A 60,027-nucleotide genomic window follows, 5' to 3' on the forward strand; every position below is an offset into this window, starting at 1 on the left:
AATGGAAGAAATTACACTGAAGGTAAAAATAAATACTTCTGTTGTCTCCTTCCTGGAGGTTTGAGAGTTGTTTTGAACTTCAGTGAAATTTACCAGTTATTAAAGTAAGAACGAGTCGCTAGAACTCAGTTATGCTCACCTTCACCTTCACTGTCTGCCAACTTCAAAGAAGCTTGCATAAAGTCTCTGTCTAGGCCGTCATAGTTGGAGGAGGGAGTGAGTTTGACTCACTGTAACTAACTCTCACTAACTCACTGTCAGACTGAATTTACAGTGTTGTTATAGTTAACCTGGCTGAGCAGATGACCAATGTACTGAAGGTTATAGTGCTCACTGCAGGGCCTGGGTATGAATCTACCTCAAACCATGTCCTGTGTGTCATTTCCTCTTACACTTCCCATCCTCCTGTCTACTAAACACCACAACATTACTGCCAGCTTGATCATTAAGTACCCATACAGCCAGATCCATTTATTTGTTGTGTTTATTTGTTGTGTGTCACCCCCAGTTTATATCAGGGATCAAGTATGAAAATGTACAGATGGCTCCCACAGTTTCCCAGTATATGTGTGGGAAGATGGGAGCAGACAGGTGTGGGTGTTTGAAATGTAGCAATGCTGGAACTTTATGCAGGAGAAGCAGGAGCAGCATTTACAGGCTATTTATCACCAAGAACTTCTGTTCAACCAATAAAACTGTTTCCACTCTGATCTGTCGACAAACTAAAGTCATTTCCTTGTCTCCTTTTCAGTCTGTGGGTGAGCGTCAGAGCTGAATACAGGGAGTAACCAGTATCGTTTAAACATGTGCAGTTTAAAGTTTCAGAGCTCTAATGTGCAACTTTGAAATTAGAAATAAGTAATAGTAGGTGTGTGGAGACTGCACCTTGCAGCTGGACCTTTATGAAATTAATGGTTGATTCATTTTTGTTGAATGCAAGCATTAAATAAACTATTTAATTTGTAATTAAAGTGAAAGCAAAGCGTTTCATAGGTATTTGTACTGTTGGTAAAATGCTTATGAGAGCAGAGAAGGTTTGGGAAAAAGAGACTTAGAAACTCCTTTGACTCGGCCTTTTGTGAATTGATTAGAAGTTTTCACTGTTCACTAATCAGCCAAGTCAGTCACACCACTTTAAAGTGAGATCGTCTGTTGGGTTGTGACGTTGTCTCATTCAAAATTAAATTGTGAGGTGAAAGTAGGTGTAAACACTTCCTGTATTCATCTCAGAGGAAGTCCCACACAGTACCAAGAGCTTTGTAATCAGAAACAACTTCACATTCAACTAACGAACCACTAAGAGCATCGTGGTGCTTATATGGAAGAAGGTGATGTGTTTGTACCTTTTGGTTTTTGTGTTCCTGTTTCTAGAATGAAAGTTTGCTGGTATTTGCTGATATACGCAGGGTGTTACAATATTCTGCACACAATGAAGAGATTTTAGGAGAATACAAAAAGCTGCCATTACTTAGTTTTTACTGAGTTTGTTTAAACCAACTAGTGAGGACCAACGAATTTTCAAACCCAGCTTCCCCACTTTTTAACAAAACCACATTACTCCATCTTCATTACATAACACTAGCCCTCTGTTAGATGTGCAATCAGTTTAAAACTTTCATTGATTAGATTTGAAGCTTCTCACGGTCTCCTACTTTAGGCTCCTAACTCAAGGGTTCAGGTCATGAATTTGAGGATCAGAACTAACCTGGATAAAGTCAGTCACTTTGTTTAAGTCACGTCTTAAAAAAATAAATTCATGGGACTGCTCTCCATTGTTACGGGTCCGAAATTGAGGATGAGAGTAAAACAATGATGGTCCAGAAGAGGTCAATCAAACAATTGATTTTAATGAATGCACGCAGCGTGGAGAGGTGTAAACTGCAAAACAGTTGTACATCTCTACCCAAAATACACTCTAGATTGCTTTTATAACATCAGGGTATTGTAACGCCCCTTCTTGCGTTTACAAGCACATAATTTGCATGTACAGAACATTCATGTATTTTAAGAATTAAATGCAAACACAGAGGTTCCTCCTTGTGGCATACTCTTCCGAATATAGTGATGACCTAAGGCCTTTGAGGTCACCATGGACTGGACATCCTTCCGTCACCTGTAACTAAGCAAACTCAAATACCACAAGAAGCTGAATACATTCAGGCCTTTGCTCAGCTACTATTTTACTATACCCATATACTCAGCATATGAGTTATGATATATATATATTTAACTCAATCATTTTAAAGTAGTTATAACTGTACCTGTAATAAACATGTTAATATTTGATTATGATAACCCCTATAATATAAATTATACCATAATGCCAGCAGCTTCAATAAACACTTTGATGAAATGATAATTAATGCAATGATAAGATGATGGTTATGTAAAATAATCCCTGTAATTCCACAATTCCCCCTTTTGACGTCTTCCAAAGACGTCACTACACCATTCCCAGGTCCACTACCTTCGCTCTGACCCTCTCTAGCCGCCCCCTGACTCAGCAAATCCGACAACAACCTCATGTCCTCTAGGTGGTCCAGCAATAAAACACCAGCCCCCACTTGAAAACACTTCATGCTTAGGTAATCTCCGCTCCTTTTCTGGGTCCCTCTCTAGTGGAAATCTTCTCCTGTAAGGGATAGAAAACAAACAACCTTTCTCTGCTACACCTTACTAACTTACTGTGTTCATCTCAGGTTCCTGTCATTATTCAAAGTTGGTTCACAATATCATATCAGGCCAAATCACAAACCCTACTGCCACGTCTACTTTGTTAAGCTCTTCAGCTAGACTCTGTACCGGTTTGCCAATCTGTGTGTACATGTCTCTACACTTTTAATGTCTAAATGCACATCTGGATGTATGTGCACTTGTATGTCTATCTGCATCTATGAGTCAATGATTTGTCAGATATAAGGCGTTAATGTGAGAAATGTTTCCTGACTATTAACTCCTGATACTCAAGGAACTTTCCTGTTTGCCGAACTTCCTAGGTTTGGCCTTTTACACTTTTACTAAAGAAATTTTAACAAAGCCCAAAAGATTTTTATTTTACTCCTGTGCTTGACAGGTTAAGCGTTTTTTTTTTTTTTTTTTTTTTTTTGTTTTGAAATTTTCCCTTCTGTGTGTGTGTGTGTACATAAGTAAGAATATGATAATCAACATAAGATCCCTGGTTTGCAAATGATTTTTTCTGCCCCGCTGCAGGGCAACATCATTTGTGGTGAGTCTATGTTGGCTAGTTTAATACAGATATGTAACAGTTGCTTGATTGCATGGCCCACTCAGAGTTGCACAGTTTTAATGTATGTGGAGAGTGTTTTCACAGTTTAAACATAGGTTACTCACATTTCTAGCCTGATTGTTTCCCAATAAAAGTGAAATCAAACATTACATTTGATTTTACTTATGTATTTTCCTGTTCTGGGCTCTATCCATTATATTAACTTTATTTAATCTCAATACTCTTTATGTGTGTGAGCAACGCTTTTAGTCTTATTAAACACAACCCAAGTAAAATGCACACCATCCCCATGTCAGCCTAAATCTCCGCTAAAAGCACACTTCAAAGTTTTCTATCTGGATTTACGCCTCTTTTGGCCTCAAGCATATACATAACATGCAAAGGTTACTGTTAATGCCCGTTAGACAAGTTTCCATTATCTACAACATTTTGTTTCACCCGGCTCACCCTTACACATTTCCTGTTCACTTATTGCATATTTATCTTTAACACCTTTTACCTCAGGAGTTGCTAAGCAGAAACAAAGCAACCTGTGGTCCACCTTTACCCTGTAAAATAAACCCCTGTCATGTTTGTGTCTGTAAGCATGTTTTGCATTTATTCATTACACTCCACGCCATTCCTACAAGTTAGGAGCTGTAAAGTTGAAAGCTACATCAAGTCCAGGTCTCTGGCCTGGCCTATATTTAAATCATGTGTGTTTGTAAGCGCGCATGCAATTAACCTGCTATGTTCTCATCTTCCCTCAACATGTATCACCTGGACACTCTCACCAGTGAAGCTTAAAACCCTTTTGGACGGAACATCAACTCTAAACAAGCACAGTTATGCATTGTGTATAAAATTAACTCAACCTGTAAATAGAGACATCACTGTTATGACAAACATAAAATAATACTGTACAACACGTTATTAATACAGTCATCCTAAGGCAGATTATCTGTTTCCTATATTATTTTGGCCACCCCTGCTGCATGCTGTGCACATTTAGGTGCCTTGCTTCTGTTGGACTCAACCTCATGCTAACCTACACATAAGTACCTGTCTTAAGAGAGACCTCTGCACAGCTCAGACGCCAGTTGCAAGAGCTCTCTAACATTAGAATCATCAGCTGTGACTTATATAGTGTTATTTCGGTACTTTACTTCACACATTTTTGAACGTTGTTTATATGGGGAGTTCCTCTTTTTGTGTCTATATTTATTAATATGCCTTGTGCACTAAAGCTTCCTGTTTTTCAGTCTGGCTGAGCACTTGTTTGTGAGTATAAACTGGCCTCTACAAGCCTTCATTAGCAGATACACATTACAAATACTTCATATATACAGAGAAAAACCCAATAATCCACATTTCACTATTTTGTTCTTTGGTTCAGATTTGGATTCTGTATTGTTCTTCATTTGTTATTATTTTGTCATAAAATAAATCAACCAAATAACTTAAGCTGTGTGACAGCACCTTGCGTTTACGCCAGGCTGTGAACTGCCCTGAAGCTACACCCCCTTTTACCCCATTTACTTTCTCAATCTTAGTTTAAACTCTTCCTGACCTTCTCCTTTTCTCATCTGATCATCTCAAGCACATCCTGTACCAAATTTGCTTCCTCTTTTCAAACCCACATTTAATTACAAGCTCTAACACATTTGCCCTATATTGCTGTCTCGACGTGTTTCCTGTCAACTTAACAGAGTTATTCTCAGAACTCAGAGCTGAGGTTCCCCTTTTCTAAGTCTGTCTGTTCTACAAGAGAGCAAGTCGGTAAACAAGTTTATCCTCACAAAGGTTATTAGGTAAAGGTCACGTAGACATTTGCCTAGTAACCCTAAAAGAACACATTTCATGTAGCTAATCGCATATATTAACACCCCCCTTTTTGTGACACATCTCATGTGTTACAAACTCAAAATCCTTCACTCAGGTTAGGGAATTAAAAGAAAAGTTTAGTCCTATCATATTATGTATAAATGCTCCGGAGCTTCAAACCTGTATTTAAGGAATGAAATCAAATTAATCATCATGTCAAATCTTTTCTTGGCTCCATCCACAGCCTGCATCCTTGAAACGTCCTAGAAACAAAACCTGTGTGTTAACCAGAACATCACCTTTTATACTCAGTTTCTCCACTTCATCCAACCTGTAATATAAAAAAGTTAAAACAGAACAATTATCAGTCATATGTCCAACCTTAGTCCAGTCTTTTGTCAGTGTCCAGTCGGTCCAACCTATGGTCTGCCTCGTCCGTCCATTCACCTGTCCATTCCCACACATTCACTCACACGCATTACCATCAGGTATTGCTGACAGTGGAGACTATCTCGCAAATATTCAGTCTTCACTCTCAGCAACATCAACTCATTTATTTGTTTTACTTTGTTTTTAAGAAAATAGTTCTTTCTGCTTTTAGACTGGATTGGCTCATGGCAATCCTTTTACTTTGTCAGCGCTGTTATCCACTCTTTGCAGGCCTGCTTACAACAAATGAGAAAAAGAGAGCTGAGTATTAGCTCATCAAAGTACAAAACAAAATCACCTGACAGGTTTTTCTTTATAAGTGCACTGTTACAAAACCCTTAAACATGTCCATGTTTATTAACACTCCCTCTTTAAAAATAAAACAACAACCTCAAAAATCTTCAACAATCTTAAATTTCACCCATAGACCACACCCAAAACGTAAAAAAAAGCTACACCGTTTTGTACACGAGATCCCCTTTAAGCACTTTACCAAACTCACATTCAACCTTAACATATAAGCACGTTCTCACAATATGTCAACACTAATTTATAAACCTCTTAATCAAATTTGCACCTCTGAACAATCTACCCCTCCTTTAAGGCCTCAATCACACACACACAGCAAGCTCCTCTGTCCACATTCACACGAGCTCTCAAACTTTTTCCATACTCAGCCATATCTCAACAATTTAACTTGGCAAAATAAATACATGTTTAAACTTTATCACATTATTCGATTATTTTCATTTTCTTTCTATACTAATCACTTACTCTGATCAATCAGTGCAAGAGCACTCCTGAGTCACTCTTATAAACACTTTAATCACTTTATTAAACATTCACACCATTCTATCACTCATACAAGTAGCAAGCCGATCTTCATTGCGTATGTTTGTGTGTGCTATTTTGCATATATGGCTTCACAGTCTCACAGACACTTTCCCATTCTCCAGTTAAAGAGTCAGTTTTCTCCGTCCCCGAATCACTAACCCCAACTTTAATTTCCCACCTTAAATCACAGCCCTCCTGGCCTTCCGCCAGCAGTTAGGCTTGCTCTCAGGTTCCTGGACACTGTAAACAATTCAACCAGAAACTTGCCTTAACATATCCATTCATGTTAACCTGTAATTTCTTCAGACTCCTGCATCTGGAGAATTGGCCTGGGTCTGCTTTACTCCTGAAAATAACAAACTAAGACATTTTCATTATTATCACGGACGCCTAAACGACCCACTTCTCTTTTCTAGTCAAAATACCAATTATGCCATGTATGTAAGCGTGTTCTTCCTTGCGTTTTATGTTAATTGAATGTAAGCTGCTTCTTCATTGCATCCTTATGTATTCATTGCATTTTCATGTATTCATATTTAATTTATGCATCTTTGCACTGAGCTCTAGATTCAAACTATCTCACTTCTGATTCATTTCAAAAATAATCTCACATGTAACAATTTGTATGTGTGTTTTCTATTCATTAAGGTAATAACAATTATTTCTTTCATTATTCTTACCTTTTCTAATGTTTACCTCTTTGTTATGCTATGGTGGACATCCCTAAACAATTCATGAGTTCAGGTTTCAATTTTCAATCCAATCATCTCCTATCTTCTCGCAGTCAAACTCGTCCAGCTTCATCTCTCACTAGTCCTCTCTGCACAATGTCCTATTCGGGCTTCAAAGCTCCAGCAAACACAGTCTCAACTCGGCTGCTGTCTTCTTCTCTGTTTCTTTACAGTCTTTCTTTCAGATTAAGTCCCAGCATGGCAAAATATCACTCAATGTCCAGTGCTCTTCCACAATTCTTTATCCCACTGTTCAACTGCCCAGCCTGTATTTTCACAGTACATGTTACATTACTCTTACATGCTGCTGCTGGTCGTCAGTCGTCATCAGTGTTAATGGATCAGTGGCACTGTCGTTTGCCTGCTGTATTCAAGTCCACGATGTTCTATCGGTCTTCATCAGGCGATTAACTGTCCTTTGAACTTCTTCTCCGCTTCAGGGACAAAGTGAGAGATCCAGCCGCACAATTTCGAGCCAAAAACTGGCTTATTCTCCCAATTCTTTTAATCTACTTTTCTGCTGCTGAACTCAAGGTTGCAAAGTTGAAAGACGCCCACCTGTATTGACACACTAAACCATATAATTAGTATTATATTCATTTTTTTCTTAAAGGCTTCATTTGCTTCATGTGCCTAGAGTTAATCTCTCTCTCTGTGTTCTTTCTGTACACACTCAGTTCCCATATATGGGCATGCACAGTTCCTGTTCACTATTTCCTGTCGCTGCAGCCCCGGTACACAGAGCAATATTTCCTGTTCCTCAAACTAATCTAACTCCTTTGTTTTTTGTTTTCTTGAATTAAAAACACTTTCAAACTTTAGCACATCCTACTTTTCATCACACAAGAAATATATTTCACACTCCTTTATTCCATACACACCTTTTAAATGCTCTAACCTCTTTCAGACGCCATAAATCGTCTCACACGCACTGCCTTTCTCTCTCAGACTTCCCCTTTTCACTTACTCAGACAAATCACCCAGTCACTCACATCAAATACTGACAGCATTCACACAGTTAAAATCACACAAAATACGCTTTCATACGAGTATTTTGGACATGCCTTCCATGATCAGAAAGAGCAAGTCAAAAGAAAAAGAAAAAGAAAACTGAAACCTCTCATAACATCACTGAAGGTCAAATATCTTCATAGACCCAAAAGTAAGCATATTATTTCCCTAATCAAAAGTCAAACCGTTACTCACAGTAATTTTAATCTCACAGCCTTTATGTTTTGAGTCATGGTCAGTGGCCCCTATTTCACAGCAAACACGCACCTCTGTTTCAACCAGCCCTGTCTGACCATCCGTTATTGGAGTCAACACAAGACTAAACGTAAAGCCAGTCATATCTCTGCTATCTTCTTCCAAAACTCCATGGTCTGTTTCCTCCATGGAGTGTACAGGTTACATTACAAAACTACATTTGAAAGCCACTCGCACACATGCAAAATGAGACAGACATGTATTATAAAGTAGTCATCGTATTTAACAACCGTAATGCCAACAAAGTAGAAATAAAAGCAATTCTTCCCTTAAAACACCAATATAAGTCGTCCTTAACCCAGTCTCTGCAGTCAGTCATTAGTTACTCATTAGTAAACAGGAAATGTCAGTCTAAATAAGTCGCAGGCATCTAATTTACATAAACACAGACACACTCTCAAAATAACCAGCCGGCTGCAGTGCCTGTGACAGGCAAAGCCTATACACAAACAAAGAAATTATAACATAGAGACGTCTGATAAATTAAATAGTATTTACAAGGCCTTAAATTGCACAACCTACATAATTTAGACAAAATTTGAATTAACCCTCCAAGGACAAACTCCAAGTTTTTGATAATCAATGACCCAGTATCAGGTCCAACCTGTGTCTGGTCTAATTGCTAAAGTTCCTAAGTCAATTTAAAAGCGCCCAACGCCCAAGGTCCAACCTTTATTACCCAAACAAAGTGCAAACACCGTTCCAAACGGTCAACTGATCCAATCAGTAGCTATTTTGGACTGTCCTCAGTTGTCCACGATTGCCAATCGGACTATCCCGTCCAACGGAAAATCCTGAGCGTCCTCAGGAAATTTGGAGCGTCACCTCCGAACACTGCACTTTCTTAGAACTTCCCACAGTTCCGTTCTAGAATAATTTATATGTATTTTAAAGACATCCTACGAGACCACAAAACCGACTGTATCGATGTCCAAGCCCAGCTTTATATTCAATTATAACTGTATAACCATATACAGATATCAAATGACCTATTCTCTAAATTCAGTAGTCCAACTACTTTAACTTCTCTTTCCTTAGCAGTCCAACTGCATTTCCTTTAATCAGTACTGTCACTTAACCTTATATTATCATTACTTCAACTTCAATTCTCATGAGATTTTCACCAAAATCAAAACAGACTTTTACCAGTAATTTTCAGTGAGTAGACTTTCAATTTTGTCAGACCCAATTCAGCACTGTTTGGAAATAATTCAACAGGTAGTGCCTTACCTTTGAATAAGCCGGCTTATGTCCACTCACTTCGACCACTGACTCGTGTTTGCCTGTTTGAGCACCTTGGACCCTCTCAGTCTCAACCTCCACCTTTTCTCCCTCAACCCTCGGCCAATGCACCAAATGTTACGGGTCCGAAATTGAGGATGAGAGTAAAACAATGATGGTCCAGAAGAGGTCAATCAAACAATTGATTTTAATGAATGCGCATAGCGTGGAGAGGTGTAAACTGCAAAACAGTTGTACATCTCTACCCAAAATACACTCTAGATTGCTTTTATAACATCAGGGTATTGTAACGCCCCTTCTTGCGTTTACAAGCACATAATTTGCATGTACAGAACATTCATGTATTTTAAGAATTAAATGCAAACACAGAGGTTCCTCCTTGTGGCATACTCTTCCGAATATAGTGATGACCTAAGGCCTTTGAGGTCACCATGGACTGGACATCCTTCCGTCACCTGTAACTAAGCAAACTCAAATACCACAAGAAGCTGAATACATTCAGGCCTTTGCTCAGCTACTATTTTACTATACCCATATACTCAGCATATGAGTTATGATATATATATATTTAACTCAATCATTTTAAAGTAGTTATAACTGTACCTGTAATAAACATGTTAATATTTGATTATGATAACCCCTATAATATAAATTATACCATAATGCCAGCAGCTTCAATAAACACTTTGATGAAATGATAATTAATGCAATGATAAGATGATGGTTATGTAAAATAATCCCTGTAATTCCACACCATCCATCCATCCATCCATCCATCTTCATCCGCTTTATCCGAGGCCGGGTCGCGGGGACAGCAGCCTAAGCAGAGAAGCCCAGACCTCCCTCTCCCCAGCCACCTCCTCCAGCTTATCCGGGGGAACACCAAGGCATTCCCAGGCCAGCCGAGAGATATAATCTCTCCAGCGTGTCCTGGGTCTGCCCGGGGCCTTATTTTCTGGTGAGAAACGCCCCCTGTTGGCTAATGCTCAACTTATCTGTGAGGTCTGATGAAATGAAAATCTATTACACTGATATTTTGTTTTTATCTTGCAGGTCAGTGAGTGTAATGCACCCGGTAAAGTCAACAGAAAAAACTTCACATGTTCTTCCACGTTCGTAGAGAGGAGCTCATGGTTCGTAGAGACAGCTGCCAGAGACGGAGAAACGCAAGAACAGGTAGAAAACTCAGCCTGAAAACATCTAAACATGTTACTGGAGTAACAAAACAACACACTTCACTCTGATGTCAACAGACAATTTTAAATCTTGTAGCTCAAAGTGTGCACAGAATAATGATCATGATTTGGATCATAGACGACCATTAACTCTTCATGTGCTGGTGAGCTGCACTGAAACTGTGGGTAGACTCTGTCAAGTGTCAAGTGTCTGTTATTGTCATTACCATGTGCAGTCGTACAGTACAGAGTGAAATGACAGCTTTCCTCCGAGACCCTGGTGCTACATATCACATATAATAGAAAAACACAGGACTACGTAAAGTGCAATGTGCAAAAAATTGCAAAGAAAACAAGACAAGACAGTGCAATAGAAATGTGCAAAGTGCTGAGTTTTGTAGACGAGTGCTTAGCAGTGACGTGTATGAAGATGTGTGTGTGTGTGTGTGTGTGTGTGTGTGTGTGTGTGTGTGTGTGTGTGTGTGTGTGTCAGTCCAGTCACTGAGTGTTCAGGAGTCTGACGGCTTGGGGGAAGAAACTGTTCCATAGTCTGGCAGTGAGGGCCCGAATGCTCCGGTACCTCTTTCCAGAAGGCAGCAGGGTGAAAAGTGTGTGTGAGGTCCTCCATAGTGCTGGTGGTGTTGCAGATGAAGCGGGTGCTGAAAGTGTCCTTGGTGGAGGGAAGAGAGGCTCCAATGATCTTCTCAGCTGCTCTCACTATCCATTGTAGGATAGTGTGATCCGATATGGTGCAGTTACCACAACAGGCAGCAGTGGTGCAGCTAGAGCTGGGCGATATAAGATTTTTTCATATCACGATATGTTTTTTTCATTTCAGGCGATAACGATATATATCACGATATAAGCCAAATAACTATATTTGTAAGATTTAAATGTGCCGTTGCTCACAAGTAAAATGTGAAATAATTAGCAGCTTGTTTTAATTAAAATATTTATTTCCCATAATAAGTTCAACAGGGCAGATGTACTTAAGGAACATGAGACTTCAGTTTCAGATAAATAAAGGCAAATATTGCAAACTACACAAAAGGCAGCCGCTAAAGCGTTTAAGTTTCAAAATAGAACAAACAAAACAGACCACTAAATTGTCAATTCCACTTAGAAACAAAATATTAATTCTAAAAATAAATCTTAGTTTGTTTTACAGAAGAACAGACAAAATTGACTAACTTTTGTCAATATCAAATAAACTGAGAACTAAAAGGAAATTCTCAATCTCTCCTTGTTGTATAGCTTAGCTTTTCAAACAGTTTTAACAGTTACTTTAGTCTGACAAAAGCTGAATGACGAATTAGCGCTTTCAGTCAGAGATTGAGCATGCACCGCTTTATTGTATTTCCAGACTTGCTTTCGGCACAATTTACAGTGCGCGCTACTCTGTTTTTGTCAGACTTGAAATAGCGAAATACCTTCACACCACGGAACTTCTGTGGCCCTTCCGTTCGACAAGCTCTCCAGCATTGGAACCATCATCTGTTTTTCTTCGTAACCTTCGCTCACGCTCTCGGTTGATTTTTCTCTAGTTGGCAAACTCATTTCCTTCATTACCCGGCTGCACGGCTGCAAAAACAAATACACATGTGCGCCTTGGCGCTTGTGCTGTACGTAACAAGTCACGTGACGTGACGCTGCGGCTGTGATTGGTTCGGCTCTGCGCTACTTAATTTGGATTGGCTGTTCTTTTTTTTCTTTTTTTTAGGAGGACAAGAGAGATGAGGCCTATCGCAATAGTTTAATTTCACGGTTGGATCACGGTTTTAAGTCACGGATCCGATCAATTTTTGGATCAGCAAAAAAAGAAAAAAAGACAAAATTTTAACATTTACTTATTAACTTATTTAAGTATTTTTTGCCTGTTAAAAACATTCAACTCAAGACCCATTCCACACAATTATATAAAAACAAATTAAGGTGCAGTATAGGGGAGTGCAGGGCTTTGTATCTACCACTCCGCTGTGATATAATGAGCGGTCACAGTCACGTAGCTTTCCGTTGACCCTGATGTCCACCCATTTGTAGTTAGAGCAACAGAAGATGCCTGGGACAGTTCAGCCATAACTTTAAACTTTTCCTGCTCATACATGCCTGGGTACGAATTTGTCACTGAAGTGACAAAAAGTCCACACTTTTCCCTCAATTGTTCCGTCTGTCCTGCTCACATCTCCAATGGTTGTACACGTTGTCATTAACGTGGCTTCACTCCACATCAGCCACGCCGCTTTGCTAGCTAAAACACCGGTGTCGGTTAGGGTTGCCAACCGTCCCTTAAAAAACAGAATTGTCCCGTATTTAGAAACAAAAGTACACGTCCCGTATTGAGCTAATAAGGGACGCACTTTGTCCCGTAATACAGTGAGAATCAAAAGTAGTCTATAAATGTTAATGGAATTAACGCTTTGTTTGAAAACATAATTCCCAGCCCCTCTCCTGCTTTGTGACCAATGAGCTGACAGCACACTTATGACAATTCGAGTACGACAATTCAGATTACCGCTTATCTCATTGGTCGAGGAAAGGTCGGAGAAAATACAGGAAGACAACAGATGACCACAACACCAACAGGGAAACAAACGCCGACACTGCGGTGCAAGTCTCGGACGACAGTACACCTAAAGCTGGGCATACATTGTGCGATTTTTTTCAGTCACGTTGTTCAGCTCCTGCTCAAACTGCACGATTGACTCGCAGGGGTTAGAAGTTCATAGGTCACGATGCAGGGTCTCACACGATACAGCCCGATGCTCTGATGCGACCTGAGTGCTCACACTGTGCCTCCATAAAATGAAGGTTATAACAGAAAATCTGTCGCTCGCTCTCCCTCTCTGTCTTTCACTCACACAAACTCACACCACCACCATCAACTTTGCTAAATTGCTAATGAAAAACATTGATCAGGCAGCTGTGATTGAGCAGCAATGTAAATCCAACTATTTTCACGGTTGTTGTGGTCGTGATAATTTTGTGAGGCCACATCGAAAAGGCTCGGATGAGCTTTCCAAAGTTCTACAAGTTGTGCCTCCATCGTTTGTGTCCAGATCACACGCTGCACAGCCGTGCTGCTCCGTCTTTTTCACCGAAGTTTACGTGTTTGCGCGTGAGCAGTGTGAGCGGCTGCGGTGCACCCTCACGAGCGATTGATGATCGGGAGCTGGTCGTGAGGTGTTAATCGCTTCTCGTTACCCCACGTATACTGCACGATGAAGGCGAAAATCGGGCCAATCACCAAATCGGTTGCACGACTCAAAAATCGGCTCAAAATGGGCCAAAAATCGCACAGTGTAAGCCCAGCATTAGACCAGCAATGTTCCCCTCAGAGAAACAAAAAAGGCTGCAAAAGTACTGGGAGGAATGGGAAAAGGAAAACACCTGGCTGGGAAAAGTGCACGACAACACCTATAAAGCGCACTGCACTGTGTGCCGGTGCACTTTTTCCATAGGCATGCTTCTAATGGTGGGCACATGAAGAACATGAGGGGCGTGAAAGCTCGGGGAACCCTTAACCAATTTTTTGTCCACCAGGCCACGGCAGAAGCAGATATGGTCTGTAAACACTGGTTTGTTTTTTTAAACCCTCTTGTTAAGGTTAATATGGGCATGTGCAGTGAATATCAGCGCTATGTGGCCAGAAGTGTGATAATATAATTTATTTTGTGTAATAAACAACTGCAAGGATAGATGATTACAACAAATAGATGACTAATACATAAAAGTAATACATAGATGAATAATGATGATGAGTTATGATGCTTAATCATGGGAACAAGCGGGTTTAAAAACGGCAGCAGCTGATTAGCATTAGAAAAGCTGAAATAATACCTCAACTGAAGCCAATTGTACTAAAAGCACTGTATGTGCACTGTTACAAGAATGTTTTTCGTTCTATTGTTTTCTATTAATTTATATAATTTTAAGTTAAGCAGGACAGAGTTCTTTTAAAGAAAGATTTACTTATATTCTCAAAAGTTAAGTATGACAGGCTTCTGTTTAAGAGACCTGTTTTATTGTGTTAATGTTGTCATTTTGAGCTAAAAATAAATGGCTAAATGATCATTTGTTTCCTATGTGTTCATATCACAAAGAATATGCATCTGCTTAAATCAAATTCAAGTCAAATGGTTAAAAAAATAATTTCACACACACAAAAAAAAGAGCTACAAAATTCACCACATTGGGAAGGGTGAAGACAACTGGGTTGCCCGGCCCTGGCCACAAGGTGTCCCTTATTTATTTTTCAGGGAGTTGGCAACCCTAGTGTCGGTACATAAGGACGCTGTCATAGCCTGCCAACCACGTTAATTAGCTGCGTATATACGAATGTAATTTGCGTGATTCAATTCAGGTTAGATTTTTTTTGTGTGCGCAATGCAGATTTTTTGTGCGCAGAGACCATGCCAGCAGTGCGCAATTGTGCACGTGCGCAGTTTAGAGGGAACATTGCTTGTTTTGCACAAGGGAATACGGCCTCCTGTCTGCAGCTAAACATCCCAGTAGCTTTTGTAATAGCTTTAGCCCGGTCGGATTGGGGAGCAAAGGGCTGCTTAAATGCCGGAAACTCCTCTGCTCCTCCACTTGGACCTTTAGCGCTGGCCATAACTATCACTTGACAGACTGACTACGCGCACCATATACATACTTTTTTTCCTTCTTTTTTGAATCTTCGGATCACGTGCGTTCCGAACCGTGGAGTGGGATCGGTTCGGATTATGGATCAACCGTGATCCATTGCACCACTACCAGGCAGTGATGCAGCTGCTCAGGATGCTCTCTATAGTCCCTCTGTAGAAGGTGGTTAGAATGGATGATGGCAGATGGGCTTTCCTCAGCTTCTGCAGGAAGTAGACACACTGCTGGGCTTTTTTTGGTTATGGAGCTGGTGTTGGGGGATCAGGGGAGGTTCTCCACCAGGTAGTGACCAAGGAATTTGGTGCTCTTGACAACCTCCACAGAGGATCTATTGATGTTAAGTGGGCAGTGATCTCTCCGTGCTCTCCTGAAGTCAACAATCATCTCTGTTTTGTCCACATTCAGAGACAGGTTGTCAGCTCTACATCAGTCTGGTAGCTGTTGCACCCCCTCTATGTATGCTGACTCAGCGTTCTATAGTAGGATTTTGAAATTCATACCATAGGTGAGTTAAATACGTCTCTGAGATGAGTTTGAATCCCTGTGATCTTGACCTCAAGTACAGAGTCAACTTTTCTGAGATCACCTGGGATTTTCACATTTACCAGAAGTGCAGCTGCTGAGAGGCTGAGGGGTAGCCGGCAAAATGTTTTAGAAGATGAAAAAATTCATGAGAGACAAAATTCAGCTCTGTTAATTTTTTTATACTCTTATTTAAAACATATACATGTGTGTGAAAAGGTTCTTCCTCAAATCAAATTTTATCATTACAGGGAGAAAATGATCTGCAGGATCCTGCTGCTCATCATCCTCACCTCATGTGTCTCTGGTTAGTTTACAGCTTCACTTTATGAACTCCAAATAAAGCTCAACAACAGATTTGTTCCAGTTCTCAGTGTGTCTGCTCCTCTCTTTCCCTCTCTGTCTCCTCAACAGGATCATTTGTAGTCAATGTGACACAGACCTGCTATCAGGCAGAGGAGAACCACAACATCACACTGGAGTGGACGTTCACCACCAAACCTGACAGATCCTCCAAAACTCTCAACATCCTCTGTTAACTGATAACTGAGCATACAGATTCAGTCCTGTATCAGGATCATGAAGGTGTTGAGGTGTCAGAGTCTCAGGATGAAAAGTTTTCAGGACGAGTCCAGAGTGACAAAGACGCCCTCAGAGAAGGACGAATCAGACTTCAGCTGTCCAGACTCAGGACTGATGACTCGGGTCTGCACCTGTGTGAGGTGAACACTGATTATGGTTACAGCTCTGACGACTGTCAACTCAATGTCACTGGTAAGCTGATTTAATATTAGTTAATTAATTACCTTTTTTTTTTTGCAATAGCGCTCATTGTGTTGGTAAAATTGACTCGTTGGCTTCTGTGAACTGTTTGTGCTGGAATTTTCATTTATGACTCAAATACAATATGTGCATTGCAAATATCCATTTTGGACTTGAACAACTGGCAACAAATATTTCTTTGTCTTTTACAGCAGCTGCAGATGAACTCAAATCTAAGAGACCAACTTTAAAATCACAAAAAAACAATATCTTAATTGGAGTGACAGCAGTTGGAGTGGCAGTAGTTTTAATCATTGTGTGTACATCTCTGTATGTCATGTTGAAAAAAAAAAGAATTCACCGTAACCTCTATGCTGATGTAGAGATGTTGAGTGTCTCAGAAAAACAAACTGGGACTGACAGGATTCTCTGTGCAGGACCAACTTTGGATCAGAGCGAATCATCAGTCACACAAAGAAAAGACTCTGAGCTGCTTTAGGTACAGGAAGTGATGTGTGCTGTGTAACATGACTTATGTTAAATCGGGCTCGTATTATCCTGGGATTGAATTCACAGCTGTAATGAGTAAAGGGGGGACAGTTTTTGCCACCAAAATCCACCTGTGCTGCACACTGGTATTACTGGTGTGTGCCCGTGTCTGCGTGTGTGTCCACATATGCCTGTGCAGATGGAGGCGATACAGTTAAGCTGAAAAAGTATTCGATCAACAAATGACTTAAACAATGATGTCTAACCCAAGAGCAAGCAAAAGTCACGGCAAGAAATCACAAGGCCTGGAAGTGCATCGTTGACCAAGATGGAAACCCTGTGGTACCCACGGCGACGTCTTGGCCTCGTGGACGACCTCCGTCTGCCAGCTAAGGACAAAAGAAGACGAAAGAAAGAATCATTAATGTGTCTGAAGGGAGAGTTTATTTCTTACCCTTCTGATTACTGATGGATGTTGTAGCACAGAGCGCTGCCTTTTCTAATCTTTCTGTTAAAAAAGTTTACATATTGTAAATACATATTAATTTTTATGGGTTTGAATTTTTCTGAATTTTCTGTTTATAAGTCTATTTTTAAACTGTGTATGTTCCCAGGTTCCAAATACTGTGTCACAAATAACTATAATGACAGGTACAGACTGAGAAACCATCATAAAGTTTTCTTTGAGACTGTATGAATAAAAGACACTAACACTAAAACACAGATTTCAGAAAGTATTAAAACAGAGAAATGTAATGTGTGGTGTTGAGTGTCATACTTTTCCATGTTGGCCAAATGGAAAAGTTTTAAAATACATGGAAATGTATTTTAAAACAAGACAACAAAATGGTTTTTCATGTTACTATGAATAACTTTGCATGTATGTGTATTTATGTATGAGAGAAGAAAAAAATGGGTAAAAACATATTTTGGGATAAAACCATAATATTTAAAAAAGTAGAAATCTAAAAAATGAACTGAAAAAAAAGTAAATAAGGAAAAAATGTCTTTGTGCTCAGTTTGATTTAATCCAGTGAACAACACAGCAACCTTTATATAGCAAGGTTAGAGCACCACCATCTGGTCGGGGTTTGGGTTAGTGTAGCTGGAAGTAAATATTTATGTTCACCACCAAACCTGACACATTTATCCTCCTGAGAAGCAGCATTTATGTCCTCTGTAATGGACATTTGTTTTAAGTCTATATCGTTTGACTTATTTTAGTCCTCATGTACTAAATAGAGGACGTCCTGGGATTTCCACTGATATCTTGTGTGTTTAGGTGGCATCTTTTAGCTTCAAATGAAAAGGAAATAATAAAAGTAGTTCATTTTTTTCTCAGACTCAGTTTGACAAAAGAGCTGAAACCATAATCAGTGTTCATCTGACACAGGTCCAGTCCTGAGTCATCAGTCCTGAGTCTGAACAGTTGAAGTCTGATTCGTCCTTCCTGAGACTCTGACAGCTCAACGCCTTCATGAACATGATAGGTGTTGAGGTGAATATGTTGTGTTCAATGAAACCAGATTTCTGCCCAAACAAATTGTCATGGACATAATACAGGACAGAGATTTTTTGATCAGTTATCTCTCCGCAGAAGTTAAAAATATAATTCCAGGATCTGTCAGGTTTGGTTGTGAGCGCCCACTCCAGTGTGATGTGTGTAATGTTTTAGTCTCTAACACAGGCAGGCACAACAGAACAGGGGAAACAGTGGATTTAAGCACCTGTTTAAAACTGCTGTTGAAAACTCAAAACAGATCTTGGCACAAAATGGAGAACTCACTGTGTGATCATGTAGTTCAAAGTTCAGTCTGGAACTGAAACAACAACAAAAGTGAAACTGCAGGAACAGATATGAGAGTCCACCGACCGTCTGGACAGTGATGCAAAAAACACGCGTTCAACTCGACTGCAGGATTTAACTTCAGGACTTCTCTGACAAATTTAAGGTTCCTCCTGAGTGCTGTGCACCATCTAGTGGCATCTTTGAATATTGCAACGGGGTAAGGAGTGCAGTGAAAGTAGCACTGAATCAGTTTTTAACAAAAAATGGAAAAATTACGTCTCATGACTCATTTCCATAATGAACTATTCTCACTCTTAACCCCTAACTTATTTATTCTTTGAATTTGTTTTTACTTTATTTGGCCAGGTTTGTGCACACAGACACACACAAACACACGGACAGTGAGCACACAATAAGTAAGAAAAATCAAGTTACAGAAAGCAAATAAAAAGACTCGTTTACACCAAAGAGTGGGGCTGTTACTGAGATGGTGAGCTCAGGTAGAGAGAAAGAGAACAACAGCTCTGTTCTTGTAATCACTATGAAAATGTTTACTGGAAAAAGCTCCTTCATCGAAACACCTGACAACAGACTCTGATATGAAGAAAAGGAAACTTTGTAGCTACTCCATCCACCACTGTTTGTTTAACACAGATAAAAATCTGCAGATGAACTTTTAACTTAACCTACTACATGTTTACTTTGCAGGCATATTTTACACAGAAGTGATGTCTGCAGCAAACTGGGGTGAGTCTAACAGGGTGCATGGGGGGAACTAGACTGTATTCATTTCAAGGGTTTCGTGACATTTTCCACATTGAAAGTGACACAATATGAAACTGCAGTAATATTCAAAACCATAAAAGCAAAATCTTTTTCACAAGTCAATAAAAATGGGCCAATAAAACTCTGAGCCAATGACCTCAGGTTGGACAGTGAATTATTATTAATATTAATACATTTTCCAGTTAACCTCCATTAAAATTTCTAAGTGTGCCAAAGAGACACATAAGTATGAGCTCATATTAGTTCCTATTACAGAGGATTATATTTTTGTTTCAAGGTCAACACACACACAACTCCTGTTTTTACTGCTGTCTTCAAACATTACTCATAAAACCAACCCCAATAATAACTGTGCATTTCTTCGAAGTTGCTGAAAACTGAACAGAAGCTGAAGTGAACACAAACAGAGGAACAAACTGGCTGATGTAACCTGACCCAGGCAGCCGGCGTGACAGCTGTGTTTGCATATGGAAATACACTTGGTTCTGTCTCCTGTAAGGGCTGATGAAACAGGTACAGAGTGACAGAAGGACACACGACAGACGTATGTATTTTATCTTTCATTTATTTTTGCTGTAATTCTGTGTCTTCTATCCTGCTACAAATGAATTATTAGCCATCCAGCTATCTGGTGAATGTGGTTAAATACTTCAGTCAGTGCACATCATCATGTGAAGCTAAGACCAAAACAGCTGATTATATGGGATAATGTTGTCCTTTAAAGCAGGGCTCCTGACCACAAAACCTTTGAGAACCTCTTTTCTGGACTGAGGAGGCTGAAGGTTTGCCACTGCAGGCAGAACAGACTCTGTTGAAAAGACTACAGGTGAGATATGAACCATGAATTTATTTTTTTTTCTGTTTTCAGACAATCAGATGATGGTTTTATGTGCTTTGACATGACCGTTAATGCCTCTGGGTGATGAGAGCTCTGTGTAGTTTATCATGTTTCTGATTCAGGCGGCTGGATCATTTCTGACTCAGGACGCAGAGCCCAACAGTTCTTAACATAATTATTATTCAATTAAAATGTTTTACGCCATTTAGTAACTGCATAATTTATGTTTAGTTGTTCAAACCCTTTACTTGATAGATGAAATTCAGTAGCCAGGGGCAGGAAATTCAGTAAAACATCAGAACAAGGCAGTGTTTAACCAGTTTAACCAGTTTAACCAGTCTAACAGTGTAGGCGTGTCATCACTACAGTGAGCACCTGTATTCAAAACAAAAAACATCTAAGAGAAAAACAAGGAAGTGAGGTACAGAATAAAACACACAGATGGTGGACATTTGGTGAGCTTTGAATTATTTTCATTTTATATGTTTTTAAAATTAAAATGTTTTTATTATTGTATTATTTTAAGATGTTTCTTTAAATCCTGCAGTGGTTACACAAAGTCTGAGAATGAAAGAAAAGCTGAGACAGCTGAAGGAGAGCATGATTTCTAAAATGTGTGTTTTGTGATCTACGATGTGTAGCAGGAAAATACTTTTACTTAAATACAAACTCAAACTCCTGAAGCATAAAGTGATGGAAGTAAGAAAAGACCTTAATAGAAGAACAGAATCAGATCTTCTCCCAGTGCAGACAGTAAACAGCTGCAGACAGACAGTGTTCAGGAAGATGATGAAAAAGTGAATCTTTGATCTGATTTATATCATGTAAGTTTTTTATGTTTTTTTAATTTGTGTTCTATTGAATCTCCTCTTTAAAAAGTTTAATCATCACAATGATTGTTTGTTGACTCTTTGATTGCCAGAAAACAAACCTCACTTTATTTCAGATTTTTTTTTAACAAACAATGAAACCTTAATTATAATAAAATAAAATAAAATAAAATATAAAACTGTTATTATAATTAAACAGGTCACCACCTTATCGCTATCAAATATCTCAATAAACAGAAAAAAATTAAAATCTGTGTTTTATTCTCACTTTTCTCTTCCATCAGGTGACTGCAGGTTTTTACCACCATGGAAAGGTATCACACTCAAAACCTCACATTATCTTCTTGATGCATGCTTTATCGCATTATCTTCACTGCTAAAAGAACAAAAACAGAAATTATTTCATACATGTAACTCTCTACAACAAACCTGCTCTGTTTTTGTTAATTCAATTTAACCCTGCAAAGTTTATCCAGCGTATGTTCCACCTGGAGATTAAAAAAGTGTAGATATAAAGCCCTGCCTTATTCTTTTCCTCACTGCTCAGACCAGACTCTCCTGAGCCTGAGACCGGACGCAGATCTCCACAGGAAGACCGTCCTGACTTTAAAAGCAGGAAACTGACTCCTGATGAGAGGTAAGAGTTAACAAAATGTCAAACGTATCTTAACTCCATGAGTAAACAGTGAGAAGGTTTGGTTTAGTCATTTATTATTTATTTTTTTAGCTTTGTTCACAAAAAGAAGAAAAGACAGTTGGAAAAACAAACAGACTAAAGTTATTCATTGTGAAGAGCATCAAACTTTTTAGCCTTACTATAATATTATCACTGTGACTCGCTTCAAGTTTATCCAGTACTTTTTGTGTCTGAAGGCTAAAAATGTAATTTCTCTGCCTGATGGTCTTTTTCTCTGTTCACCAGGATCACTGAGACACCAGATGCCCTTGAATCTGAACCTGGACCCAGCTGTGTGTCTCTGAAGAGTGATCTGTCAAAGCATGAATTCATCAACTTTAAAGGAACTAAATCTGCTGCTGGGGAGTAAGACATTTCACATTTACATTACAGCTCTGTGGTACACCTGGCCTCATTCCTGAGATTAAAGAGCTCCATAAGTGAGGCTGCCTCTTTAAAAGAAAAAATCTTAACAGCCCTGTATTCCCTGCACTGGGCATCACACTGATTATAATTTATGTGGTAATCAGCAGGAATGTGTCAGCAGTCAGTTTGACTCTTTTATTTGGTAAATGAGAGTTTCAGTCTGATGTGGTTGCCAGTTTTGCATAGGAAGTTGAAATGATCTGCAGCTGTCTGTGTGGTGCTGGATGCCACGATATGAGCTGTTGGATTTCTCTAAATATTAAATGATTCTCATAATTCATAGTGACACACCATCACCATGACAATCATCAACAAAACTGATAAAGGACCACAGCAAATCTTTTTTTTTAACCTTAATATTGACATTACATTTTTCACCAGTGGTTCTTTTTTTATATGACCTGCATGAAATAACAAGACAAAATGGATTATAAGGTAGTAAGATGATAATTTTGTTGTTCAGCATCTGGACACTGAACACCACAGATGTAGCCGAGTGTAGGCTGATTCAAAGTGTCATCATATGATTTTTTAATGTGTATTATAAGTTTTATTACTCAGAAAAAAACTTACAGCTGCTGCTCCAAGATGCTCTCACTTGCTGCTGGTATTTTAAAGACACAAAGGTCAAATTTAAAATGAAACACTTCAACACATCAACACGAATCTGACTTTTTTAATGTGATGATGCAATGTGCAGGAAATATCCATAATATGGTCATTACAAGAACACTGGTACAGAACCATTACTGACCTGTTAGTTTTGGACTAGTGGAGTCCAATAAATGAATAAATAAATAAGTCTATAAATTAACAGAATAGGTTTGTTACAGCACAGTAGTGTTTGTTTTAATCAGGATGATCATCTAACAGTAGAAGAAGAAATCTTTGGCTTGTATTTATCTGCAAAATGGTTCTAATGTCTTCATGATGTCTCCACAGAGCTGATCAGGAGAGTCTTCATCATCAAACTGATGTGGACTCAGTATTTAAGGTTTGTACATGTACACATACCTCTGTTTGTAATTATGTTGCACAGTCCAATATTCATCATAAAATAATGGCAAAATATCAGAAATAATTCAACAGTGAATTAATTTTTTACTTTATTTGTATTTATAAAACAAAAACAAAGTTTCAGCATAACTTTAAAACACGACCTGAAAATAAAGTGCAAGTACCCTGTACTTACGCGGAATCTGCAGGAAACTACAGGGCAGATAAGATGTAAGATTGGAAAATTTACCATGAAATAACCCAGTACTTAAAATTATTTAATTTAATTTATGTTATTATTTTATTGTTTCCGGTCTAACTATAATAATTATTTTAATTGAGTATTTTAGTTAGATATTTTTTTCATTGTTTCCTGCAAAATGAACGTAAGTACAGGGTATTTTTGTTAAATTGAAAACACACACAAAACAAATCTGTGAAAAATATCTGATTTTCGTGAATTCAGGTTGTGTCATTTATTTTCCAGATGCTGGAGGAAAACATTATCATGTTTGTGAAGAACGAGCTACAGAAGATGCAGAATGATCTGAATCCAGATTATTCAGAGTGTCAGAGGGATGAAGAGGAGGTGTTGGACAGTGAGGAAGAGAAGCAGAGAAGGAGCAGCAGAGAGGCATTTCTGAAACTTGCAGTTAACTTCCTGAGAATAATGAAACAGGAGGAGCTGGCTGACTGTCTGCAGAGCAGTGAGAGGATTTCTCTTCATAAATTCAGTCTTTGCAGGAATGAAATTGTCATATTTTCTATAATCATAACACTCATGTTTCTGGTGCTTTCCTGTAGAAAATCCTGATCCACTTTGTGAGAATACATTTAAATGTAACCTAAAGAAGTAGTTCCAGTGTGTGTTTGAGGGGATCGCTAAACCAGGAACCCGAATCACTCTAAATGAGATCTACACAGAGCTCTGCATCACAGAGGGAGGGACCGGAGAGGTCAACACTGAACATGAGGTCAGACAGATTGAAATGTTTTCCTGGAAACCAAACGGACCAGAAACAACAATCAGGTGTGAAGACATCTTTAAAGCTTCGACTGAAAGAGACAAACCAATCAGAACAGTCCTGACCAAAGGCGTGGCTGGCATCGGGAAAACACTCCTGACACAAAAGTTCACTTTGGACTGGGCTGAAGACAAGACCAACCAGGACATCCAGTTCATGTTTCCATTCACATTCAGAGAGCTGAATTTACTGAAGGATAAAAAGTTCAGCTTAGTGGGACTTATTCATCACTTCTTCACTGAAATCAAAGAAGCAGGAATCTGTAACTTTGAAAAGTTCAAAGTTGTGTTCATCTTTGATGGTCTGGATGAGTGTCGACTTCCTCTGAACTTCCACATCACTGAGATCCTCACTGATGTTACAGAGTCCACATCAGTGGATGTGCTGCTGACAAACCTCATCAGGGGAAAGTTGCTTCCTTCTGCTCACATCTGGATAACCACACGACCTGCAGCAGCCAATCAGATCCCTGCTGAGTATATAGACATGGTTACAGAGGTCAGAGGGTTCACTGACCCAAAGAAGGAAGAGTACTTCAGGAAGAGACTCAGAGACAAGGAAGAGGCCAACACCATAATCTCTCACATCAAGACATCACGAAGCCTCCACATCATGTGTCACATCCCAATCTTCTGCTGGATCACTGCTACAGTTTTAGAGAGTGTGTTAAAAACCAAACAGGATGGAGGAAAGCTGCCCAAGACACTGACTGAGATGTACATTCACTTCCTGGTGGTTCAGACCAAAGTGAAGAACATCAAGTATGATGGAAGAGCTGAGACAGATCCTCTCTGGACTCCAGAGAGCAGGAAGATGATTGAAGCACTGGGGAAACTGGCTTTTGAGCAGCTGCAGAAAGGAAACCTGATCTTCTATGAATCAGACCTGACAGAGTGTGGGATTAATGTCAGAGAATCCTCAGTGTACTCAGGAGTGTTCACACAGATTTTTAAAGAGGAGAGAGGGCTGTACCAAGAGACTGTGTTCTGCTTCATCCATTTGAGTATTCAAGAGTTTCTGGCAGCTCTTCATGTCCATCTGACATTCACCAACTCTGGTATCAACCTGCTGGAAGAAGAAGAAACAGCATCAGTGCAGACTGACGAGTCTTCAGTAAGACAGTTCTACCAGAGTGCTGTGAACGTGGTTTTGAAGAGTTCAAATGGACATCTGGACTTGTTTCTTCGCTTCCTCCTTGGTCTTTCGATGCCATCCAATCAGGATCTCCTACAAGGCCTGCACACACAAAAAGGAAACAGCTCACAGATAAATCAGGAAGCAGTCAAGTACATTAAAGAAACAATGAATGGCACTCTCTCTCCAGAGAAAAGCATCAATCTGCTCCACTGTTTGAATGAATTGAATGATGACTCTATAGTGAAGGAGGTCCAGCATCACCTGAGTTTAGGACACCTGTCTAAAGTTAATCTCTCTCCTGCTCAGTGGTCAGCTCTGGTCATTATCTTACTGTCATCAGAAACAGGTGTGGATGAGTTTGACTTGAGGAAATACTCAGCTTCAGAAGAGGCTCTTCTGCAGCTGCTGCCAGTGGTCAAAGCCTGTAAGAAAGCCCAGTAAGTATCCAGTTTAATCCTGGCAAGAGATTGCTTTAAAGTGTTTATTTCAAAAGTTTGGAAAGTTCACTGCTATTTATGTCTTTCTAGGTTGAGTGGCTGTAACCTCACAGAGAGAAGCTGTGAAGCTCTTTCCTCAATTTTAAGTTCTCAGTCCTCCACACTGAGAGAGCTGGACATCAGTAACAACAACCTCCAGGATTCAGGAGTGAAGCTGCTTTGTGTTGGACTCGGGAGTCCTCACTGTATGCTGGAAACTCTCAGGTTAGCTGATGCTTTGTTTCAGGAGATTTGGATATTTCACAACTCATTATTTTATAGATTTAAGATGCTGTTTCTGTTCTGGTGTAAGCTCTGAAAGAGCACAATAGAGTAGAAGTGAAACACACACTTCATAAATCAGAAAAATATTATTTTTATTTTTGATTTATTTATGATTGTCCATCACAGCAAAGAAGACAGAAAGTCAATGCTTTCTGTTCTTTTTTTTAAACTGAGTGCAGAAAAGCCAGTTTGTCTGTTTTTTTTAACAACTTTAACTGAAATCAGAATCTGTTAATTCGACTGCATGAACATCAGCAAATTCAGAGCAGTTCCTTACAATGATGTAACATGTTGTATGTGTTTGCAGGTTGTCAGGCTGTCAGATCACAGGAACAGTCTTCACCTCTCTGGCCACAGCTCTGCGCTCCAATCCCTCCTATTTGAAAGAGCTGGACTTGAGCTATAATCACCCAGGAGACTCAGAAATTAGGCTTTTGTCTGCTCTAAAGGAGGATCCACATGTGAAACTGGAAATACTCTGGTAGGAAAACAGGAAATACAACTGGAAATATATTTTTTTCTCTCCAGCATATTGTAAGGTAACCACCTATCTGGTTGCCAGTAATACAGTCTGTATGGGCAGCTGTGTGGGTGAATGACTCAGAACCAATCGCAGTTAAAACACACAGCTTGAAGGTTAGAGGTTGTACAGGATGACATGTTTGCTCAGATTTAGAAAGTTATTATAGTTATTATATTTATATATAATATATAATACTACATAATAATAATAATAATAATAATAATATATATATATATATATATATATATATATATATGTGTATATATATATATTGTTAAGGTTCAAAAATATAGGGAAATAAATACAGGAGGAGTGGAAGTAACCACACTGGTCCAGAAGATGAGTTCAAGTGTTGATTTTAATGAAAAGACACGCGTGGGAGAATGAGCTGACTCTGTAAGCAGAGAGCCCCACAATCTCATCCTCCTAACATCAAACTACAGTTTTGTATGCATCAGAGTGTATTTAGTGACGCCCCCTCATTGCGTCATCACATACATCAGCTTCAAAACCACAAATGTTCTATTTGACAACTTGAGACACAATTAAAAGTACACTGGCTTCCATCTTCTCCCCGGTGGTTTCCCGCAAGGCCGCTCAGCTCTCGCCTCGTGCACCTGCTTCTCCATCAAACAGTCACGTACACAGAAACTGCACCCTAGCCAAACAATTTAAACTTTCACCTACAAGTGAACCTCTAACTAAGTGTGTGTGTGGTTACATGTATGTCTATGTGCTAACCACAATCGCACCCCATTTCACCTGCCGACTATCTCCTGACCTCCCCCAGACCGAGAGACAGAAGCCGCTCTCGTGTATGTAATAACCGAACCAAAACTATGTATGTGTACTCTACTGAATAAATGTTTTAATCAAGAACCTTTACTGAAAGCTTAATCAAAAGATATAAAAGTATAAAAAATAATAGCATCATCGAAACTGCTCCTCAGACTAGCTTTCACTCAGACTCTGGTTTTGGTTTCACTTCCTGCAAAGCATGTAACTTCAAAAAACATGTAACTTCCTGTCTTATTCTGGCACAGAGTTACTCTGCGTGGGGCCTTTTCTTTCACCATGCAGTCTGCATATAAACATTTAAGATTATAAATTCAACTCAACAGTTTAAAGTGGTTATAACTGCACCTGTAATAAAAACTTAATTGGGTGCCAATATGTTTAAACATCCAAATGCAATATCACTCTTAATAATTAATGGAATGGTAATACTGATTATAAAAATAGCAACAAATAATAGCAGTAAAATATCTTTCTACTCTTCACAATATATATCATTATTATTATTATATTTATAAGGTATTATATTAAAGGTCAATATGAAAATTATGTTGTGACTGGTCAGAATTAGCTCACAAAAGTTAATAAATGTTTTTAAATATTTATTTTTGAATAAACTGAAAATAAAAGCTAATTCTTCACCAGCTTCTAGCTTTGTTTGACGGTGTGGAGAACAGACTGGATGTCACAAACTCCCAGAAACCTTGAAAGCCAACCAGACTTCTAAGGTATTCCCCACCAATGCTGGGGCAACAATGACAAAGACAGAAAGGGATTCAGACTGAAAAAGCTTAAAGCCTTTGTCATTATCAGAATGAACGCAGCAGTCTTTTCTCAAAATATTTTGTTCTATATATGTATTTGTTTTGTTTTGAACTGAATAACTAAGCAACTGAAATATCCTCACACGTGTTAACAGAAAGAGAAAATGCTATTTGAAGCACAGTGTTCATTGTAGTGACAGAAACACAGGGAGGCAGAAGATAAAGCAGACTGAAGGTTGTATTTAGGTAATTTAAGAATGTGGTATGGATGATGATTTATTTTTTTAAATTGTGCTTTGATACATCAAACCTTAGAACTGTAGAAAGTGTATTATCTGTTTGACTTTATTAAGAGATAAAATAAAAGACGAGGTTATTTCTCTGGAAAAGATGAAACAGAGAATATAAAGGCCATGTCTGCATACTAAAAGATAATGTGCTCATTTCAGTGTGGAGCCTCAAGGAGTCCAGTGGATGAAACCAGGTCTAAAGAAATGTGAGTGTGTTTTTGATTTATGAGCTGAATTCACGCCATTTTGTACTGTCCTACATTTTTTGTCACGTTTCCCTTTAGATTTCTGTGACCTGACGCTGGATCCAAACACAGCACACAGAAACCTCAAACTGTCTAAAAACAACAAGGAGGTGACACATGTGGAAGAAGATCAGCTGTATCCTGATCATGATCATAGGTTTGATCACTGGCCTCAGCTGCTGTGTACCAACAGTCTGAGTGGTCGCTGTTACTGGGAGGTCGAGTGGAGAGGAGAGGTTAATGTTGCTGTAACTTATGGAGGAATCAGACGGAAAGGAGAAGAGGATGAAAGCAGGTTTGGAAGGACTTATCAATCCTGGAGTCTCTACTGCAGTGATGACAGGGGTTACTATGTAGATCACAATTACATAGCAAGAGCCATCCCTCTTCTCCCCTCAGCTCATTCTCACAAAGTAGCAGTGTATGTGGACTGTTCTGCAGGAACTGTGTCTTTTTACAGCGTCTCCTCTGATAAACTGATCCACCTGCACACCTTCAACACCACCTTCACTGAACCTGTATATGCTGGGTTTAGAGTGACGCCTGACTCTAATATCCACCTCTGTGCTGACTCAAAATAATGGACTTACTGTGCAGAGAAATATTCTCACATTGGTGTTTCATACTTTTTTTTATATATCAGGTATATATTATAGTGTATTAATTTGGTTTTCAGTCCAGAGTTGTTGGATTAGACTGATTTTCCTCAACAAAAAAAAAATCTTTTATCATCTCATTGTCTTTGGTGCCTTTTTTAAGAGCAGATATCAGTTTCTATTAATACATCATGGTTTACATACCCACAGGACTTTTCGTCCTGAGGAAAGAGGAACTTTATTTTAAAATCTGTTGCATTACTATCATCTATCACTAAATTTGTTGCATCAATCCATCCATTCATTTTCTTCCGCTTATCCGTGGCTGGGTCGCGGGGGCAGCAGCCCAAGCGGAGAAGCCCAGATCTCCCTCTCCCCAGCCACCTCCTCCAGCTTGTCCGGGGGAACAACAAGGCGTTCCCAGGCCAGCAGAGGGATATAATCGCTCCAGCTTGTCCTGGGTCGGAAAACCTCGCCCAGGAGGCACCCAGAAGGCGCCCAGGAGGCATCCTTGTCAGATGCCCGGACCACTTCAACTGGCTCCTTTTGATGTGGAGGAGCCAGTTGAGGTCTACTATGGGCCCCTCCCGAATGGCCGAACTTCTCACCCTATCTCTAAGGGAGAGGCCAGCCAACCTTCAGAGGAAGCCCATTTCCACCGCTTGTATTCGCGATCTCGTTCTTTCGGTCACTACCCACAGCTCGTGACCATAGGTGAGGGTAGGGTTGTAGATCGACTGTTAAATTGAGAGCTTCGCTTTTACACTCAGCTCTCTCTTCACCATAACAGCGTCCGCATCACTGCAGCCGCTGCACCAATCCGTCTGTCGATCTCCCGCTCCCTTCTCCCATCACTTGTGAACAAGACTCCGAAATACTTAAATTCCTCCACTTGGGCAGGGTCTCATCGCTGACCCGGAGTGGGCACTCCTAAATTTGTTGCATTATACCCATTTTAATCATGTTTAAACTGATGGATGAAATCTTTGTAACAGAATATTTTGACATTTTAGACGTTATTGGTTAGACTTTGTGATGATGAGCGCTGCAGGCTTCTAAATATTTTGTGTTTAGGCTTCTTTAATTTTTTACATTGCATAACTATAAATTTGTGTCTCTCTTGTTATGCAAATTAAGTAACATTTCACTACAATTAGTTCCTCGAGAAATGCAATATCACCACTGCGTGACCAGTTTTCACAACAACTGATCTGGATGGTTCTGGATCCATTTATTAGTCTGTGTTGATCCAAATGTAGCTTCTAATACTGCGGATACAAGAAGAGCAGCTTATTATTAGTGCTGTATTTATCCAGGTAAAAAAATCTCATTGAGATTAAAAATCTCATGTCCAAGAGAGATCTGGCAGCTTATGGCTAACTGGACTCTATGGAGACGTCTCTCTGCAGTGAATAATCAATAAAAACAGTCTGACCTCCAGTCTGTGTTTCTTGACTGAACAGAAACAGTTTTACAAACTCAGATTTGGTTTTTATTTTGTGTTAAAACACACTCATGAATTGTAACAGAAACGGGAAGGTGAAGACAAAAGAATCAAGATGAAAACAGTTGGATTTTTTCTTGTTGACTTCTTGCATATTCTGTCATTGTGTGTTTATATATGTGTGTAATACATTTTAAACATTTATCAGTTTAAATACTCTCTAACTGCTCTAAATAAATTAATAAAGGACTGTCTGTCTGTTACTGTGTTGCACTGTTTATATAAAACACTAAAATGAATCTGTTTATGTGGATAAACTGTAAACTGTGTTCAAAGAGTTAAGAACAAAACAGAGGAATAAACAGATCAAGATGTTTTTAAAGTGTCTTTGTGAACATTTATACTACAGGTGTATTTAGGGGAGACCGGGGATAGTTGTAACATTTTTGACATTTCTGTCTCTAAATTGGAGCTCTTTTAAGGTAGTGGATTCAAAATTGAATGCAAAGTATTTACACGTCTCTGCTATTAAATAGTGCAGCTATTTTCTATGCAGCACAATTACCCATTGCATGGTATGGTCTCAAACACAAAGAGTGAAATGTTACAATTAACCCCATAGTCTGGGTTAGTTGTAACATATCCTGGGGTGAAATGTAACACAATGAAATAAGGGTACTGACAAAACATTAACATGTAATCTTTGTTTATTCAACACATGAATGCACTTAGAGCCATTAATGTAGCTATGTGTGTGTGTGTGTGTGTGACAGAATGCAGAAATCTAGCTTTTGAACATATTCCAACCCCCCAAAAAAGACAAATGATGGAATTTTCTGCAATTGAATATTTCATTAATTTTGGTTGGTCTTCCTTGAGTTTGGCCTCATTGGCTCAGTGGGCATTATTGTCATGAAACGCTGTGTGGCAGGCAGAAGTTGGACCCAAGATGCAGGCACTCAGACTCGAGGGATGAACTCAAAAAACTCAGCTTTATTTGCTGACAGGGGAAAAGCATACAAAACTAAACTACACAGGGAGAATATAACCTTACGCTCTGCAGAGAGCCACACGAGGAAACACACAGCTTGAGGGACGACGCGACACTGACACAAAGACACACTGGGCTTAAATACACTGAGGCAGTAATCAAGGGATGAGAGACAGGAGGGAGACACAGCTGGGAGAAATTAGGCTAACGAGACAGGGGAGAGGTGAAACTGAACACACTGACATGAGACAAAGACTTTCACAATAAAACAGGAAACATGAATTACTAAACAAGCACGCAGACTTGACACTGAGAGACAGAAAATAACACATGGAACTCAGACAATACATGAAACCATAAATCCTTAAGCACGGATAAACAGAAACAAGAAACTAATAATAATCATCATCACTACGAGAATAAGAAAACAATCCATGAAGCAGAATTAAACCAAAATATAATAAACTCAAAATACTGGGTCCAACGGACCCAGAACCGTGACAATTATAACCTACAACTCTTGCACCAACTTTTGAACATAACAATGAAGCTGAAAAAATGTAGTTGTTCACCAGCATCGCAATTCCATTACTTTTTATCATGGCTTACCTTGGTGTGGTTTGCAAAGTGCTTCGGAAAGATGAGGAAATCTGTTTCTTGCACCCATCCTGATTTATTTCCACTACCAATACTTCCTACTGGTCCATCTCTGACACAGTGGTCTGCATAATGGATGTGTGGGAACACAAACAGTGGAGGAATTGTGTTGCCAATGGCATTAACCGCATATACAAAGGCGACCAGTGGACCTCTCTCTGCTGATGTCGTTGCCCCAACTTGTTTAATATAAGTTAAAGTAATAGTGCGGTAAGTTGTAACATCTGCATTATTGTTACAACTAACCCAGACTGTTGCTGTTACAACTGACCCAGACTCCTATAGCCATGAACTAGCTAAGATTACAGCCAACGGCTAAAACATTAGCACTAAAGACCTACACAGAATATATCCCCATAGGCATACAAATAACATAATTTAAGTTTGATGAATTTAACTGCAAAGCAGATAATGCTATTAGAAATTGAAATAAAGTAGAAAAACTTACTTTTTGGCATACAAATTACTTTTTTTCGTGTTAAATTGTCTGTGTTTGACAAAATGTGCTGATTTTTCACATGTGATAGCAGAACTGAATTGGGCATGCACAGGATGAATCACATCATTTGAAACTTAGCCCTGATTGGAGAAATTGGAAGTGTTAGAACTGACCCACGTTACAACTATCCCCGGTCTCCCCTATAGCACACAGGTGTGTTATGCTGCAGGTATGAAACATATTATAAATTGTCTGTACAGTATATGAGGAGAAAAAGCGAGAAGGAGAAAGAATTCAACTTTCATTCTGTCAGTTTCTCCTCTCATCACATAAATACCTGAGCAGTGACAGAGACCCCGACTGCAGCGTGTTTCTCATCGTGACACAAAATACTGAGAAGCATCCAAACTTTTGTAGGCCTTCAGATATCCTCCAGTATAATTTGAGGCCTTGATGACAACATAATGATATAAATCATGTGGTGTAGGAAACACGTTGGAAGGGAGTGAGTAAATATCCATATTCAGCCCTCCATTGCAAAATTCCTTCATAACAAGCAATATATACTGCACACGTGTTTGTTTGCTCATAGTTACCAGAGTTGATCACCTCTACAAAAGTTTACGAGGTTTTTACGCACTCGATGTGTCAGAATTGCTATTAGGAATTGACCAATCCAATATACAATTTCGGTATCGGTCCGATCCTACCCTAAATTACTGGATCGGATATCGGGGGGAAATTAAAAATGTAATCTGATCCATAAAATATCACAAAAGCACCTCACGAAACTTGCGACATGGCGTAACCTTAGCAGTCGGAGCAGTATGTGTGACGTCATACAGTGACTGTTGTGTGCGACACCTGCCAGCGGTCTGGATTTAATTTACACTGAAAACATTTGGAGCCTTGCTAGGTGCTGCCAAACCAGGTGTTGTGCCATGGTAGGCATCCCCGACAAAACCCGCTCCCCCCGTGCCGTGAGCTCCCACCAGTGTTCCAGATTAACTGGTGACGGTCAAACAGATGTGTGATAGACTTGCTTAAAAGGAGCCGCTACTGACAAACCAGCAAATAAACACTTAACAAATATTTCATCTGTGACACCTGTGAGGTTACCTCTGTCTGTCAGTCTTATTGCTCTCAAACAACAAAATATTTTAAAATGTCGCAGGTTTATCTGATGATATTCTCATACACGAGGCAACCACAAAAACAGGAAACACATAAATGTCTCCACACCGATGCTGTTCACAGGACAACAAGATTAAACCATCTGAAAATTTTTGTCGTCGTTATTGTTCCCCTTATACGTTTTATTACTCTGATTTCAGTGTTTTCGCCAGACCCCAACCTGACGGCCAGCACCTCTTCCCAGCCCCCTAGCCCTGACGGTTAACAGAACAGGGGCGAGTGAAGACCCCAAACCTCCCTCCGCCCTTCTAAAGTGCATTTAATACACAGGAGGGCATGGTGCTTCCTCCCAGAGAGCAGCACGGCTCCTCCCGAAAACACTCAGTGTCTATATGCATTTAAAATTGAGGGTGGGGCACCAGCACCAGAGGTGGGTTTGAATACACAGACCATCCTCTGGACGCTGTATAACGTGCTCACCCCGAAGGCCCTAGACGTATATGTTATGAGAGTATGAGTAATGTGGAAGTCTAGGTTACAGAATAAAATTGAGGCACAGGCAGCCAGAAGGGGACAGAGGGGGAGTGCCTCCCCTGCACCCTGGTGACACACCTGCACCCCAAACCCTGCGTGTGTGTGGGTGTGGTGGAGTGGGAAGAGGGAGGCAGCTGAGGATGGGGAGGCAGCTCCCCCGCTGACCCAAGTAGGCACACTCACACTCTGGAACCCACCAGGGCAAAGGGGCTCAGGCCCATCCGGACCAGGGCCCACAGCAGCAGCACCACCCGGCCCCACAGAGTCCGGGGCAGCCCACCCGACCCCACCGCAGAGAAAACTGCACCCACCCCATTATCCAATCATCTCCCAGACCACACAAGACAATAGACACCCAGGTTGAGTCATTCTCTACCTCTCCTATATTTCTCCCCCACCTGCAGAGTGAGCTGCTGTAGAAAGGAGACCTCCTGCAAAGATGTAACAGCCTCCCCACCAGTTAGAGAGCCCTCCAGTTAGGCCGATGCACCAGAGGTCCCCCGTACTGGGGCTGTATATTTTAGACAATAATTTGTGGGGGGGTTTTAGTTTAAAAATTGTACCACACTTGGTGGTGTTTGTAATTCAGCTTCACTGGGATTAAATTTATTTTTTGCTATGGATTTAATTTGTTGATATTCCAAAAATCTTTTCTTGTTGATCCCATATTGTGTAACTAGTCTGTCAAATGGAATAAATTCTGTTCCTTCTAATATATGTATTATTTGATTCCTTTGCAACTCCAATCTGGAAAGTTTATCATATTATTGTTTTGTAATATGTCCGGATTGTTCCAGAGAGGTGTACGTTTGCATGGGATTAATGAAGACTGTTATTTTTAGAAACGCCCACCATGCTGTCAGGGAAGAGCTGATGTTGATGCTTTTAAAGCATTCATGTTGTTTGATGTTTGAGCTGATAAATGGTAGGTCTGAAATTTCTAGATTAGTGGCTGTTCTACATCTAGAGATGAACTGAAGCCTGTTGACTAAAAGGTAGTAATTAAAGTTAGGCAGATCTAGTCCTCCTTTGTCCTTTGTAATGTTTTTAAGCTGATATGCGGGGGTTTATCTTTCCAAAGGAATTTAGAAATACACGAGTCTAGAGATCTGAATGAATCTTGTGATGGCTTACTTGGGATCATTGAAAATAAATTGTTTATTTTTGGTAAGACCATCATTTTTATAGCGGCAACCCTTCCCATGAGTGATATGGGTAGAGATTTCCATCTAGCTAGATCGCTTTCTACTGTCTTTAAAAAATACAACCGGCCATTGTATTTCAAGGGAAGAGCTGTCTAACTACAACTTAGTTAGACAGCTGGTTCCACTAAGTATATATCGACACATAATCTCGGTCGTTGTGTCCTTGGGCAAGACACTTCACCCGTTGCCTACTGGTGGTGGTCAGAGGGGCCGGTGGCGCCGGTGTCCGGCAGCCTCGCCTCTGTCAGTGCGCCCCAGGGTGGCTGTGGCTACAATGTAGCTTGCCATCACCAGTGTGTGAATGTGTGTGTGAATGGGTGAATGACTGGATATGTAAAGCGCTTTGGGGTCCTTAGAGACTATTAAAGCGCTATATAAATACAGGCCATTTACAGGCCATTTACATAATATCACAGTTGTCAACAAAAAAATAAAATATTGGACTGTCAAGCTTCTGAAGAATTTATTTCTGTTTCTACTTGGCCCCCTCACAATTACTATAATTGATTCTTTTTTTGAGCTGTATAGAACCAGGATACAGTACTTACCTCTGAACCACTGTGCCACTTAACACTGGGTCCATAGATGGTCATGATCTGGCACCTTTTCAACCCATTTGTCAGAATGAATCACCTCTTCCAACTTCACCTCTTTAGTATATTTAAAGCTTCCACTGGGCGGAAAAAGATCAAACACATAGCTCCTGCTGATCAAACTGATCCTCTGAGTCACATCAAACCTGCTGTAGAGCAGAGAACAAGAAAACAGACATTATGCAAAGGTAGCCACTAGGGATGGACACCGGTTCTGACATAAACGGTAGTAACCAGACCGAAAAGCAGCGCACATGTCAGTGCTTTATTTTGGTGCTTTTTACCCCCTGAGATGTCATACACTTTGAATTCTAGCCAATCATTTTACGTTTCCAAGGATAGTAGGCGGGTCCAGGTACGTACGTTCCTTTAGAGCAGAGCTACAGATTAAAAATGCCCAAGGCGAAGCGGTCAAAGTCTGGCTGTACTTCACAGCAAAAGATGCAAACTCAGCAGCCTGCAACAAGTGCTTTAAGCTGATACTGTGATACTGTCAAAGGAGGTAACACCTCGAATCCGATGAAACACCTGGTGACACATAGCGTTTTTTTTAAAAGCCGAGAAATGCGCCGTATTTGATAGCTTGCTGCGACACCTCACACCGTGCACATCTACTGCAGGTGTGGTGCCTGTTATCAGACCCAGAGTTAGCAACATCCCCCCAAAAGAGTAGAGTCCTGGCCCCTAGCCCTGTCAGTGTAGCAGAAATGATGACGGATGATGATGGCAGCAGCAGCCGTTCTTCTCTGCGTGAGTAGCTTCATGTTGTTCGTGTGTAATTAACGTTGAGTACGCTAACCACATTATTACATTAATGCATGTAAGGTGAACTAGCAAACACTGTCGTAGTTACATGCGGCTGTCTTCTTGTTTGATGGCAGATACTCCCTTCACCCTGGCCAAAAAGGCTAAAATGACCAAAGAAAAAGTGGAAAACAGCTAAACATGAGAGGTTTTTGGACAAAGTTTGTGTTTTTTCCATTGATTAAGCACTGCTTCCAGCCAAGAGTGAGACCATATATCCCATACATATAGCTGCAGAAAAGGCTAACATTAATGTGTTTTTGCAAAAAAAAAAAAAACAGCTAAACATGAGAGGTTTATGGACAAAGTTTGCGTCCTGAAACTGGTCCTGTGTGAGAAAGAGATTCAGGAGTCCTCACAGTATTCACTCTGAAGTCATGTTGAGCTGCATTTAACAAATCTACTGTGTGTTTACTACAAGAAAACACTTTTTTGCTTCATTAAATGCAGAGGCACAAACACAGAAAACCAGAAGTAGTCGGCCCGTGTCTTTAGTTTTTAATTTATTTTCTGGTTTGTCTGGGAAGATATTTGCACTCCAAATATGAGTGAAGAGAGGTGAATGAAGTCTGTCTTAATAACTTTGCTTGGAATTTTTTTCAAGTGTTCATGTTGTTTGAAAATACTAAATTATCTCCATTTGTCACTACAGGCCTGTCAGTCCTTAGTATACAGGCAGTGCTGGTAAATTTGATGAGCTGGTTATTTAAATAGTTCAGAAAGAGATGCAGCCCTGTGGATTTGGGAGGAACTGTGACTTTAGTGAAGTCAAAAGTCCAACGACACAATAATATTCCCCCAAATAATTATTCATAAGAACACATAATGATATGTTTTGGTAGTTCCTGGTGTTTATAGAAGTCACTTTTTTCATGGTGAACATCAGTTTACCTAATAATAAATCCATGATCACTGGTGAAGACAATGACTCCTGATTTGTAGAAAGAAATGTGAGAAATAACTGACAATGATTCAGACTGTCAGATATCCTGACACCTGATCACACCTGTTTGCTTTAATATCACTGATCAAGTTCAATAACCAGGACATCAGATAAGGTTCCTGAGCTCACTAAGCAGTCCATCACTGAGTGTGATTAATGGTGATTTGTTGAAATAAGTCAGAATGAATCAAACGGTTCGCCTCAGCTAAGAATTTGAGGTTCAAAGTTGAGTTAAACCCAAATTCTGCTCTTTAAACAGCTTCTAGATCAAAACCTTTAATAGCTTGAATCGATCCAAATGTACCCTCTGAAACTGAATAAATGATGGAGACTCTGGTACAAACGAAACTGCAGCTTATCAAGACTCTTATGGGATCTTTGCAAATGTCCTTTTTCAAGTCATAGTCAATAAAAGCAACCTGATTAAAACATGGAATCTATTTTGTTTCTCAGGTGATCAGAAACAGTTGCGCTGCTGTGGCTACAAACATTTGACTTTTAGTTTGTGCAGAAAACAAAAACATGAGAATAACAAAAGAGAAGTAGAAGATATGTTGGGATGTTGGGGTCACAGGTCTGGCCAAAGTCTTCTGTCAGAAAAATGTCAGCAGTCCAGGAGCTGTATAATTATAATAATAATAATAATAATAATAATAATTACAGTCACAGGAAAACAACCACAATAACATTGTCTACTTGACACAAGCATATCTCAAAATGTCAACAAGGGGTCACTGTCGACCAAAAATTTGCTTCATAGCGCATCTTTCAAGTTTGCTAGTAAAAACAATAGAAAAGTCTTTTAACTTAAGTCCTAATATAGCTGGATGTAATTAGTGCTAAATAATCTTACCAACATAGCATCAAAGTACTGAGACATATGATCATCTCAGTCCTATGAAACTGTTGCTTTGGGAAAATCCATTAGGAATGGCCACTGATGCAGAATGTGTCACAGGCTGGGTCTCTGCATTTTGTGTTTTATTTTGTAATTTTTGAAGTTTTCATGTTAGTTTGGTTATAAGTTTGTGTGTTGTTCTTATTTAGGGTTAGTGGAGGTTTAGGTTAGTGATTATTTATCATCTGTCTCGCTGGTTTCTGTGTTTGGTTCCTTGTCTAGTCTGTCATGTGTGTTAGGCCTGTTAAGCTTGTGTTGTCATGTCTAAGTCTGCATGTTTCCTGTTTTATTTTGAAAAGGGTCTTGTGTTCTGTGTTTGGTTGTGTCCAAATTCATGGGCTGCATCCTCCTGAGGCCGCATTTGTAGGCCAATTACGTCACAGCGACGCGCCGAAGGCTGTCCAAATTCGTAGACTCCTCCGAATACAGCCGACAAACGCGTCCTCCTTTTCCCCGATTTTCAAGGATGGGTCGGGTGTGTCCTTCGTAGCCTACCATATCCCAGAATTCATAGTGCGGCCCAGCCGAACTTCAGTTTCCGGCAATGGCGGCCGCTACTAAGTTTTTAAATTACTGTTATTAATCCTTCTGGGTCACAAAATAAACTTTTAACATGTTTTCAGGCGTGATTGTAGCTGTGTAAACTTCAAATATCTGCTCGATTTATCAAGATATCGCATATTTGCAAAAGTGCTTCGACGTTTTCGGAGACGTCTGTTACCCACCAGCTCGATAACTAGCCAGGAGCTCGAGGGTCACTAGAGCCGCCAAGAACGGCAAAACTCCCGGCACATCATTTTCAGATCACCGCGATCTTTTGCTACTCAGGTTAAACGTAATATATAAGTCACTCAGACAACCTAAAAATTTTATTGTTTGGCTTTTTTCAGTGATTTATTTGTTCCTGAGTAAATCGGTTTGGCTGAGATTAAAGTTATTAGATTAGATTAAATAAAATAAAACTTTATTAATCCCCCGGGTGGGTTCCTCCTTGGTTTTTACACAGCTGACTAAACGTCAAACAGAAAACTGATTAAAAGGAAGTATGAGACGGTCGAGAATTTACGCCAGTGTCCTGTTATATTTTAGATAGCAAGGAGCAGACGGCCGAGTTTATTAAACTCCACCGAGACAGTGGTTAGACCGTCCAATTCCACAGCCGTTTACTTCCGGTCTACCCGACCTCCTGAGGACCCGGCCTTCGTGGTCTACGTGGGCCAGGTCCTCAGGAGGATGCAGCCCACGAATTTGGACATGACCGATTCACGTGGTTAGTTTTACTCTTTCCTGTGCATCATTATGTTTATCCTAGTCAGCTGTTTCCTCATGTGTCTCCATTTCCCCTGATTGCCTCATGTGTGTATTTAAGTCCTCTGTTTTCTGAATGTCATTGTCAGGTCGTCTGTTATCCCCACCATTGTCTTAGTCATTGCCATAGTCTTAGTTATAGAGCTTCATAGTGTTTGTTTCTTAGTGTTTTTTTAGTTTGCGTAGGGTTCCATGCTTAACTCCTGCCATCATCCAAATAAAGGATCGCTTTTGTTTAAACCTGCAACTCTTCGTCCACATCTGCTTTTGGGTCCTGTTTCAAAAAACACGCGGGCGCACCCCGTCGTGACAGAATGATTCTTTCCCCTAGACATCCCGAGGCCAAGTCAGAGCAGGGAAATTTGAACAAAGTGAAAGTGGGAACACTGGGCTTTGATGTGTTCGTTACCTGATCCGTCACAACATTTAAACCTGAAACCACAGAGTGGTGTTTCCATCAGCTGCAGGACAGAGTCATGGTTACCAACAACGCAGCGACTGCGTTGTTGGTAACCAGTTATCAGTTTAAACGAGAGGAAACTACAGGAATATGAATTTTATATTTTCCTGTGTCATTGTGTCTACCACTGCTCTTTATTTGTGCACAACTTATTTGAAACTTCTGTCTGTTTAAAGCATTTAAAAGCAGCGAGGCTGTCAGTCAGACTTGCACTTTAGAAACTACTCAAATTGAACTGCCACAAGACTTCAGCAAGGACTTTCACTTTTCTGCCTTCTATGTTCTTGTTGAACTTTTACCACCATCCAGCTACACTGAAAAAGAACTCCTAACTTGCCACACTGTAATTTCTACCTGTTGTTTACAGGGCTGTATTGTGAGCTTTTCATCATAACCCAAGCAAGTTTACATTACTGAAGCCAAGTTAATGTTAAAAATGTTGGAATCACAACACTTTCCAGTTTTAATAATTTCAGTTTCACATTAAATTCTGTATCTTAATTGTCCTCCTGCACTTAAAATGCACTTGCATATATGTAAAGATATTTTTGTTAAGGAAAAAGGCATTGATCTAGAAGCATTTGAACAGCTCAAAGTTTGCTTCAGCATGTTTTACACCAAGTGTTATTAAAGTTAGGTTAACTAAACAAACTGGATTTATTTAATTTACAAGCTTATATAGAGTAAGTTGCAATTCTGTTAAAGTGATTTAATCCTATAGTTTCAGTAGAGCTTGTTTTGGTTGTTCAAATTAAAAGTATCATACATTTTATATTTCACTAACCCAGTTGTGTGGAACCAGTTGACATAAGTGGGTGGAGTAAATACAACATGTTATTTCTTAGAGTGAGTAGAGCTTGTTTTGGTTGAGTAGATTTTATTTAATAATCGGATATGTTGAGGATTGAAGAAAGAGGAAAAGTACACAGGAGCATTTTACAGTTTTTTCTGATTGCTTAAGCACATTTTTTGTAACTATTAGCTATTTTTGCAAAACTCTACACACAAATAAGAAAACCTGTCACCCAATTATCAAAACATTGTAGTTCTCTTGCAAAAGCGAACACAGCTAGATTAACTCTTCACACCTTCGTAAAAATGGTGTTTTCGTATCAAACAGTACACACAAGCCATCATCTACTAAGCACACAATGCGCCACCTGCACACTGATGGTGTGAATACAAAACACATCTGGCTTTTGCTTTCTTTGTGTACAGATGTCAATTTGAGGTCACACTTTTGTCATAGTGTCATGTAAACATACAAGGATCCAAACTTCAAGTATTGGTGTTTATTCACACTCATCAAAACCAAGACAAAGTCAGAACACAAAATAGGAATTTCACAAAAAAAAGGGGAAAAAAAGACAATCAGCCTACATCATGTCGTCTTTCTGGGTCCGGCCACAAAATTTTGTCCACATCGCATGCGATATCCTCCAGTCCAAGGCACCGGGGAAAATATCTCCTTGAATGCCGTATCCAGGCCTGACATGATGCCTGGTCAATGTCTCCACATGCCTCCTCCATTGCCTGTAAAAGGGCTACCTGTTGATGAGGATGACGGTCGTACACTTTCCAGCGCCAGGCAGAGAAGAACTCCTCAATGGGATTTAAGAAGGAGAGTATGGAGGGAGGTTGAGTGCCATGAAGGATGGGTGGTCTGTAAACCAGTTGCAGACCAAAGCAGCCCTATGGAAACTAACATTGTCCCATATGATGACATATCGGGTCTGCTCTGGTCTCTGAACAGTGAGCATGTCATGCATGGTGTCCAAGAATGCAATAATGTGTGCAGTGTTGTATGGGCCTACGGTTGCATGATGGTGAACAACACCATTTTGGCTTATAGCTGCACACATGGTTATGTTACCACCACGTTGTCCTGGGACATTGATGATGGCACGGTGTCCAATAATGTTCCTGCCACGTCTCCTGGTTTTACTGAGGTTGAAACCGGCCTCATCCACAAAAAGTAGCTCATGTCCCATTGCATCTGCTTCTAGTTCCATCACTCTCTGGACAAGACAAAACAAATGCAACACAACAGGCCCATGCACAGCACTACAGTATGCACTTCCAAATTCAGAACCAATGACACTAGCTTACCTGCACATGGTCATATCGCAGTTGCTTTACACGTTCTGTGTTTCTCTCGAAAGGAACTGTAAATTTGCTTCATTCTTATTCTGTGGCACGCAAGTACATGACTTAGTGCAGAAATGCTTGCACTGTGTATATTTTGAAAGATGGTGTCATTATCAATTATGCGCTGCTGTATTTCGCGCAGTCTTATTGCATTATTGGCAATCACCATGTTCACTATATGGGTCTCTTGCTCTGGAGTGAACATTCTGCCTCTGCCCCCAACAGCTGGACGTCTAGCAATTCTGTAAAGTAACAATTTCAGTATTTTTGCATGTATGGTACTGTTGTGTTTCTCATTAGAGTATGGCAGTGCTACAAAGTACTTAATGATTCTCATTTCGAAATGTCCTAATGATGCCTGCCACAGTGTAGCGGCTCAGTTTAGGCTGAACCCGTTGGCCAGCTTCCCTCAGGGTCATCCCATGGTTGATGACATGGTCCACTATTGTAGCTCTGATGTCATCAGTTATTCTGTTTCTTACTCTTCTTACCTTCCTCCTTCCCCTCCTCGTCCTCTTCTTGCTCCTCCACGTCCTCATCCTCCAACTTCTTCACCTCCACGTCCTCTCCCTCGGCCTCCTCTGATTCTCACTCTTCTCACTCTTGCTGCTCCTTCCATTGTACTCCACATAGACAGCTTACCTGTGGCCTGTTTATAGTGCTTAGGCTGATTGCAAAGTGGACTAATTATCTAAGACAGTTTTCACATGTGAAAGTGTGCCAGACAGTTGGCAAAATAGTGTTAATGATAGCCATACATGTGTATAATTTTGCTAGGAGTGTGTTGGAAATTTGGTAATTGAGTGTAAGCAGTGAGTTGTGTCTACAGTTTTGCAAAGTGTGTGTTACAAAATGGCAAACTGAGTGCAAAGCAGTGTTTGTGCTTTTAGTTTTGCAAACTCAATGAGTGGTTTTGCTATAAGTATTAATAGTTTTAGAAATTGTGCTATAAGAATCACAGTTAGGGTTTAAGCATTCAGAAAAAACTGTAATCTGTTTGATTTGGTCCAGTGAGCTCACAGCGCCTCCAGCAGGTGGACTCCAGTACTGTTTGTTTTTAAAGCTGTAAACAGTTTTCTTCTCTGCTGTCAGTGTCTGTTTGGAGCCAAGTTACAAAAGAGGTCTTTTATTTGAGTCAGTTTAAATGGCTTAAATTTGAAATATCTGTTTGTCTCCTCACTAATGGGACCTAAAATACAACTCAGCTGAAAATAAATCACAAAAGAGCACCACCTGGTAGCCAGAGGTGGAAGCACAAATGAAAGCAAAGCAAACATACACAGCTCCTTCAAGTTTGGTGAAGTGTGCAGCTCTCTGAACACATGAGGCAGAGTTCATGTCACAGCCAATGCTGCAACAAAGTGAGCCACAAAAGACAAGAGCTGTTTCTCAACATCAAGCACTCCAAGTTTGTTCTTCCTTAGTTGCTAATTCAAACTTGGCAAATTAACTTAAGCGCCCAGACTTCTGAGCATGGGAGGACACACACACACACACACTTTCACTGTGATTAATATATAAAACGGAAATTATTAGAGGCCACATAAATAAAAATATATATTACTGATTTTTTAAGTGGAAATGTGGAGTTAACAGTTGTTTATAGACAAAACTCTTATGGCTTATATAAAGTCTACTAAATGACTTGTGTAGATGAGTTAGTGAAATTCTACGTCAGAATTGGTATTTATTAAAATTATTTCTCTTTTAGCACATAAACAGTGTGGTGAGAGTTATAAGGCCACTGTGGTGGTGCAGAAAGCTGCATCTGGTCAGAAGGGGACAAACACACAAACTTGTTGGCTGGATTTGTATAAAATGAAGTGTTTGGCAATGGACAGAAGCAAGGATATTGATGTTTACACCCTTCATCTTCACCATTACTATCCAATAATCATCATCATCATCATCGTTTATTTATATAGCACTTTAAAAACACATAAGGCTGACCAAAGTGCTGAACAATAGAAACATAATAGATGCCATAAGATTAATAAATACGATAAAATAATAAACATAGCGAAAACAATAAAATATAAGTCAGTCAACCACTGAGTCAAAAGCCAGTGAATAAAAATGCGTTTTCAATCTGGATTTAAAAACCACCACTGATGTCGATTGCCTAATGTGAAGAGGAAGATTATTACAAAGCTTAGGAGCCACAATAGAGAACGCTCGGTCTCCTCTCAGTTTCAGCCGTGATTTGGGGACTGAGAGCAACAGCTGCTCAGCTGACCGGAGCGAACGAGTGGGGACATAGGGCTTCAGCAAATCAGACATATATGCAGGTGCCAGACCATTTAAAGATTTAAAAACCAATAAAAGAACTTTAAAATGAATCCTAAATTTAATTGGAAGCCAGTGCAGGGAGGCCAGGACCGGTGTAATGTGCTCAAATTTCCTTTTACCAGATAAAAACCGTGCTGCAGCATTCTGTACTAGTTGCAGGCGTGTCAGAGTGCCCAGTCTAACCCCTATTAAAAGGGAGTTACAATAATCCAAGCGTGAGGTTATAAAAGCGTGGATGACAGTCTCCAAGTCACACCTTGAAAGAAAAGGTTTAACCTTCGACAGACGCCTGAGGTGATAGAATGACGATTTCACCACCCCATTCACGTGGCCATCAAAGGTAAATGCAGGTAATTGAGCTCTTCAGGTGAGGGGTCAGAGCAGCAAGGTCAACATCAGGGATATCAGAGGAACGATTCGGGCCAAACACAATTGCTTCTGTTTTACGGAAGAGCTGTCTCTGTGCTATGAAACGGCCTAAAGCCGGACTGAAAAACTTCAAACATTTGAAAGTTGTTTAGATAATCCATCAGCTGAGTGTGAACAACCTTTTCCAAGATCTTACTCAGAAAAGGAAGTTTAGAGATGGGTCTAAAATTTGACATTACTGAAATATCTGAGCCTGGCTTCTTAAGTAAGGGATGAATAACTGCATGCTTAAACTCACTTGGTACCAGAGATGGGCAGTAACGCGTTACAAGTAACGCGTTACTGTAATCTGATTACTTTTTTCAAGTAACGAGTAATGTAAGGGATTACTATTGCAAAAACGGTAATTAGATTACTGTTACTTTCACATAGGAACGCTGCGTTACTGCGTTACTAAAACCGTGATTTTTTGCGAGAATGTCTCATGACAGTGACGTAAGCGAGTGCGACGTTCGTGACAACAGCTGTGTGCAGATCAACAATGGATAATATATCGAGTGCGGGAGAGAGTTTGAGCATGCAGCGTTTAAAGCGTGGAAGTACTGACCTTATTTTGAGTTTGATTCCATAAAAGTGACAAAACATTAGTGTCCGTTGTGCGTGGGAAGAAAACTTCTTTTTACAGCGAAAAAAACCCCTAAACTTCCAAGCAAGCAGCGAGTGCGCTACGACGTAATGTGAAACTCACAGAGAAACTTGCGGATTCTTCCACTGAGCGCTGCGGCACACCTGCACCAGGGTAAACCTCTGCCTACCCCAGTCCTGCTTTACAGGTGAAAATAGAGCAACAGGACCGCTAGTCTTTGATTTTATTTATTTTCTGCTGTGTTTTACTTGCATCTATTTGAAAGAGTGAATGTAAACACAAAAAAATATTTTATTTTATGTGCTGGAATGTGCAGAAAATAGGTTTAAATGTTAAACAAATTTCTTCCAGTCAGAGAATGTTGCATATAATTAAGTTTTTGCTTGATGCATAAAGTTAAAAGATTTAAAGTTTAAAGTTTTAAAAAGAGACTTTTCCATTTGATTACATTTTGTATGATGAATTATGCAGAAAAAGTAGAATTGGGCTGAAAGATCTATCGCTTTATCACCTATTCAGGTTGTAAATCGTGTTTTTAAAAAGTAACTAAGTAACTAAGTAACTAAGTGATTAATTACTTTTGAAAATAAGTAATCAGTAAAGTAACGGGATTACTTTTGGGGGAAAGTAATCAGTAATTAGTAACTGATTACTTTTTTCAAGTAACTTGACCAACACTGCTTGGTACTTTACCTGACAAGAGGCTGGTATTGATTATGTTCAGAATATGTGGTCCAACAGTAGGAAACACCTCTTTCAGAAAACGGGGATGAACGACATCATTCGGAGAACCACATGGCTTAGCAGTTAACACAAGCTTCTCTAGTTCAGGTAGAACAATGGGTTGGAAAGCAATAAACAAATTTAAACAGGGAACATGCACAGCCGGGTCAACAGAAGATACAGTGGAGGGTCTCAAACTAGAAACCTTATCCACAAAGAAATTAAGAAACCTATTACACATAACCTCAGAAGATTGCAGAAGAACATGATCCTCTGCATTCAGTACAGAATTAATGGTATTATACAGAACACAAGGGTTATGTGAATTAACAGCAATAAGTTGTGAAAAATAGGAGGTTTTGGCGGTCTTTACTGCCCTCTGGTAATCTTTCCAGCTCGTCTTAAGAGCTTCCAGAGAGACGCACAGCCTGTCCTTTTTCCATCGTCTTTCACATCTCCTACATTCTCTTCTAATGGCTCGAGTAAAATCAGTTAGCCAAGGGCTGGCCTTGGGTTTACACTGCCTGAGTCTTAGAGGTGCAACAACATCAAGGGCAGATTTACAGAGTCCAGATGAGATAGTAATCCATCTACGGAGGACGACTCAGAGGGACTGGACACAAGTTGTTCAAATAGTGTTGAAAAATCTTCAGCAGTATCTGAGCCGAAGGCACGATAGCATCGCGTAGGTGCAGCCCGTTTAACAACAGGACTAAGAGGAACAACGTCAAATAAAATGGGCATATGATCAGAGAATACAGCATCCTCCACATGTAAGTTACAGACAGATAACCCATACGATAACACCAAATCCAATGTGTGACCACGTTCTTGAGTGGCACATTTAACAGATTGAACAAGATTAAAAGAGTTTACCAGGTCCATGAATTCCTTAGCCAGGGGCTTCCCTGGGCAACATACGTGTATATTAAAATCACCGAGTAGCAGGACCTGGTCATACCGGGATGCACAGTCAGTGAGAAACTCCGAAAACTCAGATAAAAACTCCTTGTTATATTTAGGAGGCCGATAAACTATTGCACACAGCAATGAAGGCGAGTGGCCCAGTTCACACAGGCAAAGTTCAAAGCTGGTGTGGTGTGTCCATGAGGATAGTTGCTTAAACTCAAAGTGTGATTTAAAAACAACAGCTAACCCCCCGCCACGAACAGAAGCTCTTGGAGCGCTAAAATAAGTACAGCCGGCGGGCAGCAGTTCAGAAAAAACGCTTAACTCACCAGGTGAACTCCAGGTTTCAGTCAAACAGAGGAAATCCAATGCATGGGAAGAAAAGAAATCCTTCAGGATGAAGGTCTTATTCGCCACCGATCTGGCAATTATTAAACCCAACCTGAGGGGAGCTGGTTCGGAGACCTCCGGGGTAGTGACAACCAGATCCACCGATCGAAGGTTTGATCGGTCCATTCCCCTCCAACGCAGATGCCGAAGAGGGAATGATTTGACAGGGCTGCTCCCGATAGAGCCGACAACGGGAACCAACTACAAATCCACAGGATCCAGGGCACGCGATAGTACCAGGAGTCGTGGAAAAGATTGACGAATGGAGCGTAGATCGTGAGGAAGGTAAGAAATCCGGATTCTCAGCTTAACAAGGCGACCTCCACGGGTACCCCGTCTCCTGCGTCGCTTCCGCATATCTGGTGGCAGTGGTAGGGGATGCCAGCCCAATGGTACTCCAGGTAGGGAGGCAGAAAACCCTGGCTATCTTTACCAAACCAAACTGAAACTTTGGTGGATGAGCCGATTTCCAATAAAGTCTGGCGATCATATGACAGTATTGAACTGAGATGTTGCACAACATTAGCTAAAAACAATAAAATCAAACAGATAAAAAAGAGCGGTTGACGGCATGCCAAACACACAGGCGCCATCTTGTTGCAATATTCTCCCTTTAAAATCTTCCAGGCATTGTGAAGCTTTTGGCAGAAAGGAAATCTGCCAGGTAAAAGGTAAGATGCCTTGTTTGTTTGAGGATTTCTCCAAAACATGTATTGATCGAAGATATTGATGGTCTGATATAATAAGTGGTTTTGTTTGAAGTTGTGCAGGACTTGTCTGTGTCACTGTTTCACAGAATATGATCAAGACATGACAATAGCCAAATTATCCAGCAGGTGCCACTGTGGAGATGGTTTCAGACTGTTTGGAATCCTCAAGACAAGCACAAATACTTCAAATGTTTCACGAAGTCTCGCTTTGCTCATCACTAGAATGGTGACAACTTCACAGGAGGTCCGTATCTCAGCATTGTCATAGTGAAAGGTGAACTTCATAAACCGAGAAACTGACATTCATGTTTGCCACAGAAAATCCACATTTGCTCCTAAGGGTTTAAATCCACAAAGGGCCAAAATAAGACAAAAATAAGATAGGAAACAGACACTCAGACAGAGACTAAGATGCATAAACTTGACAGGGACAAAAATGAAAACAAACATGAAGATGAAACTGGCTAAACATATGAGACACAGGGTTCATAAGAACAACAGGCAAGGGTTTACTCAAAGTCCCCAGATACATTCATTAGACACTACTATGTATAACATTTTGTCAGGTTGAAGCAACCTTTTTCTATTTTCCATCAATTTCAGTGTGAAGTGTTTCACACGTAAAACCCAACATGGGAAATTCTGTAATTCTCCAGTTGAGGTGCTTGATCAGATTACTGGAATGCAAAACAAACAGCAAACAATACAAACAAACAACAAATCTCCAGAAGCAAAGTTAGAAAAATATCTGCTAGCAGATATTTATCACAGATGGCTGGTCTTTGACTCTGACCACACTGGAAGATGTTTCCCCTTATTCAACAAAGCATTTAGACATCCCTTAATCAGGCTCCTGCTGCAACTATCGATTGTATTTCTCCTGTTTGTTTTATTGTTTCTTGTTTTCCTGAACAGCACAGACTCATTATTGTAGAACACTCTGTATTTGTCTAATTTATTTAAGGAACCATCACACCATTTTGCATCGTCAACACCTGTTTAATTTTGTTGTACCTTGTAATAAGCGCCGGTGATTTCAAATACATGGCATAAGTAAGCACATAAATGTATAAATCATACAGTAGACAACAATGAATGAAATAAAACCAAATGTTTACAACATCTTTCAGTTACAGTTGGAAAATAGCAATGGATTTGTGAAATCTCAAAATTCATTTTTACTTGTTAGATTTTGGTCTTTAATAATGCAGAGTGGGTTTGGTCCTGCTGCTTTTGGACTCTTTGTGTTTGGAGGTTGGATCCCAGTTCTCATGTGTTACAGAGAACTGAAAATGAAAAACAAAAAAGACAATAACCTCATGCAACATCACAGTTTAATGCAAATTGAACTTTAAAAAAAATAAGCACAAAGTTTATTCCAGAGAAACAAACAAACCAAAAAAAAAAATGTAACATAAATATCATAAGAAGTTCAACAGATTTGCTTCAGAGCAGCTTACATGTGCTGCAGTGTCAGGAAACAGGACTAAAGGTGCTTTCACGCTTTTAGATATGACATCCTGAAATTATGATGCTGTGGAATAACAGACTAAAAAATATGTTGTATGCTGTTATATCTACATAATTATAGAAAATATTTCTGTCTGGTTAAAATTGTTCACTTTGTCTTCACCTCCCACTGCTGGTGAAGACTACAAGGATATTATTGAAGAAACCGTATAACAGGTAAAATCACCTCTTTTCAATAAAATTTAACTAAGAAAGTCACACTGACAGCATGAACCAACAACACTCACTGAAACCTGCAACAACAGACAGAAAACAAGTGACACAAACTCACCTCCATGTTTGTGTCATTCTCTCTGGTGTTCAGTCCAAAGTTCCTCCTTGTCTTACTAATGTAGAAGAGCATGAGGAAAACAGCCATCAGCAAAACACCATCCAAGGACGCACGCACAACCAGAAGCCAGGAGGAGTCAGGACAATGTGTAGAGACTCCTGCAGTGACACTTTCACTCTGTGTTGTTGCTGTCTGTAGAGTGGAAGCAGGTGGGTTGGAAGCCATTTGTGTTGTTGTTTGTGGTTTGGAAGTAGGTGGGTTTGAATCTGTGAACAACAAACACAAAAAATATAAATACTAAGGCTACGTCCACATGTACACGGGTATTTTTGAAAACGGAGATATGCATTTGCACCTTTCGTCCACATGTAAGCGGTGTTTTCGGTCACTGAAAACTGAGATTTTTAAAACGCCTGCCAGGGTGGATATTTTCGAAAACTCTGTTTTTGCGTTTACGTGTGGACGAGGAAAACGGAGAAAATACAGCGTCAAAGGTGTGCGCATTTTCTGACGTCACACTGTGCGCCACGTTATTGTTAAGGTGAAATGGATTTCTACAATGGAGACAAAATACTGTTACTTTTAATTGTACTCTCTGCAGTGTTTAAATGCTTACATATCCACACACAGTTACTGTCCCTCCACACATAGGACTCAGTTCTGCTTCTATAAGCCATCTTTCTTTACTCTTTCCCACCCAGGCTTCTAGACTTCTGACTGGCAAACATTTCTACACGTTTAGGAATATATCGCCACCTTTTGCTTTGGCATGTTCCTAGCAGCGTTTTCCTTCGTTTTTGCGTTTACGTGTGGACAGGAATTTTTTGAAAAACAAAAATGGACAATCTCCGTTTTCAAAAATACCCGTGTACATGTGGAAGTAGCCTAAATCAATAGCGATACAGACAAATGCAGTAAAACTAATCATATTATCACACAGGTAAATACAAACATTTATGAAGCACTAAATGCAGCATTAACATGAAGCTTATGTGTAAGTTCAATAGGGAAGATCTGTAATCACTCAGCTGCCTGCTTTCCTGTTCTTTACATCATTATTACTTTTTCAGATAAACCACAAAGTCACGTTCAGTCTCATCAGATCAGCTGATGGATAAGCTAATACTCTTTTACACATTAGACTGGGGAATCTCATATCCTGCACACTACATATGTTTTCACCTGCATGAGTAGAAACACTCAGCTTTAATGAAAGATGATGATGATACAGATGTTTTCCCCTCAATTTTAGCTCCACCATCACAAGTTTTTAAAAAAAATAAATAAATAATCAAAGTGGAGCACACACTTCTTAAACACACTTAAAAAAACTTTTAATAATATAAAAAAATGATGTTTCGTATATAATATGTGCACTGATTAAAAATTATCAGTGCACATTATGACTGTGAAACTTACTATATTTAAATATCTGTATATTTTTAAAGCATCATAAGAAATATGGTTTATATTTGTGAATAAACAGGAATAAATTTATCACCACAACAGGAAATTAATACTCTGAGATCAGACATCCAGACTTCAACAATTTGTCCTGTATTTGATGTTAGAAATGTATAATGATGTCTCAACCAATCAGCTGATCTCTGGCAGTAACAACAATCTCACCTCAAAGTCACCAAAAGGTTCATGTTTTTATTTGCTGTTGTTCTAATTTTGGTTATCTTACATTTTGAGTTGTAATTTTCTTTTATTAGTAGTATTTTAAGGCACATGGAATATGAAAAAAGTTTTTACTATTTTGAAAAGAAACTTACCATCAATGAAAAGAAAATATTCATTCGCATATGAATCTGGAGACAGAGGGTTTCCATAACCACAGATGTACTTTCCTGTGTCTGACTTGGACGACTGTGTGATGGTTGCATACAGTCCGTACACAGATCCTGGTCTGTGTTCAGTGCTGTATCTGCCACTCTCAGATTTGTTATTAGTTGTGTCAATGAGGATCTCCCCTTCATTCTTACACTGATTCTTACAAAAAAACTTCCTGTGTCCAGTCACAGTATTGGAACATCCCAATGTGATCTTTTCTCCCTCAGTTTGTGTGCGATAAAAACCAACGTTTCTATCCAGATCTGTGAAATAGAAGAACATTAATTAGTCTGAACTGAACCAGTTTGTGGGGGAGGTGTGGTCCCTGGCTCAGCTGCAGGGGAGGAGTGGGGCAGTGAGCTCAAGGGAGCAGTGCCAAGGAAGCTGGAGGGACAGGTGGTGGTCATTTAACCATTGAGGTTTCTCCCTATATATATATATTGAAGGTGGAGACCTGAGAGAGAGAGTTTGTGTGCTTATGACTTACTGAAAAGTTGGTGAACTATGTGCCGAAACGTAAATAAACAATAAACACCCCACAAGCATAAAACATACAACATACTAGTGTGTTGGGTCATTTTTTACACTGTTATATTATGATTATATTTCATGGATCAAATAAGCACAGTTATCATTTCATAATAAATCAGAAAAACACATTCTTACCTGATCCTCTGAAAATAAAAACTTTTTGTTGCTGTCGGGGGAAAATTCCCAAATAGAAGGCTGCCAAAGTAAAACAGAGACACAATGAGACAGTATAATCAATCACATGTACATGGGTGAACGTCTCGAGAGAGAGTCACACAGTACTCTTCTTTATTGCAGGTTATATAGGCATGTAGGTTACACAGCAGACGGAGGCAGTCTCCGCCTGTTCTCAGAATATAGATTGCTTAACTGACAAATGCATATCTTACTAAACATTCTGTCCGTACTATACTAAACGTCTGCTTAAGTGGCACTTTCCGTTCCTCTTTACACAGGAACTTGTCTTCACAGGCATTTGATAAGCATAGGCAAGGCTTCATGTTTATCAGGGTGAATCGTCATTCAGAGTTTACACAATCACAAGCAAAGCATATTTGAATAATAAACAAAATCTTTTCACAGTTGCATATTTAATGAAGTCATGCAAAACGTAACATTCATACTATAAAATTGAAGAGCAGAGTTATAGACCCTTGAAGTTCACCGGTGTGACTGCAAATGTTTGTTGGGTTTTTTTGTTTCATTTGTCTTATTTATTTAGGCATTTCTCAGGACTCACAGCTAGAAGATGAGCCTGATATCCACACCAGGCTGGGTCACTAACTTCTTTTTAGCATGATGAGACTCTTGGAAGATCATCAACTTTTTAGGTCAAACATTTCTTCTGCTACTCTCCATCATAGGAATTAAATTAGTAGATTTTATCTATTTAAATCATGATATAAACCATGATACTGATGCTCAAAATCAGTTATAGAGAAAAGAAAATCTGAACAAAAGCTTTAGACTTTGATAGTTGGAGGTGGTGTAAAACTGAGTTTTAGCAGAGTCTAAATCTGAATCAATAAATCATTGCATATTATTGTAGGCTTTACACTGAGGTGCTAAAACGTTATCTTAGTACAGTTGTCACATGCCATATAACATGGACACTTAAGTGGAATAACAGGTAAAACGTGCTTGTATTTATTAATTAAACAGGTTGATCTAAAAGTGGTTGACATTACTAAATTAGACCTGGGGGTCTCCACATTTTCAATTCCATTCACCTTTAATAAAAACTCACCATTTGAAACTCTGACCTCAAAGTCAAAGTATGAATCTGGAGCAGAAGATCTTCCCAAACCACACCTGTACATTCCTGAGTCAGACTTGATCATTTGTGAGATGCTTAAAAACACAATTCCTCTTCTTGGAGATCCATCTTTATACTTCATGCTGTATCTCCCACTCTGAGCTGTGCTTCATTCTGTTTTAATGAGGATATCTTCTGCTTGCTCACATTTTTCCTTACAGAAGAACTTTGTGCTTCCAGACAAAGATAAGTTGCAGTTAAGCGTGCCATTAAATCCTTCAGCTGCAGACCAAATATTATGTTTTGGCTTGACGAGCCCAGCTGGACCTGTCAGATGAAACATAATAATAATACATTTAAAAGAAGATGGATAATCACAACATTATTTAGTGTATGTAAATATTAGACTTGTTGTCAAGTCTGAACCAAGACCAAGATCAAGACAATACCAAGACCAGAGAGTATTGAGACCAAGACAAAGTTGAGACGAGACCAAGACCGAGGCCGAGACAAAAAGTCTTTAAACTGCAGCCAGATGCTGCTTCGTTTACGGGTGTCAGGTATGGGCTCAAAATGTGGTCATAAATATTTTGTACTTGTAAATCAGGATTTGTGTGTGTAAAAAGAATTTGTGTGTGTGTAAAAAAGATTTGTGTGTGGGCTTAGCCAAAAAAATAAACGTGTGAATCTCTGCAAGTTACAAGTACGAATTTTGACCCTATTTTTCTTCCTTTCATCTGATTGGTCAATGTCATGTCAATCACAAATGTAACAATCCAATCAGAGAACAGATGGGTTTGGCTGTCGGAGAGGAGCTTTTTTGAACTGCAGGTCCTTGAAGGGTAATACAGTTTGAAACTGGAGGATCTCTATATAAATATCCGATAGCAGCTAGGTCCCCTTACTTTCAGCAGCTGTTGAAAGGATAAAGTTGTGGTATGTCAGTGGTTAGAAATACCATTATTACTTTAGGATTAGTTTAACGTTTCATACATCGTTAAAACACTTGACTCCAGATACACGACGCTCAGCTGGAAACACTTCAAGCAAGTTGAGCTGCCCGATATTCACAGAATTTACATAAAATGTTAAATTGTTGTGATTTGTATGTATGTCTTATATCGGAATATGAGACGCGACGCCATGAAGGCTGTCCCAATTCAAAGGCTGCTCGAAATGCAGCCTCAAATGCGTTCTTCATTTCCCTGATTTTTAAAGATGTGGCGGTGTAGACTTCGTGGCCCAACATATCCCAGAATGCATAGCGCGGCGGTGGGTGTGGATAATTTTGCCAGAAAAAAACAGCAGAAGAGGGACGCCCAAAGAGTAAACTTTTAAAAGTAAGTACTGAATATTATGTCACTTATTGATGTGCAAATGTTTAATAACGAAGAACATTAAAACACGTTGGCCACATGTCGGGAAAGTTATGTGACATTAGTGATGTTTGTACTAACTTGGTTTTAAAGCCTTTAAAATATACGCTGTTCAATAGTCGACCTTAATCTTACAGAGAATGTGATGATTTTATCAATATTTAAAGTAAGCACTGAGACAAATTTAGTAATGCCAACATATTAAAAGAACAATATTTGTCTCTTATATATAACATAGTTATATATACAGTGTCAAAGGAACCTGTCTTTGAGTGAAGATTTAAGATGATAGGAAATATAAATAAATGCAGCTTGAATTTTTACTGCAGCTCAGTATTTGAAACAGAGTCAGATAATAACAGATAATAACTAATAATGATTGAAATAATAAATTTAATATTGGCCATATTATATTTACATTACCAAAGTGAGATGACTTTAGTCTCATGAACAACATTAGCTAATTGTTATTTACTAGCTAATCTTAAATGACTGTTCAGTACAGAAATGAAGCCCAACAATCATGTTTTACAGTCCCGTGGTCTCAGCCTCAGATACGTATTAAATCAAAGCTCATGCAGAAACAAATGAACAAAATATGTTCTCCTTCATTTCTGTCAAACAAAGCTGTATGAAACTTTTCCAGCTGTTAGTATCATGGTTGCTAGGCAACCTGGGCAGGGCGACGGAGGCTAGACCGTCCCATTTCACAAGCCTCGTACTTCCGGTCTTAGTGGTTTTTGAGTTTGCGGCACTTGAGGACCGTTAAGGCTGCGAACTTTAAGGCTGCAGACCCTGAATTGGGATACAGCCAATATCGAACGTTACCTTGTGTGTCATGCATACTGTTGACTCCAAATCTCCAGAACACTATGTCGATCTGAGACAGCGAGACCGATACAGCGAGACCAAGACCACGTAAAAGTGGTCTTGAGACATCCAACTCTAGTAAACATATTTATTTCACAAGGTGATTTATAAAGTTGAGTATGTTTTTAGTTAAAATTAAAGAGCATCATTACGATCATCAGTCCTCACCTGACAAGAAGCAGAAGAAGAGAAAATGGAGGATTTCCATTCTGACTTTAATCCTGATGCAGAAAAGTTGTTAAACTTCAGAAGAACAGCGTCTGACTCTTCACTCTGTCAGATCATCAGAAAACTGAAGTTACTGAATGAGTTTCCCTTTTTATCACTTCCTTCAACTTTTTTTAGATGCATCCATCACACAGTGATGTAGATCAGTACTGTGAAGTTTCCCTGATGCCGTAGGTGTGAATGAAAAAAGTTTCAGACCAAATTTGACTTTGAAAACCTGACGACAGCTGGTTCAACCTCTGAGAGGAACACATGAAGCAGATAGATTTTTTTTTCCCTCCATGGTAATAAAACGTTTCTGGCATTTTATTCTCATCTGAATATTGTGTTTGGCTTTAGGAAAAAAGAGGAATATTTATTTATTTATTTATTTATAAATCACCATCATTTCTTGAAGTTGCATTCTGAGATTATTTAACATTAAATACTCAAAATAAATCATAGACTTGATATAAAGCTAAAAATATCTGATGAAATCATCCCATGAAGAAATCTTACAAACTGAATTTATAAGCAACAACAACAACCTCTCAGCAGCTTAACAGATGGATAAAATTAGAGTCGTCACTGCAGGGCCTGGGTCTGATTCTGCCTCAGACCATTTCCTGTGTTATTTCCCCTCACACTCTCGTCACCCTGCTGTCTACTTTCTGCACTCTGCTATCTAAAACACAAAAATAAACAACATCTCAAAGCTGACTGTTTTCTTAGGAATAAAGAGGTATATTAATTAATTTGTTTAGAAATCAAATTATTTTTTTGCTGTCTCATTTTGACATTATTTAATATAAAATACTCACAGTAAATGGCACAATTAGCCAAATGGCACAAAATTGAAAATGGATTTAAAGACTTTTTTTGAACGTGAACCCTTTTGTAATCTCTGAAGAGGAAAACATATATGATAGGTTTGTAGCATAAACCTATTCGCTGGAACGTTCAGGACAATTCTACTACGTAGCAAAAAGCAACACACAAGTCACAAAAGTTATTTGGGTTACTCATGCATGAGGGCGAGAACGAGACCACCGCCGTTCCTTCACTTGACCTCTGTTGTTCTTGTCCGCCCCCTCGTAATACTGATCTTTTATTGAGGTTACATGAATATGCATAGATTCATTAACACATGACGTCTTACATAGGTATACATGTGAACAAAGAGTCTGTGTGTTATGTAGGTGTGTGTGTGTGTGTGTGGGGAGGGGGGGGTCAGAATGTGACCCCATAAATGACTTCCCTAAACCTGCTGGTCTGGAAGTCCAGCAGTTCATCTAAACAAAAGGCACTTAGACTAAAACAGATATAGATGTGTTTATCCTGCAATAAAACAATAACAGAAGGTACGACCTCTCCTGCTCCCAGTATGTGGGTGTGAATGCCAGAACACTCTGGAATGCACACAAAGTCATTGCAGACCACTAAGGATCACATATCCTATCACTACACAATTGATTATACACCTCTAAGCATATATGGTTAAATATTTCCCAATACAAATGACAATAATAAAATCCAACAATATAACCCTGTTTTGTAGCAACAACAGCAGGCTAAACAGAGATACTGTATTCCTCTACCTGATAGCCAACAGTAAACCATTTAAAATATAAAATTAAAAATATTTGATCAAATCATTTCATGCAGGAATCTTACAAATTGAAAGCAACAACAACAACAACAACCTCTCACCAGCTTAGGCAAAGGAAGAAATTACACTGAAGATAAAAATAAATACTTCTGTTGTCTCCTTCCTGGTGGTTTGAGAGTTGTTTTGGACTTCAGTGAAATTTACCAGTTATTAAAGTAAGAACGAGTCGCTAGAACTCAGTTATGCTCACCTTCACCTTCACTGTCTGCCAACTTCAAAGAAGCTTGCATAAAGTCTTTGTCTAGGCCGTCACAGTTGGAGGAGGGAGTGGGTTTGACTCACTGTCATTAACTCACTAACTCACTGTCAGACTGAATTTACAGTGTTGTTATAGTTACCCTGGCTGAGCAGATGACCAATGTACTGAAGGTTATAGTCCTCACTGCAGGGCCTGGGTATGAATCTACCTCAAACCATGTCCTGTGTGTCATTTCCTCTCACACTTCCCACCCTCCCGTCTACTAAACACCACAACATTACTGCCAGCTTGATCATTAAGTACCCATACAACCAGAGCCATTTATTTGTTGTGTTTATTTGTTGTGTGTCACCCCCAGTTTATATCTGGGATCAAGTATGAAAATGTACAGATGGTTCCCACAGTTTCCCAGTATATGTGTGGGAAGATGGGAGCAGAGAGTGAGTGTTTGAAATGTAGCAATGCTGGAACTTTATGCAGGAAAAGCAGCAGCAGCATTTACAGGCTATTTATTTTCAGAGCTCTAATGTGCAACTTTAAAATTAGAAATAAATAATAGTAGGTGTGTGGAGACGGCACCATACAGCTGGACCATTAGCTGTGGGACACTGTGCGACAAACTGCACACAAACAGTTTGTGTGTTTGCTGGTGTTTGTTGAGGTGATAGAAATGTAGCATTTGAAATGACCTGACACTTAAGAAAAGGAATTCCCTTTATGTTCCTTGCTCTTCTAAGTTGGATGCAAGTAATGTATTTTTCCCCAAATCCTTCAGCCTCACACCCATCATCACTTTGGTCTTTGTTACGTTGAGCTGCAGGTGATTCTGCTTGCACCATGTGACAAAACAGCCTAGTATTCAGCCTCATCACCGTCACTGTGTCACAGCCAGAGGCCAAACCAGACAAACGGACTCAATAGCAGAAACAAACAGAGTCACTGGTAAACATGGTAACAAGACGTTATTTACAAACAGAGAATTACAGCTATGATGTGACTATGAACTGTGAACCATGATGTACGTGAGATTCTAAGGAATAGTGTAGCAAACGTGAACTCTACAACAAA

General features: G+C 39.5%; 2 protein-coding genes and 1 long non-coding RNA gene across 4 annotated transcripts; 2 read left to right on the plus strand and 1 right to left on the minus strand.

The window, feature by feature from the left end:
* The first annotated feature begins 10,467 nt into the window (after positions 1-10,467).
* On the plus strand, positions 10,468-17,969 carry LOC120438207. 2 transcript variants are annotated; one of them, XR_005611718.1, is made up of 5 exons: positions 10,468-10,510; positions 10,606-10,728; positions 16,145-16,200; positions 16,308-16,667; positions 16,868-17,969. It is a non-coding gene; the product is annotated as an uncharacterized LOC120438207 (long non-coding RNA). The 2 variants fall into 2 exon arrangements; XR_005611717.1 differs by lacking the exons at positions 10,468-10,510; positions 10,606-10,728 and adding exons at positions 15,629-15,653; positions 15,777-15,876.
* Positions 17,970-24,343: 6,374 nt separating this feature from the next.
* Positions 24,344-30,314, plus strand: LOC116334271 (NLR family CARD domain-containing protein 3-like). The gene is made up of 5 exons (XM_031757657.2): positions 24,344-26,084; positions 26,175-26,348; positions 26,716-26,889; positions 28,940-28,986; positions 29,065-30,314. Exons 1-5 carry the CDS (start codon positions 24,475-24,477, stop codon positions 29,604-29,606), a joined length of 2,547 nt encoding a protein of 848 aa, XP_031613517.2. The 5' UTR covers positions 24,344-24,474; the 3' UTR covers positions 29,607-30,314.
* A 19,894-nt stretch (positions 30,315-50,208) lies between these two features.
* On the minus strand, positions 50,209-59,081 carry LOC120438172. The gene is made up of 7 exons (XM_039608610.1): positions 58,951-59,081; positions 57,053-57,157; positions 54,630-54,965; positions 53,519-53,578; positions 52,795-53,115; positions 51,017-51,282; positions 50,209-50,501 (listed from the first exon to the last, which is right to left on the minus strand). Exons 3-7 carry the CDS (start codon positions 54,778-54,780, stop codon positions 50,415-50,417), a joined length of 885 nt encoding a protein of 294 aa, XP_039464544.1. The 5' UTR covers positions 54,781-54,965; positions 57,053-57,157; positions 58,951-59,081; the 3' UTR covers positions 50,209-50,414.
* Positions 59,082-60,027: the final 946 nt, after the last annotated feature.

The sequence above is a fragment of the Oreochromis aureus genome, linkage group 3 (assembly GCF_013358895.1).
Source record: "Oreochromis aureus strain Israel breed Guangdong linkage group 3, ZZ_aureus, whole genome shotgun sequence".
In the NCBI taxonomy this organism is placed as follows: Eukaryota; Metazoa; Chordata; class Actinopteri; order Cichliformes; family Cichlidae; genus Oreochromis; species Oreochromis aureus.

Coding starts and splice junctions, on each gene's coding strand:
- LOC116334271 (XM_031757657.2), top strand. CDS start 24,475: ATGTTTTCCTGGAAACCAAACGGACCAGAAACAACAATCAGGTGTGAA. Junction 26,890..28,939: donor GTGAAACTGGAAATACTCTG/GTAGGAAAACAG, acceptor TGCTCATTTCAG/TGTGGAGCCTCAAGGAGTCC. Junction 28,987..29,064: donor GAAACCAGGTCTAAAGAAAT/GTGAGTGTGTTT, acceptor GTTTCCCTTTAG/ATTTCTGTGACCTGACGCTG.
- LOC120438172 (XM_039608610.1), bottom strand. CDS start 54,780: ATGAAGTATAAAGATGGATCTCCAAGAAGAGGAATTGTGTTTTTAAGC. Junction 53,579..54,629: donor TGAGGTCAGAGTTTCAAATG/GTGAGTTTTTAT, acceptor TTACTTTGGCAG/CCTTCTATTTGGGAATTTTC. Junction 50,502..51,016: donor AGAATGACACAAACATGGAG/GTGAGTTTGTGT, acceptor TTTCATTTTCAG/TTCTCTGTAACACATGAGAA.